This window comes from Oncorhynchus kisutch, linkage group LG7, assembly GCF_002021735.2.
Source record: "Oncorhynchus kisutch isolate 150728-3 linkage group LG7, Okis_V2, whole genome shotgun sequence".
Taxonomy (NCBI): domain Eukaryota; kingdom Metazoa; phylum Chordata; class Actinopteri; order Salmoniformes; family Salmonidae; genus Oncorhynchus; species Oncorhynchus kisutch.
In genome coordinates, this window is record NC_034180.2 from 48,032,272 (window position 1) to 48,104,360 (window position 72,089).

The 72,089-nt window shown below is 42.5% G+C and overlaps 3 protein-coding genes and 1 pseudogene across 8 annotated transcripts; 2 read left to right on the forward strand and 2 right to left on the reverse strand.

Moving 5' to 3' along the window:
• Positions 1–295: 295 nt before the first annotated feature.
• On the reverse strand, positions 296–11,507 carry LOC109894688 (mitochondrial basic amino acids transporter). 4 transcript variants are annotated; one of them, XM_020488348.2, is made up of 6 exons: positions 11,023–11,499; positions 8,872–8,915; positions 5,090–5,181; positions 4,641–4,680; positions 4,295–4,378; positions 296–2,615 (listed from the first exon to the last, which is right to left on the reverse strand). In XM_020488348.2, exon 6 carries the CDS (start codon positions 2,613–2,615, stop codon positions 1,842–1,844), a length of 774 nt encoding a protein of 257 aa, XP_020343937.1. In that variant the 5' UTR covers positions 4,295–4,378; positions 4,641–4,680; positions 5,090–5,181; positions 8,872–8,915; positions 11,023–11,499; the 3' UTR covers positions 296–1,841. The 4 variants fall into 4 exon arrangements, with proteins under 4 accessions (XP_020343937.1, XP_031685065.1, XP_031685066.1 ...); XM_031829205.1 differs by having other exon boundaries at positions 4,641–4,726; XM_031829206.1 differs by lacking the exon at positions 5,090–5,181.
• A 7,311-nt stretch (positions 11,508–18,818) lies between these two features.
• Positions 18,819–22,686, forward strand: slc25a47b (solute carrier family 25 member 47b). Of its 3 annotated transcripts, none has more exons than XM_020488351.2 (6): positions 18,819–19,206; positions 19,413–19,456; positions 19,573–19,644; positions 19,970–20,158; positions 20,395–20,653; positions 21,294–22,686. In XM_020488351.2, the coding sequence occupies exons 1-6, from the start codon at positions 19,170–19,172 to the stop codon at positions 21,569–21,571; spliced, it is 879 nt and encodes a 292-aa protein (XP_020343940.1). In that variant the 5' UTR covers positions 18,819–19,169; the 3' UTR covers positions 21,572–22,686. The 3 variants fall into 3 exon arrangements, with proteins under 3 accessions (XP_020343940.1, XP_031685069.1, XP_031685068.1); XM_031829209.1 differs by having other exon boundaries at positions 18,865–19,206; positions 20,395–20,934; positions 21,294–21,470; XM_031829208.1 differs by having other exon boundaries at positions 18,865–19,206; positions 20,395–22,686.
• wars1 (tryptophanyl-tRNA synthetase 1) lies at positions 22,633–32,275 on the reverse strand. Its single transcript, XM_031829207.1, has 11 exons — positions 32,147–32,275; positions 31,397–31,528; positions 30,717–30,924; positions 30,295–30,403; positions 29,971–30,090; positions 28,350–28,532; positions 25,753–25,853; positions 25,333–25,445; positions 24,371–24,544; positions 23,923–24,063; positions 22,633–23,266 (listed from the first exon to the last, which is right to left on the reverse strand). Exons 2-11 carry the CDS (start codon positions 31,508–31,510, stop codon positions 23,108–23,110), a joined length of 1,422 nt encoding a protein of 473 aa, XP_031685067.1. The 5' UTR covers positions 31,511–31,528; positions 32,147–32,275; the 3' UTR covers positions 22,633–23,107.
• Positions 32,276–69,477: 37,202 nt separating this feature from the next.
• Positions 69,478–72,089, forward strand: part of LOC116374598 (WD repeat-containing protein 25-like) — a 15,996-nt pseudogene continuing 13,384 nt past the window's right edge.

Below are 72,089 nucleotides of genomic sequence, written 5' to 3' on the forward strand. Positions count from 1 at the left end.
GTTACCCCACTGGTAATTACCAGTTAGGAGGAACGTTCAAGTAGATTTTTTCCCAGTCCGTATGCTGCCATTTACTAGGAGGTTATGAAACACAGCATCAGGCTTAGCCTTACATACATTACGATCGCGTTGTTGATAACGCATCTTTTTAAAAGCAATGTTCAGTAGACCCATCGCTGTACGTCAGCTCAAAAATCGGAAATGACCTTAAAATGGCGATCGTATTGAATACTGCCCTTCGGCAAAAATACAGACAATGCTACTCTTTCAGTTACCGTGGCTTGAAAAGACATGACAAAGACTCATATGGTTTTATTCTGACATGTTTTTTTCCACATATTGCTTTGGTTGAAAGACATTACGACCGATACAGAACAAATGACACGAACAAAATAAGAGAAACTGGCCTCGTCAAGCACTTGTGCTCTTCTGACCAAATAGCTAGCTCCGATTGGTCGTATTACATCACAGTAAAACAGAAAGGAAGCAGCATTCCATTTAGTCGAGTTGCCCTCGAATGTCTAGGTGCTATAAAAGAAACAAGACGAGGGAGCGAAAGCACTGACCCAAATTCACAGTATAAATACATCATGAGTAACACGTCTATGTACAAGCAGTGTCGTCCATCATATAGAAACTAGTTAGGTAACACGTTCTTGTGAACCACATGGTTGCAATTCAATTCAAGGTCTGTACGTGAAAAGACGCAATATTCAAGAGATTACTTTACACATACAAGTATGATATGTAGAATAATGTATAAAATAAAAATCATGAGATGTATAGTCAATATCATGTTTGTTTGTAAAAATTGTACCACTTTTGCCCAAAATGTAACAATCAGGCTGTAGATTTATACTGCCAGGGACTATGCCGCCTCAAATAAAGTATTGTACTAACAAAACATGTTTTAATCAAAACAATTATCATTTGTTGCTCTGCACGTAGCTCATGACATTTCATTCAGTCATTTCAGCACACATGCGCAAATATTTCAGTTAATGCTGAATCTTTCGGTAAAATGAGAAATAATGTGTCACGTTTACAAGGTCTGAGACAAGAAGGAGTTGAAATTCATGACTGTAACTGTAGGATGATCAAAAAGAACAAAGGCTGCTTATACCCAGGCAGCCCAATTCTGATCTATTTGGCAACAACTGGTATTTTGAACAAACAGATCAGCTCTTTCACCAACAATTGGGCAAAAGATCAGAATTGGGCTACCTGTGTAAATTCAGCCAAGAGTAATTTAAAATCAGGAACCAGGTAATGCAGACCTCACACCAGACTCTGAAATATCCAGTGGCATTCCAACAGGGGAGTTGTTTTTTAAAATTTTAAATACTTATTTTTATTTTCCACCATAATTTCAAATAAATTCATTAAAAATCCTACAATGTGATTTTCTGAATTCTCTCATTTTGTCTGTCATAGTTGAAGTGTACCTATGATAAATTACAGGCCTCTCATCTTTTTAAGTGGGAGAACTTGCACAATTGGTGGCTGACTAAATACTTTTTTGCCCCACTGTACATGCATAAGGTATGACTAGGTCAGACATTTGTGCTTTTTCACTGCTAGTTTCTTTCCCCAATTAGTTCTCAAAAAGACTAAATTATTTTCAAAAATTAAAAAGTGTACTCTGTACAAAACCAGGGGTCAAAATGGGACAAGTATTTACAAGCGCGGTTTACCATCTGAACATACATACATCTTGTAAAAATAGCCTTCGTGAAGCTGACGTTGAGCGGTCAAGTCACATCAGCTTATTAGCTGGTGCATTGTGGGACTACTTCCAACCCAATGAGGGTCACCAGAGCAGAAAAACCACCTTCTCCCATTCACAAGCTTGAGGGCTGGGCCTGCTGTGGGCTCACAGTGAGAGGGGAGTGGGCAGGCTGGGGCTCGCAGTCATTGACGGCGCCCTCATCGTCTCGCATGTACATGAGGAACAGAGTCACGGTGGCGAAGGTTGTGGCGTTGACGGGGAACGCCCGGAGCAGTGTGGAGGTGAGGCCGTGCGTGAACACCCGCCAGCCCTCCCGCTTCAGGCTCTGACGCACACAGTCAGCGATGCCATTGTACTTGTTGTGGCCGCCCACGCCGTCCGCCTGGAGCCGGGACTTTATGACATCCACAGGGTAGGTGGAGATCCACGAGGTGATGCCCGACATGCCTCCGGCAAACAGCAACTTGAGGATCATGTAGGGGTCATCGGGTTCGCAGCCCAGAGAGCGCGTCAGTACATCGTAGGTCAGGAAGTAGATCCCGAAACCCGGTGTCTCGCGGACTAGCGTGGTCACCATACCCCGGTTGATACCGCGGAAGCCCTCCTTCCGGTAGATGCGCACCAGGCAGTCCAGAGAGTTCTTGTACAGCTTCTGCTTGGACTTCCTCTCACCCAACCCCTGCAGCTGCATGCGCGTCTTGGCCAGCTCCATGGGGCAACAAATGACGCTCTGCAACGCGCCCGCCGACGCCCCGGCCAGGAACTGGTTGAGCGGCGTGTCGTGGCCCAGCCTGCGCATGGCGTTGCCCTGGACACCGAACACGATGGCGTTGATGAAGGTCAGACCCATCATGGGGGAGCCAATGCCTTTGTACAGACCCGTCATCTGTGGACACACCAGAGCGAGAGACAGACAGAGCGAGAGACAGACAGAGCGAGAGACAGACAGAGCGAGAGACAGACAGAGCGAGAGACAGACAGAGCGAGAGACAGACAGAGCGAGAGACAGACAGAGCGAGAGACAGACAGAGCGAGAGACAGACAGAGCGAGAGACAGACAGAGCGAGAGACAGACAGAGCGAGAGACAGACAGAGCGAGAGACAGACAGAGCGAGAGACAGACAGAGCGAGAGACAGACAGAGCGAGAGACAGACAGAGCGAGAGACAGACAGAGCGAGAGACAGACAGAGCGAGAGACAGACAGAGCGAGAGACAGACAGAGCGAGAGACAGACAGAGCGAGAGACAGACAGAGCGAGAGACAGACAGAGCGAGAGACAGACAGAGCGAGAGACAGACAGAGCGAGAGACAGACAGAGCGAGAGACAGACAGAGCGAGAGACAGACAGAGCGAGAGACAGACAGAGCGAGAGACAGACAGAGCGAGAGACAGACAGAGCGAGAGACAGACAGAGCGAGAGACAGACAGAGCGAGAGACAGACAGAGCGAGAGACGTAACATGGTAATTTAAGTTGAATGAAGCTGAAGAACTTGGCACAAACACACAGTAGTAGTTTGCCACAGCCAAATCACACTTTCACCACAACAAATGTTGCTTAAGGACATACTCTTCATAAGGCAATACTGTAAGGCCAAAATACTAAGCTGCTATTCCACTATAATACTGACAGCCTTAACCTAATACTTAACCGGCTCAAGTGACAAGGTGGTTCTCTTAATTTAGCCACGCTGCAAGCGTAACACCCCGATTGACCTTAGCTACTGATATGTCTTTCCCAACCTCCTCCCCCCCCAGACTGGCCAATAGGCTCTCTGCTAGACTGACCTCTGTATTGAAGCCATAGAGATAGAAGACTCATCTTTACATACAGTATGTGCCCTTATAGCGTCTGTGACAGCATTAGCAGCACCATTGAACCCATAGGAATTCCCACCCAGTTGACAACTTTAAAATGGTGGAAGCCCTCAATGGAGCTGCCCATGCTAAAAACAGCCTTTTGGCCACTATCATTCTCTATGATTGAAGCACAAGACTAATGAGAAACCCTTCTGAGTAGAGCCCTGTTCTAACCAATGGTACAACAGCAGTTGGCACTGCACAGAGCACATGGCAATGCCTCATGGGCTGCAGTGCCAACTACCTCCCAAAACACATCAATCAATTTGAATGAAAGGATTTCACCACTGGTGACTACCCACACACCAGGGTTTCCGTTAGCCGGTAATTGCTGGCTTTTGACCAAAATAAATTATATTTACAGACGATTTAAAAAAAACAATTGCTGGCCAAATTGTCCGGGATAAAAAAAAAGAAAATACAATCCCATTGCGAAAATACCGCTTTTAATGAATTGATGGAAATATCAGTCAACACATTTGACCATCATGCTTATAGGTCTATTTTCATTCATCTTCATTTATGCCATGTATAACACGTGCACAACATACCTAGACTATTTTGAGCGGAATATCACTTGTCAGACAACGCAAGAAATGCTGCAGCTTCTCAGCTCGTTGCTGATGGAGTGAAACATGCTTTTATGAAAGCCAACAATTCTAAAACGAAATGTCAACAGTTTCTGACTTGATTCCGTCGTACTCACCGACTCTTGCCTTACGATAGACTGGAAGCAATGATATGTGCCGCGGTACAGAGGTCTGTCCACACTCTGAACTTGAAGTCGTACCTGAAAATGGAATCCTCAATGTTAGCGAAAAAGCTCAGAAGGCAATATCGCCACATTTAATAACAATAAAGACAATCACACATAAAACACATAGGAAAAGAGAATATACACAGCAACAAAGACTACAATATAAGAGTAGATTTGGGTGACAAATTATGTTGAAGTATTTTGTGCTACTTATTTAAAAGTCTGGAAGATTTATTTTTTTCACAACACAAAAACAAAACACAGGGGAGAAAAAGAAGACCTAGACCGTACTTACTAGCTAGGTCACATCCGTGCAGAGGTTGTATATCCCTCATCTAAAACACAGTGACACTTATGCTGTTAAAGACAGCCCTCCCTGTTCTGGGATAAAACAAACAATGTCCCTCCACATGTCTGTACTCAGAATATTTTTTTTTTTTTTTTTATAAAAAAAAATTGACTCAAATTGTCAAAATATCAAGTACAAATATCCTGATACATGTGTTGTAACTTGCACGCTTAGAGATTACGAGTACACAGTAAAAAATATTTCAAGATTCAGTGTCTGAAAATTACAGCTTTTAGAAGACTAATCGTATGAGAAGATAAACATTTCCGTATAAACCTCGTAAATTGCATCATTAAAACAATTAAACCTGATTATTAGGCTCAAAATAGCCTCTCATGCAAACTGTATTGCCATGATTGGTATAACTTTACTAGAAATGTACTTTAAAAAAATACCTTGCACACTGCCTTAAAATATATGTTTACCGGCAGGTTGGAAGTAGAATCTTGTATACAGGGGGATCCATAGCATTCAAAAATGCAAACCCCTAAAATGTGAAACGGAAAAACAAACAGAAAAACACCTGCAGATACACTGAGTGTACAAAACAACCTGACCAGGTGAATCCAGGTGAAAGCTATGATCCCTTGTTAAAAGGGGAGGAGACAGGTTAAAGAATCATTTTTAAGTGTTGAGATAATGGAGCCATGGATTGTGTATGTGTGACATTCAGAGGGTGAATGCGCAAGACAAAATATTTAAGTGCCTTTGAACGGGGTATGGTAGTAGGTGCCATCTCACTATGGGACACGGCCCCTTTTGCGGGTCATTATTTGAAGCCTTATTCAATCCCGCCTAACAGGCCAATCAGAGCAGTGTGTGTACGCCCAGAGTGTCTTATAACACACTGCACTGGTTTCCTCATTCTTAGCCTCGAGTCCATCTGGTTACTAGCCCGATAAGCAGCTATATTCAGTAAACTAGCTCTCAACTTAACAGTTCCTTTCAGTGTGGGTTACTACCCCAACACATAGCATTGAGTGGCTTGTTTTCTATTTTTCAGGAATGCTGCTAACTTCAGCTTCACTTTACAGAGTGAAGTTACCTCAGTTAGCAGCACTTTTTGTCATCGGCTAGATACTGTACACCTGTTACCTGGCATACACACAATTGGCATCGTTAGCTAGCTAGCTGCACTGCTTTAGCATCCTGCGAATAGCAGGTTCCCAAAAATTTTAGCTACTTCTACCCGGGGTCTCTAGCTCTGTCGGTTCCCACTTTCGGAGTTAGCTAGCTGAACTTTCGTGTATCTTGGCTAGCTAGTGGGCTAACCGCACCACTGATGTTTTAGCTAGCAATCTCTGGGCTAAAGCCCCATTCGGTTTGTTTGGCTAGCATGAGCGTTTGTGTTTCTTCAGTGTGTTAGCCCACCATTGAAGCACCTTTTTTCATTCCCCTGTGAAAGATAACCCAGCTGTTCGTTCTACCTCAAGTTACTTGGTTTACAGACAGAGTCTGCACTTTGTATCCCACGCGACGGCTCGGCTAGCTGCCATCTAAACTCAGGTAAAGAAAGCCAGCTAATTCACGACGCTATGGAGGCTCCCATCGACCCCGCTAGTTATGTGCATTGTGCTCAGCTGGACTCTTTCCATGTACTTCATGTCCAAGGACACGAAGTACATGGAAAGTATTGCCCAGGCCTCATACCTGCGCGAGGACAACGAAGTCCCAGAGGGAGAAGCTACTTTAGACATCCCCTCAGTCTGCGCTTCAGGCTGATTCGGAGAATGCCCACTTTTACCAGGGGGTGGACATTAATGCCGACGAATCCGGATGTCTCTTGCCACATTAGGCAGCACCCTTTGACCAGCAGATGGATTAAGCCACAGAATAATTTCTCCTCTGCTCAGTTTGCACTACCCAGCCAGACTGAAGAGGTAGGGCAGGAGTCAATAACTGACCTTTCTTCGAAGGCAATCAGATGCGCTGCCCTACCTGAATGGACAGATCGATCCCACCAGGCCAGGTTAAATTCTAACAAAAGGAGAGTGAGGTGCTGGGCTCCCTGTTACCACAGAAGCAAGCCCTGAATCCCCAGAAACAAGCCCTGAATCCCCAGAAGCCCACATTCACCCAGGTCGTCACTAGGAGTCCTCCCTCACAGAACTGGAGGATCCCCAAGAAGTCTCAACCTTCTCCTGCAGCTCCGACCCTGGGACAGACAGTCCGCTCACCAGCAACGCGGTGCCTCAGGGCATCACACCAAGCAATTGGCAGTGGATACTCCCTTGGTGCCATCTGTTGGGAAGAATCAGCACACCTAGCACAAGGCACAGGGCCTCGATAAGCTGGCAGAACTCCTGACCTCAACGACCATAGTCTCCTCTGGAGTCCTGCCTCAAGTCACACGTTTGTTTACACACAGCATAGGTGTAGCACAGGAGCCAGCCTCCCCAGCCCTCACCATGGAGTGACATTTTCACCATTGCCTGTTTTGCACGGCAACATCAGCCACATACTAGATGTGTCTGAAGCTTTCTGGGCTCCATGATTGTAGTGGTTCTGCTTGGTCTCAACTCAGCTATCCAGCTGTGGGTGACCTCACTCTGCTTGAACTAGTCCATCCACAGGTACGTGCTTCTCTCAGCAAAGTGTCTATCGGCACTTCAATCCCTGCTGACGCAGGGCTGCCCTACTGGGACAGTCTTCACATGCAAAGTAGTGACAAATAGATGCATCACTATAGGGATGGGAGGGGGGGTACAGCTGAGTACAGCCCATATCCATGTTCTAGCTCTAAACTGTTATTATCCCTCAGGTACTTTTGTCCATTCCTACAGGGCCAACATGTCCGTGTCAGGTCAGACAATAGGTCAACGGTAACATACGTCAGTAACATACCCCGTTTCTCCCCCCCCCCAAACTACTTCAAGTTTATGATAAGTCCTAACGTTGCGTTAATTTCTAAAGGTCATTAAAGCCACTGACCTCTTCCACGCTCTTCTCCAGAGCAGCGGCACCTTAACACATTTTGTCCGGTGTCGCGCCCAGCGCATCTACATGAACAGGACTAGGCCATTCTGAAACTATGACCAACTGTTTGCTTTGTCAACCCTGCTTTGTCCAAACACCTCTCCCATTGGAGGATTGTTGGGGATTGCAGTCTCCGAGAACATTCCACATAAGGGGCACTGTGAACATTATGTTCTCTGACTTGTGTAAGAGGTAGTTCTTAGAATGAGGAAACCAGAAGAGCAGTGCAGGGTGTTATAGACACACAGGGCATACACCCACAAAGCTCTGATTGGTGTGATTGAATAAGGCTTCAACCAATGACCCGTAAAGAAGGCGTGTCCCATAGTGAGAGGTCTCGCTCATCTCCTTCAGAGAACCGGGGTTACATACCGTAATCCCAAGTTTCCTGTGTGTATTAAGAATGGTCCACCACCCAACGGACATCCTGACCACTTGACAACTGTGGGAAGCATTGGACTCAACATGGGTCAGAATCCCTGTAGAACTTCAGAGTCCATGACCCAATGAAGTGTATAACTCGACTGTTTATTCACTGAGCTTTCCAATGACCTATGCTGTCACAGCGCCAACATATCATGTGGCTTAGGTGTTAATCAAAACTATATTTGGGTAATGCATATGATGAGTGTAGGGGTCAGCTGAGTTTAAGGCTATACACTCACTCATACAAAAACCTGTCATGCTTCTAGATAAGTTAATTGTTTGTTGTATGCACATACTGTTGCTCAGCAAGCTTCAACATGCACTGCCAACATGCCATACAGAGACAACAGCTCCATCTCTGGTTCATGAGCTAACTAGGAGATTTCTGTTCCGTTCCAAGAACAGATTGTGTTGCAGTAAGACACTGGGTTAAGAATGTTATGTGATCTACTTTTTTTAAACAGCAGTGTGTAGATATGACTAGGTCAGAAAACCAGGCAAAATACCCACGTGTGTGTGGGGTCTGGGGGAAAAAAGTGCAGTTTGCTATATGTAAGTAATAGCTGAGAAATGCAGTTGAAACATTTTGATTGGGAGAGAGCATGAATATTTCATACTTTATCAAACACTTTGGGTCATCTAATCTATATTCAAATGTGCCCTTTTGAGGAGCCTTGATAAACCCCACAGTAGCTAAATAGGAATTACATTTCAGTGCGATTTCTAAAAATATGACATGTGCCAGGCACTTGCCAACCAGATAAAACAAACCCACCTTTACAGTGTCAAAAGGATGCCCGACCAAGACACCGGCAGCACCTGGAAGTGACAAAGATGAACAATTAATCAGCACGTTGCTTGTTGGAGGAGGTTGATATGTAATGTGGTCTAAAGCTATGTGAAACAATTACAAACCCTGACAACTTGAAGAAAGAATGGTAACTAAGTACAAGTATAGGTACAGTAAACAGCATAGAGACACAGTTTAACACTCAGTCTTTGAGCCTAGACCTGATGCAAGTCATTCAGTGGTGGTGGGTGCATGTTTGAATATCAAGTGCATTACACAAGAACAAACAGTCTTCTCTGGACTGACCATCAGCTGTACACTGTACTGAATACGTGTCCTTGACATTGTTAGCGAGAAGAAAACGCAATACTGTGTGACACCACCTGTACATCACAGGATAAAGCCATAACTAGGGCCGTTTCAGGTTAGGGGGCACTTGTATGTGTTCTGGCTTGGTGTTTGAGTGAGTGAAGCAGTGGTGCATTCATGTGATTCTCATGAAACCCTTTCTAAAACATGAGTTACAAAACCCATGATGCATCTGCAAAAATCAATTGTCATTGTGTGTTGTGTACAAACAAGCATTTCACTGCACCTGCACAATTTCATATGCAACCAATACAATTTTTAAAGTCAATTTTTTAAAATACTTTTGCCTGAATTATTTTACATTTTCCCCCAAATTTACATGACTGAAATTCATCCAGACTCAATTCGCAGGTCATTTTACTTCAGAAAAACTTTACTTATTTGAATAAAACAAAATATGTTGCTGTAGTTTGTCCAGAAATATATATATATTTTTTAAATGGTATACTAGTTGAAGTGCTACAATAATATTTATGTACAAACAGTTTCTGGACATCTCATTTTGGTAACACTAAGTTACTGTAAACACTCCAGTTTTTAAATAAAAATGTATTCACCCATGATGCATCATTTAGGAGTAGTCATCTTTATGAAATCCATAGATTAGGGTTTAGGGAATTTATTTCAATTGAATGATTTCCTTAATTGAACTTTAACTCAGTAAAATCTTTGAAAATGTTGCATTTATATTTTTGTTCAGTATAAATATATTTTTTCCCCCAGTGTTATGTTTAACTCAGGCCTTTTCATTAGGGGAGCAATGTTTTTTTTTTAATGAAATTGTTTTAGTAATGAGAATTGTGGGAATTGTAGTTGAATAAAATCGAATCAAAATGCATTAAATTGATCAGTACAGATCCCAATCGCAGTGACTCAAAAGGACATGAAAAATTACACTTGAGAATTGTTTCGTAGGAATGACCCATTGCAGAAAGATGACCCTAGAGAACATTTGTCTGACCCCCACTTTCAAGACATTAGTAGCCGAGACAGTATCGCAATAACGCCCAATCATAGACTTATTGATACACTTTCTGGCTGAGCTGACATTCATATTAATTGAGATGGGGTTAACTAAAGCAATGATCCATATTGATAAGAAGTTAGGAATGGACTTTGTGGATAAGAATTTTAACAATGTAGTAAAAATCAAATTAACCGGTAAAATGCTACAGAGGTCCAATTTCACAACGCCCAAGGGTTAAAACTACACCTGGTTTAGTTTAGGGGGTATTCTGTGTACCCTGATAAATCTGAAGAATGTACCAAGTTCGCTCGTTATATAGTCACCATTTGTGACTGTGTGTGAAGTTGAATTTGTATGTCGCTAATGTAATTGGTGCTTGAGAGGGACTGCCCATTTTTAACACTCACAGCACATGGTTTGGAATGAATGGAATTGTCTGGCTGCGAGTATAAAGTTGCAAAGATATATTTTGTGATTAAGAAAACAAAACAGGTTTAGCCAGAAAAACAATTAATATAGGAATTCTCACAACAATAGGGGCAAGAAATTGTACTAGACAATGAACAGTACTCTGTAATTTTCCATTCATGAAATGTAAATTTTGGGGGGGCAAACTTGCGCCATCACTAGGCACACTTCTGCATTGGCTAACTAGCTTTGCTAGCCAAACTCATGAATCATTTATTCAAAGCGTTTCCAACCTGATGCATTTTGCAAACATGACTCCGTGCTGCCACGTAGCAAGCATTGAAAGCAATCTATCCACGGGTATGCTTTCTAACTAACGTTAATTAACTTACCTCCTATGCATCCTGCTGCAAAGTCCAATGTAAAGTCCATTCCCTCAAGGAGTCTTTGAATTAGTCAAAAGCTAGCTCTCAATAAGTCTGTATTTCTCCGTAGCACACGGGGCTAATTCAAAGGTCTGGCTTGGTGGAAAAGCTAGCTACAATCTTGTATTGCTTCAAACTAGACGAATAATTTAGTTAACTATCAGTTTCGACCTGTAGTTTGATGGTTGCATCTGTAACGTTAAAGGATAGCTGAATTGTTAGATACAGTAACGTAAAGTAACTAGTTCTCGTCTCCTCTTGAATAAAAGCGAGTTTGCGAAGGGCTGTTGATGACAGTACTCAGGTGAGCTCGGGAATAAGACAGATCGCTAAGTAGCTTAATGTATATGATATGATTATTGAATTGAGGCGCTCCCACAGTTCAATACCTCGCTACCCCCCACCAGCTGTCTTCCTTCCGCACGCTGTTTCTATTTCTGACTGTATCCCGTGAGATTCAAAGCCCCTTTTAACCAAGCATTTAGCCCAATCAGATCACTGTGATTAAGACAACACCCCTACCGCCCCGCACGCTGATTGGCTCGAGTTGATTTTCCACGGCTTATGATCAAAAGCACCGAACACAATACTTTCTGATCCAAACAACTGATTTATGATCAGCTCTCCCCAACCTAGTCTAACCATTTACTCCTAGTACTCTATAGTACCCAAGTATCAAAACAGATCATAGACCAGATGTTACGGGGAAAATATGGTAAAATATTAACCAAGACAAATGACACGCAAGATTGCAACATCTGTAGCATTTTAGACATTCTGAAAAAACAATCTGGAAAAAAACGTAACTGTATGTTAACATAAAAAAATATATATGGTTATTGTTGCACTTTTCTTTTTTTGAGCTGCAAAAATATTTATATTGTAGCTAGTTTATATTTGCATAGTCAGCTGTATTCTTGAAAGTGGCCAAAGGTACTTACATTTTTCGGTTTAATACTATAGTTTCTTTATACTTCTGTGAATATTTGTTGGTGTATTTTATCCATTGGGATGTTGACGCATTGGGGCATTTCAACAGTGCTTGTTTGTTTTCCTACCAGACATGTCATCCTTTTGGCTTATACACCGACAATAAGACTTCTTGAGTCACTGATACCTGACCCTCCCCTGCTTGCCATGCCCATGTTTTCATAACTGGTATCCAATTTTATCACTTGAGAGAGGGGGGGGGGGGGGGGACAGAGAGACAGAGAGACAGAGAGGGGGGGGGGGACAGAGAGAGAGAGAGACAGAGAGGGGGGGACAGAGAGACAGAGAGACAGAGAGGGGGGGGACAGAGAGAGAGACAGAGAGGGGGGGGACAGAGAGACAGAGAGGGGGGGACAGAGAGACAGAGAGGGGGGGGACAGAGAGAGAGAGAGACAGAGAGGGGGGGGGACAGAGAGAGAGAGAGACAGAGAGGGGGGGGGACAGAGAGACAGAGAGAGAGGGGGGGACAGAGAGACAGACAGAGAGAGAGGGGGGGACAGAGAGACAGACAGAGAGAGAGGGGGGGACAGAGAGACAGAGAGAGAGGGGGGGACAGAGAGAGATAGGGGGAAGGGGACAGAGAGACAGAGAGAGAGGGGGGACACACAGAGAGAGAGATCATGTATTTTAAATTATATTGTTTATTTCACTTTTGTTTATTATCTATTTCAATTGCTTTGGCAATGTATGTTTCCATGCCAATAAAGCTGTTTGCATTTCATTGAGAGAGTGAGAGAGAGACCCACTGGGAAAACCCTGATTGAATCAATGTTGTTTCCATGTAATTTCAACAAAAACATTTAATGTGAAGTTTGTATTTGTATTTGTATTTATTATGGATCCCCATTAGCTGCTGCCTAAGCAGCAAAATTAAGGCAGTTTATACAATTTAAAAAACATTAAAATACATTCACAGATTTCACAACACACTGTGTGCCCTCAGGCCCCTACTCCACCACGACCACATATGTACAGTACTAAATTCATGTGTATGTATAGTGCGTATGTTATCGTGTATGTGTGTATGCATGTGTCTGTGCCAATGTTTGTGTTGCTTCACAGTCCCCGTTTTGAATCAATGTGGAAAACTGATTGGATTCACACATATCAGAGTATGCACTGACTGCCTGGCAAGTCTCTTCACTGACATTTTCAACCTCTCCCTGACCGAGTCTGTAATAACTACATGTTTCAAGCAGACCACCATAGTTCCTGTGCCCAAAAACACCAAGGTAACCTGTCTAAATTACTTTCGCCCCATAACAATCAGATCTGTAGCCATGAAATGCTTTGAAAGGCTGGTCATGGCTCACATCAACACCATCATCTCGGACACCCTGGACCCACTCAAATTCACATACCTCCCCAACAGATCCACAGATGAAGCAAGCTCTATTGCACTCCACACGACCCTCTCCCGTGGACAAGAGTAACACCTATGTGAGAATGCTGTTCATTGACTATGGCTCAGCGTTCAACACCATAGTACCCTCCAAGCTCACCAGTAAGCTCAGGACTTCCTGACGGGCAGCCCCCAGGTAGCTAGGGTAGGCAACAACATATCCGCCACGCTGTCCCTCAACACGGGTTGCCCCTCAGAGGTGTACTCCATGTTCACCCACAAATGTGTGGTCGCGCATGACTCCAACACATCATTAAGTTTGCTGACGATACGATGGTGGTAGGCCTGATCACCGACGACAATGAGACAGCCTACAGGGAGGAGGTCAGTGACCTGGCAGTGTGGTGCCTGGACAACAACTTCTCCCTCAATGTCAACAAGACAATGGAGCTGATCATAGACTACAGGAAGTCAGAGCACGCCCTGATCCATAATGATGGGGCTCCAGTGGAGCTTGTCGAGAGCTTCGTTCCTCGGTGTCCACATCACCAAGGAATGAACATGGTCCACAGACACCAACACAGTCACGAAGAAGGCATTACAAAGCCTCTTCCTCCTCAGGAAGCTGAACAGATTTGGCATGACCCCTCAGAACCTCAAAAAGTTATACAGCTGCACCATTGAGAGGATCTTGACTGGCTGCATCACCGCTTAGTATGGCAACTGCTTGGCATCCAACAGCAAGGCACTGCAGCCACCCCCAAGGCATAGACTGTTCTCTCTGCTTCCGCACGGCAAGCGGTACCCATGCACCACGTCTGGAACCAACAGGACCCTGAAGAGCTTTTACCACCCAAACCATATTAAGACTGCTAAACATTTTGACCAAATAGCTACCAGGACAATTTGCATTGAACCCTTTTTTTTGTTGCATGAACTCTTTTGACTCATCACATACGCTGCTGCTACTGCTTATTATCTATCCTGTTGTCTAGTCACTTTACCCCTACCTACATGTACATATCTATCTCAATTACTTTGTACCATTGCACGTCGATTCCGGTGCCCTGTGTATTTAGCCAAGTTATTGTTACTCATTGTGTATTTATTCCTCCTGTTACTCTCTCTCTCTACATTGTTGGGAAGGGCCCGTAAATAAGCATTTCACTGTTAGTTTACACCTGTTGTTTACTCTCTCTCTACATTGTTGGGAAGGGCCCGTAAATAAGCATTTCACTGTTAGTTCACACCTGTTGTTTACTCTCTCTCTACATTGTTGGGAAGAACCTGTAAATAAGCATTTCACTGTTAGTTCACACCTGTTGTCTACTCTCTCTCTACATTGTTGGGAATGGCCCGTAAAATAAGCATTTCACTGTTAGTTTACACCTGTTGTCTACTCTCTCTCTACATTGTTGGGAAGGGCCCGTAAATAAGCATTTCACTGTTAGTTTACACCTGTTGTTTATGTAGCAGGTGACAAATACAATTTAATATGATACTTATTATAATGACAATACTGCGTGCATTTATTTTCCAACATACAATATTGCAATTGTTTGGTCTACTGTTACAATTGCTTTGTCTAAGCAGGTCCTGATATCCTAACTCAGCATCCTTGAATCCTGCTAGCCTAAACTCAAAGCACCAGTTGTTCTTTAAATATTTTGTAAAGTTAGTGTGGGAGAGGTGGAAAAATTATTGTTATCGATCAATAATGACAAACTTCCTAGCGTTGTCAACTTAGATGGAAAGCTACTGAGGATGGTAGCTGACTCTATAGACACTCCTGACATTCATATCTTTAATCTGAGCTGAGAGGAAGGTCTTTGTCCTCAGGCCTGGAGGGAAGCCAAAGTCATTCCTCTACCCAAGAGGGGTAAAGCAGCCTTTACTGGTTCTAACAGCAGACCTATCAGCAGCCTTTACTGGTTCTAACAGCAGACCTATAAGCAGCCTTTACTGGTTCTAACAGCAGACCTATCAGCAGCCTTTACTGGTTCTAACAGCAGACCTATCAGCAGCCTTTTCTGGTTCTAACAGCAGACCTATCAGCTTGCTGCCAGCTCTTAACAAACTGTTGGAAAAAAATTGTTTTTGACCAAATACAATGCTACTTCTCTGTAAACAAATTAACAACAGACTTTCAGCATGCTCATAGAGAAGGGCACTCAACATGTACTGCACTGAAACAAATGACTGATGATTTGTTTAAATAAATTGATAGTAAGAGGATTGTGGGAGCTGCACTGCTAGATTTCATTGCAGCCGTAGATATTATTGCCCATAACCTGTTTTAGAGAAAGCGTATGTGTTATGACGTCTGCCATATCGTGGATTCAGAGCGACATCTGAAGTCGGAAGTTTACATGTATTTCAAGGCCTACCTTCAAACTCAGTGCCTCTTTGCTTGACATCATGGAGAATTCAAAAGAAATCAGCCAAGACCTCAGAAAAAAATTTGTAGACCTCCACAAGTCTGGTTCATCCTTGGGAGCAATTTCTAGACGCCCGAATGTACCACGTTCATCTGTACAAACAATAGTATGCAAGTATAAACGCCATGGGACCACGTAGCCGTCATACCCCACAGGAAGGAGTCATGTTCTGTCTCCTAGAGATGAACGTACTTTGGTGCGAAAAGCTCAAATCAATCCCAGAATAACAGCAATGGACCTTGTGAAGATGCTGGAGGAAACAGGTACAAAAATATCTATATCCACAGTAAAATGAGTCATATATCGACATAACCTGAAAGACCACTCAGCAAGGAAGAGGACTGCTCCAAAACCGCCATAAAAAAGCCATACTATGGTTTGCAACTGCACATGGGGACAAACATCGTACTTTTTGGAGAAATGTCCTCTGGTCTGATGAAACAAAATAGAACTGTTTGGCCATAATGTTCATCGTTATGTTTGGAGGAAAAAGGTTGAGGCTTGCAAGCCGAAGAACACCATCCCAACCGTGAAGCATGGGGGTGGCAGCATCATGTTGTGGGGATGCTGTTCTGCAGGAGGGACAGGTGCACTTCACAAAATAGATGGCATCATGAAGATGGAAAATTATGTGGATATATTAAAGCAAGATATCAAGACATCAATCAGGAAGTTAAAACTTGGTCGCAAATTGGTCTTCCAAATGGACAATGACCCCAAGCATACTTCCAAAGTTGTGGCAAAATGGCTTAAGGACATCAAAGTCAAGGTATTGGAGTGTCCATCACAAAGGCCTGACCTCAAGCCTATAGGACATTTGTGGGCAGAACTGAAAAAGCGTGTGCGAGCAAGGAGGCCTACAAACCTGACTCAGTTATACCAGCACTGTCAGGAGAAATGGGCCAAAATTCACCCAACTTATTGTGGGAAGCTTGTGGAAGGCTACCCGAAACGTTTGACCCAAATTAAACAATTTAAAAGCAATACTACCAAATACTAATTGAATGTATGTAAACTTCTGACCCATTGGGAATGTGATGAAAGAAATAAAAGCTGAAATAAATCATTCTCCCTACTATTATTCTGACATTTCACATTCTTAAAATAAACTGGTTATCCTAACTGACCTAAGACACAGGGAATATTTACTAGGATTAAATGTCAGGAATTGTGAAAAACTGAGTTTAATTGCATTTGGCTAAGGTGTATGTAAACTTCCGACTTCAACTGTACTCGGTTTCAAATTTCGATAGAAAGAAAATATCTCACTACAATACATTTTAATAGAAAGATTTTGCTACCATGAAAAGGAAAATACCTTCTAAACAGCTTCTACTCCCAAGCCATAAGACTCCTGAACATCTAATCAAATGGCTAGCCAGACTATTTGCAAATGGCTACGCAGACTATTTGCATTGCCCCCCCCCCCCCCCTCTTCTACACTGCTGCTACTCTCTGTTATTATCTGTGCATAGTCACTTTAATAACTCCACCTACATGTATATATTACCTCAATTACCTCGACACCGGTGCCTCCACACATTGACTCTGTACCGGTACCCCCTGTAAATACCCTCGCTATTGTTATTTTACTGCTTATCTTTAATGATTTTTTACTTTTATCTCGTACTTTTTTTTAGGTATTTTCTTAAAACTGCATTGTTGGTTAATGGCATGTAAGTAAGCATTTCACTGTAAGGCTGTTGTATTCGGTGCGTGTGACAAATAACATTTTATTTTATTTAATCAATATGAATTCGGAGGGCAGAAATGATTAAATATTAAAGCATTAGACCTCTCAGTAAAGGCTTCAGTCATACAAAAGTTATACTTAAATCCGAACTGGTTCTCTAGCACCCCATGTTCAAGAATGGCCTTTTCCCCTGTATTCAGATTACAACCTCTCACTTTCGGTTATTTGAAAACCAAATAATCTCCAAAACATTTTTTTTTTAAACAAGCCATAGAAAGTTGGTTGAGAATTTCATTTGAATCCACCAGAAAGACAGAACAAAATTGGCAAGTGTGCAAAGCTGTCATCAAGACAACGGTGGGCTACTGAAGTATCTCAAATATATAATATATCTTGATTTGTTTAACACTTTTTTGGTTACTAAATGACTCCATATGTGTTATTTCATAGTTTTATGTATTCACTATTATTCTACAATGCAGAAAATAGTAAAAAAATATATAAAAAATAAACTTGAATGAGTGGCTGTGTCCAAACTTTTGACTGGTACTGTGTATTCGGAAAGTATTCAGACCCTTTGACTTTTTCATTATTCTCAAATTGATTAAAAACTTACTCAAATTTACACACAATACCCCATAATGACAAAGCAAAAACAGTGTCTTTGACATTTTTGCAAATTTATAGGGGAAAAAAAGCTGAAATATCACATATACTTAAGTTTTCAGACCCTTTACTCAGTACTTTGTTGAAGCACTTTTTGCAGCCTTGAGTATCTTTGGGTATGATGCTACAAGCTTGGCACACCTGTATTTGGGGAGAATCTCCCATTTTCCTCTGCAGACCCTCTCTAACTCTGTCAGGTTGGATGGGGAGTGTTGTTGTGCAGCTATTTTCAGGTCTCTGGAGATGTTCGATTGGGTGTAAGTTAATATCCATTATTACATTTTTTTTTTTTGTAAACACTTTTTTGGAGAGTTTGAAATTGGGATCCTTTGCTCCTGACAAGGGCATTTCCAGACATAGACTCGACATGGAAATGAATCACATTGAAAGTATTTAGAGTATTTAGAAACTTTCCCTCATAAAATTTGTAAACTCAAGTTTGACTGACAAGTATTGTCTCGTTTTTCCAGAATCCCTGAAAAGAGACCTGGGAAAATGAAGGTAAAATAAAAAAATATATATGGATCTACAAACAATCTCTAATTCATACACAATTATTCTTTATGTTTAAATAATATACTACATTTATATTTTCCAATTAACTCAATATGTCTGTTACAGCTCGGTGATGTTTACTCAAACCCAGAAATTGGCTCAGACTGTTTGTTGCACAACGAGTCATAATTCAATGTGACACAATGCCGGTGTAGCATTTTGATGTTTGACAGTAGCTAGCTACCATAGCTGTGTAGGTCGTCTATGGTCACGTTAGATCTCTGTGTAGAAAGCTTTAGTAAACATTTTCTGATGCGACGTATACCTAATTCACCTGACAGTGAATCGACGAGGAGAATCATATTAAATTATATTTAGATCAAAATTGAAGGTCGTGACTCGTGTTATCTAGAAAAGCATCATAGCTTGGCTAACTAGCTTAGCAGGCAGCCATCTAAATGAATTGAGTTGACCCCCCAAGGAGGAAAATATGCATTTGGCAGATTTCGTTGCTGGTTCCATTGGAGGTGAGCTAAATAACGTTACTGTAATGTGTTTTTGTCTTTTTTTTGTTAAACCATCTAAATCATTTAACTTATCATAGTTGTATTGCTGGGACATTTGGCAACTACACAGGCAAGCGAGGCTATAGGCCAGCTTATAATGTGAAATAGGTTCAAACATTTTCAGTGAGCTCGTTACATAATGTGATGGATATGACTTGTTCCTACAGGAGCCTTTGGAGTGGCTGTGGGGTATCCTTTGGACACAGTGAAGGTAAGTATATTTTTATGTGAGTCGAGCTTCATTAGTTGTCTGTGCTTATTTCACTCATGTTTAACAGTGTGCAATTATCAAACTCAATAACTTTTGACTCAATTACTTTTTTGCAGGTGAGAATACAGACACAAAGGAGATTCACAGGAGTTTGGCAATGTATTCATACTACATGGAAGACAGAAGGGGTGAGTGTCTAAGTGACATGTTAAAACCACCAATTTTTATTTTTTATTTCTCCTTTATTTAACCAGGTAGGCTAGTTGAGAACAAGTTCTCATTTACAATTGCGACCTGGCCAAGATAAAGCAAAGCAGTTCGACACATACAACGACACAGAGTTGCACATGGAGTAAAACAAACATACAGTCAATAATACAGTATAAACAAGTCTATATACGATGTGAGCAAATGAGGTGAGAAGGGAGGTAAAGGCAAAAAAAGGCCATGGTGGCAAAGTAAATACAATATAGTAGTTTGGACTTGGGGCTGAAAGCTGTGTCTCTTCCACAGGTGAATGGATTCTACAGGGGCATGTCCATGCCAGTCACCACTGTGTCCATCAGCTCCTCTGTAGTGTTTGGTGTCTACAGGAATGTCCTGCAGTGTTTACATCAACTACGATCCACCTCCACAGGTTTGGATTTTCTGCCAGCCAAACTGGACTTCTTCTTGTCCGGGTTGTCAGGAGGTGTTGCCCAGGTAGTCTACTTATAACTAGTATATTAGTCTATACTGTTGCAACGTTACATGACATGGTTGCTTGGCATGGCAAATATTGTTAAGTTTCAGTCAATTTAATTAGGGGAACTAAAAAAATAAAAGTTCCCCTAAGCAAAACTGGATCATATTCACTAGGAACCAAATGGGCTGAAACATGACCCTGATGACATCATACCACAACACCTTTGAGTACTCTCTCCCTTGTCCTCTTTAAGGTATCTGTAATGGCACCAGCTGACATAGTAAAAGTACGGATGCAGTGTCAGATGGTACACCAAGGCTTGGACGCTCAGCAACCCAAGTATCGCGGCCCAATGCACTGTCTGCTGACCATCGCTCGTGAAGAGGGCTTCCTCGGACTGTACAAGGGAGCTGGTGCCCTCGCCCTGCGAGACGGCCCCTCTTTTGCCACCTACTTCACTATTTACCACGTTATCTGTGAGCAGCTATCTCCACCTGAGAACACCCAGCCAGGTAAACACACAGCACCTGAGAACACCCAGCACCTGGGAACACCCAGCCAGGTAAACACACAGCACCTGGGAACACCCAGCCAGGTAAACACACAGCACCTGGGAACACCCAGCCAGGTAAACACACAGCACCTGGGAACACCCAGCCAGGTAAACACACAGCACCTGGGAACACCCAGCCAGGTAAACACACAGCACCTGGGAACACCCAGCCAGGTAGACACACAGCACCTGAGAACACCCAGCCAGGTAGACACACAGCACCTGAGAACACCCAGCCAGGTAAACACACAGCACCTGAGAACACCCAGCCAGGTAAACACACAGCACCTGAGAATACCCATCCAGGTAGACACACAGCACCTGAGAACACCCAGCCAGGTAGACACACAGCACCTGGGAACACCCAGCCAGGTAGACACAAAGCAACTGGGAACACCCAGCCAGGTAAACACACAGCACCTGGGAACACCCAGCCAGGTAAACATACCTTCACTCTGTAAGAATCTTCAGAAGCGTATGCTTCTGTATCTCGTATGCTTCTGTCCTCTTAAGTGTACATGGTTGCTTTTGCAATTGGTCATCATGATTCAGGATAATTTAGTGTTGATTATCTGGTGTCTCCCCCCCCCCCCCCCCAGAGTGGAATGTGGTTCTGCTTGCTGGTGGACTGTCAGGGATGTGTGGCTGGTGCATAGGGACACCCATGGACGTGATCAAATCCCGTCTGCAGGTGGACGGTATGGGCAAGAGGAGATACACAGGTTTCTTCCACTGCATCGCACAGAGCATACGCACTGAGGGGCCGGGTGTTCTCTTCAAAGGCCTGGGCCTCAATTGCATACGGGCCTTCCCTGTCAACATGTCCGTGTTCGCCATGTACGAGGTGGTTGTGCGCCTCCTCCGACCGAAAACTTGAATTTAAAGGCTTGGGTTGTTCAATAGGTGCCGAATGGACTGAAATAGGAACTACTGGTCCGAGAACAAATTTGGACACGGTCTGCACTAATGAATCCAACCTTGTCTTTGAAGACTTGGGTGATGGGATTCTATTTTAATTGTTTCTCATGCCATTTTCCATGACTAGAATAACACTCAATCCATTGTTGTATCATTATCATTATTCACCTTTGCCTCAGTTGCTATGTGATTTTTATATAGTGCCATACTGCCCTATAAGGGCAAACTACAATTCCTCAGTAAGATTTATTTGAAATATTCCTGCATAGTATTTCAAGGGAAAATATGAATTGAAAATGAATACTAAGCTAAAACAGTTTTATGGTTGAGTTCTGATTGTTTAGCAATAGGGCCTAATAGTACTACAGAAACCTACTTCCATTATTTTGACTTACCTACTTTTTACACAACATTCCCTCACTGACCTTAGAACATAACAGGGGTGTATTTTACACCGCAGGATCACTTGATTTCAATGGATAGAACTGAAGCTGACGGACAATGTGGCTTAGAAAATATGAAGTTTTTCCTGAATACTGTATTAATGAAAGTTACTTGTTGATCCTGCACAAATAATTATCCCACTGTTCATATCGCTCCTGTCGGCAGCTCGGAAACAAGCGTCTTTGAAGTAGGGCCACCATCCAGCAAACTGCAGTATACTGGGGGTCGGTCATCAGTATTTAGGAATTGATTAACTTCTGCCACAGGCTTTCACCTCACCTTCAGTATGAAAGTGAGCAAAGCCCGGGAGCTGAGGCTAGGAATTTATCAACTTTGCTCTGTTACTGTAGCCAAGCAGTATCAATTATTTATCCTTGACTTGGACAGTATTTAATGGTACTGTCTAAACTCCCAGTTCTCAAAATACTGCAAGTCATTCTCTGTATACCACATGTACTGATGATCCTGTACGTGTGATTGTGTTTGAGAAAAAACAAAACTTCAAGTAGCGCATCTGATTTTGATGTGAGTGAAACATATAAGGGAGTTTTAACACGCACAAACATTTCAGCAGTGTAAAGTGAAAAAATAAAATATATTTAATGACTGAATAAAGATTCACAAGACAGACATTATTTTATTCATCCAATGGTATTGCTGTTAGCACAAACCAAAATAAGACTTCCTTTGTCAATGCTTGGTAAGTTTGATGTGAAGCCATATCATAGTTGGTTAATCATTAGACACAAACTGCTCAGCATGGGGATATGTCATTGACACGTTTCATGTTTCTAGTATGGCGCATGTGATGAGACCTGGGCCACATCCAGTAGGAGGTTGTGGACCGTTGCAGATAGAAATGTCATGAATAGAATAGAAACAATTCCTTTATTCTACATGTCAGAGGCATATCTATTCTACAAAAGATATTTATATCTGAACGTTACACAACGTTGTGCTCTGCTGAACACTCCCCTGCTGAGTTTTGACCAGGACGACCTCCAACATTGTGTCAGGACTTAGCACATGAATAAAACTGGCTACGCACGGGCTAGAAACTGTAATTTAGAGGTCTCGGGGTCATGAACTGCTTGACTGTCTCTTCTGTGACCTGCTTGCGTCTCTCCTGATGGGATGTGATCATTGGCTGCAGGGTCTCTATCAGACGCTTCTTCAGCTCACCGGTTAGCAGGGCTCCACTGGCGTAGTCCTGGAGACAGAGATACAACACAGCAATGAGTGGGATTATTATACTTATGACACAATACAGCATAGAACTTTTTTTCCTGGAAATCATTAGCCTGGTGGTCCAGTCTGTTTGTGCTTTAGCCACTCCTCTTTGCCAGGCCAAACATGACATCAATAGAATAGATGGCTACAGCACATCATGGGAGAGTGACCAGGCTAGAAATCTAGACAGTTTATCATTCGGATAAGACTTTAACACACACAAAGCCTCAGTGTTCATTTGGAGAGATTTGCAGAAAACAGACATGAATTTTGTCTGGCACAGTCAAATGTCCCGCTGCGTACAAGAGTTTTGATACCAAATAGAAAACTTAGTTTGCTTATTTCCTATAAGGTTATTTCAGGTTATTTTTCAACTGTGAGGGTAGTCATTGATAGTATGGTTGTTTGGGTTAAAAACACCAATTCAAATGTAGGGCTATGTAGCTAGGTAAAATAATGAATATACACACTTCAAAATGTAGGACAGTGTGGCTGTTAATATAACACCAGATCCTAAACCTTGACAGCAATACTGTAAAAATGTTGATCCATGTCTGTCTATTGTTCCAGTCCAAGTGCATTGGGTTCTCTGGCATTTGTCCGGCAGCATGCCCCCCCCCCCCCCCCCCCCCTCACCTGTCGGATTTTCTCCAGCTGCTCGTCGTCCTCCAGGAAGAAGGTCAGGTACATAAAGGACACGTCCACATCGGGGTTGCCGCCATATTTCCTGTGCTCCTCTACCGTGTCTTTCCCCCCGGAGAAGGCGTGCTTGTTCACCTAGGTGATGACAGCAAAAATGACAACTCCAACATGAATTACAGTTTTTCCCTTCTTGTTTCCTGTAAACCATTCTCAGGTGACTGTATTTGACTGCCATGTGGAGGTAATAAATTAAATGTACTGTATTTAGCTATAAAGCCCCGTTTTACATTGTCAAGTGACCTCTTTTACACTACTACGCTGGGCTGTACTGTGCCAATCTGGTTAAGCATTCACTATTGATAGAAAGGACGAGTTAAAAATAAAATACCCGAGACAGTATAGTTCGAGTGGGCAACAGGGTATTAGAAAGCTTCAGCGCCACCTTATTTTTGATCTGCTTGGGCGTGTCTGTGAGGAAGATGGAGGAGTTGGCGTCACTGGCGGACATCTTGGTCTGGGCCCCCTGCAGCGCTGGAAAGAAGGTAGAGTGCAACAGGGCAGGCTTGGGGTAGCCGATCCTGGGGGCCACATCCCTGGTCATCCGGAAGTAAGGGTCCTTAAGGGGTAGAGGATGGATATATCTTCAAAACCGTTATAGTGCTCTTGATGTAACGCTACATTGAGTCCCAATGAACTTAAACATATCAGACTGAACTTTATAGTTCTTTACTCTCTCAGTGACATGCTGTCAGACCCTGCTACTCAGATCCTTCTGATTTTATTCTGGCTAAATGAAAATAAAGTCACAAGCATAGTCTATAGGAAGAGAGGTTGAGGTTAATCAGTTGCCACTAGTCAGAGTAGTGTAGATCAGTCAAAGCAGTCAATTTCTAAAATTAACTGTTAAATCTTTCACAGACAGTGTTCTGGTTGTTACAGGTTAGCAGACAGTGTGTCCTGGTTGTTAAAGGTTAGCAGACAGTGGGTGTCCTGGTTGTTACAGGTTAGCAGACAGTGTCCTAGTTGTTACAGGTTAGCAGACAGTGTCCTAGTTGTTACAGGTTAGCAGACAGTGTCCTGGTTGTTACAGGTTAGCAGACAGTGTGTCCTGGTTGTTAAAGGTTAGCAGACAGTGGGTGTCCTGGTTGTTACAGGTTAGCAGACAGTGTCCTAGTTGTTACAGGTTAGCAGACAGTGTCCTAGTTGTTACAGGTTAGCAGACAGTGTCCTAGTTGTTACAGGTTAGCAGACAGTGTCCTAGTTGTTACAGGTTAGCAGACAGTGTCCTGGTTGTTACAGGTTAGCAGACAGTGTCCTGGTTGTTACAGGTTAGCAGACAGTGTGCCCTGGTTGTTACAGGTTAGCAGACAGTGTGTCCTGGTTGTGCTGTGATGCTTGACTGACCTGGTCTATGGCACAGGGAATGAGACACTGGACATCTTTTCTGCCCTTGAAGATCTGAGGGAAAGAGCTACTGAACGACGGAGCGGCCTGGATGGCGGGGAAGGCAATCTTTCCTGGGATGGGTGAGAGAGGGAGGAATACTTAGCTTTTAAAAAGCATTCACCTGGGCTGTATTCATTAGTGCACACCATAGTAAAACAACGTTTTGCATCAGAAAATTAGTGTTTCTTATTGGACAGTTAGTCCCTCTTTGTTTTGAGTTTTTTTCCCGCTTTAGGTTTCTAGTGAATATGACCCTGATCACATTGTAGCAACACTATGCTACTCAGAAAGTGCTCATTCATAATGAAAGTGAAATCCTGGCATTTGTATAATTCCTCAACAGGTGTTGACTCAATTCCTACAAGTCGTCTCTCTTACCGATGCAGTCACTGTCGCCAAATCCAAAAATGCCTTTGACCTGGTTGAAAGTCACATGCTTCTGTACTTTCACCACATTCCGGTAGAAGTCTGGGGACGCCCTGTAGAGACAAAACAATCAGCAAAAAAGGCAACATAGCTGACACGCCAACCTCATTATGAATAAAGAATTTGTTCTTAACTGACTTGCCTAGTTAAATAAAGGGAAAAAATATATATATAAACGTGAGCAAAAAAATACATTTCCCTTTTTCAGGACTCTGTCTTTCAAAGATAATTCATAAAAATCCAAATAACTTCACAGAGCTTCATTGTAAAGGGTTTAAACACTGTTCCCCTGCTTGTTCAATGAACCATAAACAATTAATGAACATGCACCTGTGAAACAGTCGTTAAGACACTAACAGCCTATAGACCGTAGGCAATTAAGGTCACAGTTATGAAAACTTGGGACACTAAAGAGGCCTTTTGACTGACTCTGAAAAACACCAAAAGAAAGATGCCCATGGTCCCTGCTCATCTGCGTGAATGTGCCTTAGACATGCTGCAAGGAGGCATGTCTAAGGAGAAGGTGAAGAATCATGATGACAGAAGGCTCATGAGAGACAACGGTTGAGAGCAATGTAGCCTACTATCTAAAAATATTATTTTAAAATAACTGCACTATAGCACCACCTTCTGGGAGATCAGTGAACAGACATGGGATTAATATATACAATGGGGCAAAAAAGTATTTAGTCAGCCACCAATTGTGCAAGTTCTCCCACTTAAAAAGATGAGAGGCCTGTAATGTTCATCATAGGTACACTTCAACTATGACAGACAAAATGAGAAAGACAAAATCCAGAAAATCACATTGTAGGATTTTTTATGAATTTATTTGCAAGTTATGGTGGAAAATAAGTATTTTGGTCAATAACAAAAGTTTCTCAATACTTTGTTATTGCCAACAAAGGGAATATAACAGAGGTCAAACGTTTTCTGTAAGTCTTCACAAGGTTTTCACACACTGTTACTGGTATTTTGGCCCATTCCTCCATGCAGATCTCCCCTAGAGCAGTGATGTTTTGGGGCTGTTGCTGGGCAACACGGACTTTCAACTCCCTCCAAAGATTTTCTATGGGGTTGAGATCTGGAGACTGGCTAGGCCACTCCAGGACCTTGAAATGCTTCTTACGAAGCAACTCCTTCGTTGCCCGGGCGGTGTGTTTGGGATCATTGTCGTGCTGAAAGACCCAGCCACGTTGCATCTTCAATGCCCTTGCTGATGGAAGGAGGTTTTCACTCAAAATCTCACGATACATGGCCCCATTCATTCTTTCCTTTACACGGATCAGTCGTCCTGGTCCCTTTGCAGAAAAACAGCCCCAAAGCATGATGTTTCCACCCCCATGCTTCACAGTAGGTATGGTGTTCTTTTGATGCAACTCAGCATTCTTTGTCCTCTAAACACAACGAGCTGAGTTTTTACCAAAAAGTTATATTCTGGTTTCATCTGACCATATGACATTCTCCCAATCTTCTTCTGGATCATCCAAATGCTCTCTAGCAAACTTCAGACGGGCCTGGACATGTACTGGCTTAAGCAGGGGGACACGTCTGGCACTGCAGGATTTGAGTCCCTGGCGGCGTAGTGTGTTACTGATGGTAGGCTTTGTTACTTTGGTCCCAGCTCTCTGCAGGTCATTCACTAGGTCCCCCCGTGTGGTTCTGGGATTTTTGCTCAGCGTTCTTGTGATCATTTTGACCCCACGGGGTGAGATCTTGCGTGGAGCCCCAGATCAAGGGAGATTATCAGTGGTCTTGTATATCTTCCATTTCCTAATAATTGCTCCCACAGTTGATTTCTTCAAACCAAGCTGTTTACCTATTGCAGATTCAGTCTTCCCAACCTGGTGCAGCTCTTTGGTCTTGGCCATAGTGGAGTTTGGAGTGTGTCTGTTTGAGGCTGTGGACAGGTGTCTTTTATACTGATAACAAGTTCAAACAGGTGCCATTAATACAGGTAACGAGTAGAGGACAGATGAGCCTCTTAAAGAAGAAGTTACAGGTCTGTGAGAGCCAGAAATCTTGCTTGTTTGTAGGTGACCAAATACTTATTTCCCACCATAATTTGCAAATCAATTCATTAAAAATCCTACAATGTGATTTTCAGGATTTTTTTTCTCATTTTGTCTGTCATAGTTGAAGTGTACCTATGATGAAAATTACAGGCCTCTCTCATATTTTTAAGTGGGAGAACTTGCACAATTGGTGGCTGACTAAATACTTTTTTGCCCCACTGTATATATATATATATTCTTTTTTAAATAACAATTCTTTAGTACTCCCATGATGTATAAATGCTCAAAGAGCATGATGAGGGAATTCTGAAACCACTAATATTTAATAGTTCTAAAACACACAGAGTCCCTGCACCTCTCAGGTAAATGAGACCCAGGGCCCATATCCACAAAGCATCAGTCAATCTAGGATCAGCCTTTTAGATCATAATGAATAGCATTAGATGGCCAGAGGGGATCTGATCCTTGATCAGCTTCCTGGATAAGTTCCCAGAGACGTAGTGAGACAGAGGGGTCTGTGATTTAGTTACGTACCCCATGTAGTCCAGATCAGAGAAGATGAAGGTCTTGTTGATGTCGAAGCCGCAGGCGATGATGTCCTTGGCGTTCTCCATAGTGTAACGGTGACAGTCCTCTAGGGACAGGTCCTTCCACAGGTATTTCTCATCATCCGTAAGCTGGATCACCAGCGGGATGTCAAACGTGTCCTGCAGCCATCTGGGAACAGGTAGAGCAAAAACCCTTTACTCTCAACTCTGATCTGAATCCACTGCCATTCGATCGACCTTAAATCACGAAGTCAGTCTAACGCAGACCTTTCTTCTACATACCTGACTTGAAACACTGGGGTTTAGGTTATTTGTTATTATAGGCAGTGTTTTACACAGTATGTTATTATAGGCAGTGTTTTATAAAGTATGTTATTATAGGCAGTGTTTTATACAGCATCTGTTATTATAGGCCGTGTGTTATACAGTATCTGTTATTATAGGCCGTGTGTTATACAGTATCTGTTATTATAGGCCGTGTGTTATACAATATCTGTTATTATAGGCCGTGTGTTATACAATATCTGTTATTATAGGCAGTGTTTTATACAGTATCTGTTATTATAGGCAGTGTGTTATACAGTATCTGTTATTATAGGCAGTGTGTTATACAGTATCTGTTATTATAGGCAGTGTTTTATACAGTATCTGTTATTATAGGCCGTGTGTTATACAATATCTGTTATTATAGGCCGTGTGTTATACAATATCTGTTATTATAGGCAGTGTTTTATACAGTATCTGTTATTATAGGCCGTGTGTTATACAGTATCTGTTATTATAGGCCGTGTGTTATACAGTATCTGTTATTATAGGCCGTGTGTTATACAGTATCTGTTATTATAGGCCGTGTGTTATACAATATCTGTTATTATAGGCCGTGTGTTATACAATATCTGTTATTATAGGCAGTGTTTTATACAGTATCTGTTATTATAGGCAGTGTGTTATACAGTATCTGTTATTATAGGCAGTGTGTTATACAGTATCTGTTATTATAGGCAGTGTTTTATACAGTATCTGTTATTATAGGCCGTGTGTTATACAATATCTGTTATTATAGGCCGTGTGTTATACAATATCTGTTATTATAGGCAGTGTTTTATACAGTATCTGTTATTATAGGCCGTGTGTTATACAGTATCTGTTATTATAGGCAGTGTTTTATACAGTATCTGTTATTATAGGCAGTGTGTTATACAGTATCTGTTATTATAGGCAGTGTTTTATACAATATCTGTTATTATTGGCAATGTGTTATAAAGTACTGTATTTGTTATTATAGGCAGTTTGTTATACAGTGGGTAGGGTCTAGAGTGTTTCCCAGTCTGGGACAAAGGGTCTGGGACAAACGGTCAGGGATGTACCATAGTGTAGGGAGAACTTTTGGTGGTTCTTAATAGTGTCAAGTCCCTCCATCTCACTAATACTAATCAGGGTTGGGGTCAATTCCATTTTAATTCCAGTCAATTCAGGAAGTACACTCGATGTCCAATTCTCTTCTATGCTTTTCACAGAAAAAACTCTGAATTTGGTTTACTTTCTGAATTGACTGGAAGGGAAATGGAATAGATCCCAACCGTGGCTACGTATACCAACAGACTCACTTTGTAAAGATGAAAGGGATGAGGTGGCCCATGTGCAAGGCATCTGAGGAGGGTCCTCTGCCCGTGTAGAGGTAGAAAGACTTGTTCTTCTCATACGCGTCCAGAACCTGGTGCATATCTCTGGAAAAAGACAAACAACACAGAGTTACAGCATATGACACACCCTAAAATGCCCCCAAAACAAGATGAGAGCAGACTAAGACTATATGTTTACTATGTGGTATCAATTGCTCATGCTCAATCCCAGACAGATAGACATAAAGGCAGGGTGGCAGACGGACCACCCTCAAGAGTACATTCAAATAACTGACTAACATAACTGACCTGTGAGAGAAGAAGATTCCTCTGCGTAAAAACCGGTGTGCCTTCTGTCCCGAGACTCTCTCTATTCTGTCCACCAGCTCTTGGTCAATCTTGCTACTGCCAAACCTCACTGAAAAGAAACGTCAGTACACAATTTCCCATACCATTAATTATGCTCTGACTAAATTCTTTTTATTTTAAAGAGTTTGACATTAGATAACGTCCATGTGTTTGAAGCAAGTTTACAGCAACGTGTGAGATATTGACATATCTCACAAGGCTCATTCATTTTCACAGAGGCCCAACTCCTAACTTGAAGATTCATACATAACTCTGACAATTCTTCCATCAATGCATGATTTACACAATTATCAAGTGAAGCGTGCGCTGTGCATAAATTCGGATTCTGCCCAGAGATCTAACATTATGCTTTCCCCTCTGACCTATCAGCTTGTCGTAGTCCACTCCTTTGGCGTTGGTGGTGGAGACGTTCCAGGGGTCGACCATGTCCTCCCCATCTGCAGCTGGCCCATTGTCTTGTGAAACAACGCATTCTGAGGGTGGACATCCAGTCTTGTAGTCCTGACCTGTTACCTGCTTGTAGTCCACTTTTAGCTTCAGCAGCAACTGTACAGCAGCGTCAATATCAGCCTGCAATTCAAAAACAATATAAAAGGTCATACAATAACATCACGGTGGATCATTATCATGGAATAATTCACTATACGAAGACGATATGACCAGTGTTGTATCGGGACTGTATTGCACAACACTTAGCCACTTATTATGACATGATACAGTATAAGAACACACTGGTTGTGTTCTTAAAACTAATAGAAAACATCCCCATGTGAAGATATTTGTAAATATGTATATGTTATAGGTACTTAGTTTTATATTAGTTGTAGCAGTAGTTTGTTAGTTGTAGGCCTATTATTAGTTTTACAACTTTTTTATGCCGTTTTATTTTTATTTCATTGTTATTGGACCGTTAGTATATGCCATATTATTCTTGTTACTACCGGTAAGTATTGTATTTTTTGGGGGGACACTTGAAAACGAGATGGTGCATCTCAATTTTATCCTGCAAAAATAAATGGAATAAATCATTCTAAAAGCCCACTTTTGCAGCCTTTTCAGTTTTCAGAGTTCGGACTGTGTCTCCTTGTGATGTTAGTTTCTCATATAGGTCCATTGGGGTCATATCCCCAGCCCCGTCTCCCAGACAGTCTGTCATCTTCAACTTGGTCAGGACCTAAGAGATACAAGATTGTGTGACACAATTTCATATACAGTAGTTTACGTCAAGTAGCACACATGCCAATAACAAGCTATCTAGTATGTCTTGTCATAAGATGACATTTTGCACGGTAAAGATAAGGCCAGGGTTTTCAGTTCCCTGTGCTAGAGAAAGTAGCTAGCTAATCTTGGTTAACTCAGAACTAAAATCTCCGAAATTTGTTCAGTAGTTTGTCCACTAAAATGACTAGCTATCTAATGTATGGGGTATTTATAATCAACAAAACACACATTTCTGTCAGGGGTGGTTTGAAATCATTTCCACAATGAACAGCAATAGATATCTAGTTTTTGCTATGGTCCATGAAGCCACCTGAACAGAAAGGAAGGTTTAAGGTGCATATGTTGTGATTCAAGAACCTCTCTATCTCCACTGCTAAAGCTAGCTTAGCATGGTGGTTAGCCCATATGTTTGCCATAACATTGTTCTGATCTACTCTACCACGCCATGACAGTGGCTTTCGGTTTGATAGGATGTTTTTTTAAATAAACACGAGCACATCAAAGGAAATATTCCAAATAGTTTAGATTTTGAAATATTCAAAATGTTTCAAAATAATTCAAATGCACGCACCTTTCAGATTCTATGACGCCGGTGAAATCAACTCATTCCACTTGCATCAGCCTGCTTGTTGGCTGGGAAGTGTTCAGGGCAAATGTATCCCCTAACAAACAAGTAGTTGATCTATTCAGTTCCACTGTGAATGTATTTACCGTAATAAGAGAGGTTATAATATTGTTGTCATGTCAAAGAGAAAATCCAGTTACTTTGAATGAGAAGGACATAAAGAGAAATGCGTAAACGACAATGTAAGTCTGTTTAAAACGTCGACGGTGCTTGTCGGAATTGTTTTGGTTCCGACTGACTGATTTCAAAATAAAAGTTATCAAGCCCTGTGCGCTAATGTAAAGAGTTTGAGATATAATTACAACTTTTATTTCGAAGATGTGGATCAATGGGTTCCTGCACAGGCTTCACACATTTGGAACGGGACAAAATTGATGACCTACATACATTTACTGTACTTTCTCCTGAACCACTGAATTGTAAAGTAGCGTTAGCTACTGCGATTACCCCCTCCTCATGGTACTAGTGACATATCTGTTGTAGTGGCATATCTGCTATAGACACAGGAAGATATTGCTATGCAGCTTCTTGGTTGAGTTACAAAGCTAGCTAACTACTGTGGCTAACCATAGAGCCAAAGATTTTTATAACTAACCCATAGCTCATTGTTCGACTGTATCTGTGATGGAGCTGTTGTGACTGGCTTTAGCGCGTAGCCAGCTTGCGGGTTCATGTTCGCTAATGCTAAGTGTGTAGCCGTAAATGCAATATGGGTGCATCCACGTTTTGAACTGGGAAATCCCGTCTAAACGTCTTTAGAAGCCTTGTGATTGTTTTGCTAATAAAAAAAGTACATTCGGATCTGCTTTAACTTTATAAATCAAAAGGAAGATGAGCAGAATCCATTTTGTATCAACAATTTGTTTTTAGTTCTACCATAAACAACTGTGTCACCATGCTTTGTCTATTTGTTGACAATGATGTCAGAGAGGTGCAGGTAGGAAACTCGGGAATGAGAGTTGTCCACTATCAATTACCTGTTTGACAGTTTTTTCTCTCAGTCTTATGTGGCAAATTACCACCTTCCTACTTGGTTATGAACGCAGCGTAATAGCCAGCTAGCTAACTAAGGTGAATGGGGCAATGGACAGAGGGGATTCTTTAAGATTGGGTTGGCGGATCGCATCCACATTTTAGGTGCATACATTTTGTTTAAAATGTATTTGTCACATGCGCCAAATAAAACAGACATAGATCTTACAGTGAAATGCTTACTTACAAGCCCTTAATCAACAATGCAGTTTTATGAAAATCCCTCCAAGTAGTAAGAGAGAAGAATAACAAATCATTAAAGAGCAGCAGTAAATAACAATAGCGGGGCTATATACAGGGTTACCCGTACAGAGTCAATGTGCGGGAGGAACCGTGTCGGGGTAACAGTATAATTATGTACATGTAGGTAGAGTTATTAAAGTGGCTATGCATAGATCAAATCAATTTTATTTATATAGCCCTTCGTACATCAGCTGATATCTCAAAGTGCTGTACAGAAACCCAGCCTAAAACCCCAAACAGCAAGCAATGCAGGTGTAGAAGCACGGTGGCTAGGAAAAACTCCCTAGAATGGCCAAAACCTAGGATGAAACCTAGAGAGGAACCCGGCTATGAGGGGTGGCCAGTCCTCTTCTGGCTGTGCGGGGTGGAGATTATAACAGAACATGGCCAAGATGTTCAAATGTTCATAAATGACCAGCATGGTCAAATAATAATAATCACAGTAGTTGTCCAGGGTGCAGCAAGTCAGCACCTCAGGAGTAAATGTCAGTTGGTTTTTCATAGCCAATCATTAAGAGTCTGGGACAGGTAGCACGTCCGGTGAACAGGTCAGGATTCCAGAGCCGCAGGCAGAACAGTTGAAATTGGAGCAGAGTATAACAGAGTATAACAGAATATAACCATGTACTCAATGTAACAGTTGCTGAATGATACATGATGTTAGACCTTCTGAATAGCTGTTCACCTAGACATGTATGTGACATAGGCTTTGTCCTCACTCCTTTTGGGGTGCCAGGGTAACCTAGTGGTTAGAGCGTTGAACTAGTAACCAGAAGGGTGCAAGTTCAAATCCCAGAGATGACAAAGTACATATCTGTCGTTCTGCCCCTGAACAGGCAGTTAACCCACTGATCGTTCCTAGGCCGTCATTGAAAATAAAAATTTGTTCTTAACTGACTTGCCTAGATTCAAAGCAACAGAAATCTCATAATTAAAATTCCTCAACCATATAAGTATTTTACACCATTAAAGATACACTTCTCGTTAATCCAACCACAGTGTCCCATTTCAAAAAGGCTTTTCGGTGAAAGCAAAACATATCATTATGTTAGGTGTGCAACTAGTCACAGAAATCATTCAGCCATTTTCCAACCAGAGAGGTGTCACAAAAAGCAGAAATATAGATAAAATTAATCACTAACCTTTGACGATCTTCATCAGATGACACTCCCAGGACTCAATGTTACACAATACATGTATCATGTTCGATCAAGTTCATATTTATATCCAAAAACCTCAGTTTACATTGTTGCCATGTTCAGAAATGCCTCCAAAACATCTGGAGAAATTGCAGAGAGCCACATCGAATAACAGAAATACTCATCATAAACATTGATGAAAGATACATGTTTTACATAGAATTAAAGATAAACTTGCTCTTAATGCAACCGCTGTCAGATTTCAAAAAAGCTTTACGGCAAAATAAATTTAAAAAAACAATAATCTGAGAACAGCGTTCAGCCACAAAAGTAAGCCATACAGTTACCCGCTAAGTTGTGGAGTCAAAAAAAGTCATAAATAGCATTATAAATCTTCACTTACCTTTGCTGATCTTCATCGGAATGTACTCCCAGGATTCCCACTTCCACAATAAAGTTTTGTTTTGTTCGATTACGTCCATATTCCAAATACCTCAGTTTTGTTCGCGCGTTTAGTTCACTATTCCAAAGGCACAATGCGCGAGCGCAAAATCCAGACGAAAAGTCAAAAGAGTTCCATTACAGTTTGTAGAAACATGTCAAACGATCTTTACAATCAATCCTTAGGGTCTTTTTATAATAAATCTTCAATAATATTCCAACCAGACTATAGCGTATTCATTACAGAGGAAAAAGAAGGAACGGTGCACCTGCGTGACCGCGCAGTAAACAACTGATTGGCCACAGCCCAGTCCACTTGTTGAAACAGCTCTTATTCGACCCCCTTCCACAATAGAAGCCTCAAACTTTCTAAAGACTGTTGACATCTGCTGGAAGCCTTGGGAAGTGCAATCTGGCCCCATAGGCAATCACTTAAATGAAACTACAAACCTCAGATTTCCCACTTCCTGGTTGAATTTGTCTCAGATTTTCATCTGCCATATGAGTTCTGTTATACTCACAGACATCATTCAAACAGTTTTAGAAACTTTAGAGTGTTTTCTATCCAATACTACTACTAATATGCATATATAAGCATCTGGGACAGAGTAGCAGGCAGTTTACTCTGGGCACCTTATTCATCCAAGCTACTCAATACTGCCCCCCTGTCACCAATAAGTTAACCCAAGCTATCATCCAGTAAGTTCTAACAACCTCCCTATCAAAGAATACTTAGAGATAAGGTTTCCAGAGCTTCCCTAGGCCTAATACTTTTAAACATTTCCCCCAACCCTCACCGTTCAAAAGCAACTCTCTCTTGCTATATCCAAATCATAACTAAAACATTTAATGAATTATCCAACCCAAATTCAGAATAACAGTCCTTAGTTAACTCAAATTCAACCTTCTCAACTTAGCACACATCATCCCTATTAAAATGTACATTTATAAACAAAACCTTTTAGTGCCAGTAATAACTATTCTCATTACAGCCCCCCTTTGTCCCTGTTTGTGATAAGTGGCCTGGTAATGAAAGATCAGTATCTCAATGCACACTTAGTCCAAACTGTTGGCAGTGTGTAGACTCAAATAGAAGTGCTAAAAGTCACTGTCGTATTGCTTCGCCTTTGTAGCTCTTTCTCCAGCCGGTTAGAGAGGGTTTGAGGTTTACACACACTGTGGTCAAATGATTCCAACCATGCGTTAAGACACGATCTGACGTCACCGTCTTTGATAACTCCTTTATTCTACTGGCGACCTCTCGGAAGAGTTACCAGATCATTGGGGCGGCAGGGTATCCTAGTGGTTAGAGCGGTGGACTAGTAACCGGAAGGTTGCAAGTTCAAACCCCCGAGCTGACAAGGCCCCTGAACAGGCCGTCATTGAAAATAAGAATTTGTTCTTAACTGACTTGCCTAGTTAAATAAATAAAGTTATCACCCTAATCCCTCCTAGAATCCCACACTCCATAAATCCCAATCTGGTGAAATTTGTATGGAAACAAAAAACAAAATCATCAATACATTTATCACAATCCATTTGGAGTAACTGTCATCCCTTATTGACATATATTTTCCCTTCTATATGCAGACTGAACAAAGTACATATTATAGATTTACCCAAAGACCAGGGCCCCAGGGAACATTTTCCCTTTGAACACGTGATTCAAAAACATCATGTTAAAAAAAAAACTAATCAACTTTACAATTACAATTTTTTATAAGTCCCTAAGGAAGTAATAGTATCATGCATGCATTTATTGAATTCAAAAGTTTGGAGAGACCTCCTTGGTGCTTCTATTGCTGAGGAAGAACTCCTGAAGCAAATCACACGAGCTTAAATTATAAGTAAGAACTGAGTTTACCTGATTATATGGTGGCCAACCGTTTGTGAGTCTTGTTCAGAAGACCTGTCCTCAGTCACAGAAGTTTCACCGTTTACTGGTCCCTTGTAGCCAATATCAAGAAGCTGATTAAACAGCATGATTATTACACAGCTGCACCTTGTGCCGGGGACAATACAAGGCCACTCTAAAATCTGAAGTTTTGTCACACAACACAATGCCACAGATGTCTCAAGTTGAGGGAGTGTGCAATTGGAATGCTGACTGCAGGAATGTCCATCAGAGCTGTTGGCAGATAATTTAATGTTAATTTCTCTACCATATGCTGCCTCCAACATCATTTTAGAGAATTTGGCAGTATGTCCAACCGGCCTCACAACAGCAGACCACGTGCATGGTGTAGTGTGGGCTAGTGGTTTGCTGATGTCAACATTGTGAACAGAGTGCCCCATGGTGGCGGTGAGGTTAAGGTATGGGCAAGCATAAGCTACGCACAACAAACACATTTACATTTTATCGGATGGCAATTTGAATGCGCAGAGATACCGTGTAGAGATCTTGTTGTGACATTCATCTGCCACCATCACCTCATGTTTCAGCATGATAATGCACAACCCCATGGGGCAGAAGGTAGCCTAGTGGTTAGCGTGTTGGACTTGTAACCAGTAGGTTGCAAGATCAAATCCCCAAGGTAATAATCTGTCATTCTGCCCCTGAACAAGGCAGTTAACCCACTGTCATTGAAAATAAGAATTTGTTTTTAACTAACTTTCCTAGTTAAATAAAGGTAAAATATATATTTTTTAAATGTCACAAGGATCTGTACAAAATTCCTGAGTGTACAAAACATTAGGAACACCTGCCTTATTGCGTTGCACCTCCCTTTGCCCTCAGAGCAGCCACAATTCGTCGGAGCATTTACAAGCCATCGAAAGCATTCCACGGGGATACTGGCCCATGTTGACTCCAATGCTTCCCACAGTGGAGTCAAGTTGGCTGGATGTCCTTTGGGTGTTGGACCATTCTTGATACACACAGGAAACTGTTGAGCGTGAAGTGTCACACTCAAACCGGTGTGCCTGTCACCTATTGCCATATCCCTTTCAAAGGCTCTTAAATCCTTTTTTCTTGCCCATTCACCCTCTGAATGGCACACATACACTTTCCATATCTCAATTGTTTCTTAAGGCTTGAAAATCTGTATTTAACTTGTCTCCTCCCCTTCATCTACACTGATTTGCAGTGAATTTAACAGGTGACATCAAAAAAGGATCATAGCTTTCACCTGGTCAGTTTATTTCATGGAAAGAACAGATGTTCCTAATGTTTTGTACCCTCTATAAATAATAGATTTTAGACTGGTGTGCTATACTTCCCTCCAGCAGGTGTCACTCTAATAGTGTCTCTTATTAAGTTATTGCTTATCCATAGTGGATGGAATTAGAGAGGGAATTGTAGATGGACAGAGTTTGTAGTAGAGCAGGATTATTTGAAATGGCTCTAAACCTGTCTATGTGTTCTTTAATTGACATCCCACAAGTTTCTGGAGAAAGGACAATGACCTCACTAGTGGCCTATGAGGATTCTGACCAGGATGAGGAGGAGGACGAGGCGCTCCCTCCGCTTGCCAACTCTCCCATGGATGATATCAGGACGTCCCAAAGAAACCAGAAATCGTTGGGTTCTAACTTCCATGGACCATTACACAGCCCCCCACTACAAACAACTTGAACAGGACAATGCGTTGGTGGTGGTGGGGGACAGTGTTAGAACATCACAGGGAGAATTATCCCCCTCCGTTGGGTCTCTCAGCGAGGGTTGATAGCATTTCAAACTCAAAACCATATCCTACTCCCCAACTCCATGATCATGTAAATATCATGACAACAGTGAAGAGGCATCAGGCTGCAGCACTTGGTGTCAGGCCATACATTCCCCAGAGGTTGGCCACACCAGGAGAGAGAGAAGAACCAACGTCTTTGGAAACCAACGTCATGTCTGACAGGTCCACTGTCTCCAGGTTACTGACCATCTCCTACTGTCTGCCTCCATGGACAAGACTGTCAAGGTAACTGTGAGGATAAGGATGATGACGATGGTAATGGATGTGGCAAAGTGTGTGTCTGTGTCTGAGTATCTGTCTGTCTGTGTGAGCGAGTGCTCCATGTTTTTGGTCATACGCGTGGTAGCATAAATCATAGCCGACACACAACATCATTTCAGACTTGTGTCAGTCCAAGGGGCAGGTAAGTGGGTAATCACAGTGTACAGGTTATCTGACATTCAATTGAAGTGGCTCAGTGGTAAGCTGGATGATAAACCCTCTTGCAGTGAGATGGAGACAGACAGAGACATGCTGCCTTTAGAAACACCTGTGTCACTGTCAGAACAATGTGTGTCAGGACCCATGGGCTACCCTTTCCTGCACTCCTCCATACCACATTTCACCAGGGTTGTATTCATTAGGCACCAAATGGAGGAAAACGGAATGAAACCTGGAAGGACTAGCTGAACTTTACCAATAAGAAAAATGTATTTCTGTTTCCTGTTGCAAAACATTTTTCTCCCGGCTTGCGCCATCAAACCCACAAACCCTTGCAACTTATCCAGTACACCACACGCCTGCCTGGTGTTCAACCTTCCCAAGTTCACCAATGCCACCCTGCTCCTCAACGCAGTCCACTGGCTTTCAGTCAAAACGCACATCCACTACAAGACCATGGTACTTGCCTATGGAGCAGCAAGAGGAACTGCCCCTCCCTACCTTCAGGCTATGCTCAAACCCTACACCTCAACCCGAGCACTCCGTTCTGCCACCTCTGGTCTCTTAGCCCTCCCACCCCTTACGGGAGGGCAGCTCCCGCTCTGCCCAGTCAAAGCTCTTCTCTGTCCTGGCACCCCAATGGTGGAACCAGCTTCCCCCTGAAGCTAGGACAGCAGAGTCCCTGCCCATCTTCTGAAAATCGTCTGAAAACCTACCTCTTCAAAGAGTATCTTAAAAACTCCCACAGCCCCTCCCCTTGGAACCCCCTCCACCTTTCCCCCATTAAATAACATTTATAAATAACACCCTTGCCTTCTGTTAACTAACACCCCCCCCCCCCCCCCCACCCCCCCCACCCCCCACCCCCACCCCACCCCTCCTACTATCACTGACTTTGCTGGTAGCTACCATACATAGTCAAAAGTATGTGGACAATGCTTGTCGAGCATTTCATTCCAGTGTCGTGGGCATTAATATGGAGTTAGACCTTGCTGCTATAACAGCCTCCACTCTTCTGGGAGCCAGTCAAGTTCTTCCACACCGATCTAAACAAATCATTTCTGTATGGACCTCGCTTTGTGCACAGGGGCATTGTCATACTGAAATAGGAAAAGGCCAATAAAGTTGGAAGCACAGAATCATCTAGAATGTCATTGTATGCTGTAGCGTTAAGATTTCCCGTCACTGGAACTAAGGGGCCTAGCTCAAACCATGAAAAACAGCCCCAGACCATTATTCCTAATCCACCAAACTTTATAGTTGGCACTATGTATTTCAGGCAGGTAGCATTCTCCTGGCATCCGCCAAACCCAGATTCATTCATCGAACTGCCAGATGGTGAAGCTGATTCATCATTCCAGAGAATGCGTTTCCACTGCTCCAGAATGGCGGTGAGCTTTACACCACTCCAGACGATGCTTGGCATTGCGTATGGGGAGTGTGGCCTACTACTTTGTGGTTGAGCCATTGCTGTTCCTAGACGTTTCCACTTCAGAATAACAGCTAATTTGGTGGTTTGGTTGAGGAGAAAAAATGGTTTGAGGCTGTTTTTCATGGTTCGGGCTAGGCCCCTTAGTTCCAGTGAAGGGAAATCTTAACGCTACAGTGTACAATGACATTCTAGACCATTCTGTACTTCCAGCTTTGTGGCAACATTTTGGGGAAGGCCCGTTCCTGTTTCAGCATGACGATGCCCCCGTGCACAAAGCGAGGTCCATACAGAAATGGTTTGCTGAGATTGGTGTGGAAGAACTATAATCAAATCAAATTTTATTGGTCAACTACACATATTTAGCAGATGTTATTGCGGGTGTAGTGAAAAGCTTGTGTTCCTAGCTCCAACAGTGCAGTAGTACTGTATCTAACAGTGCAGTATTATCTAAAAATGATTCACAACAATACACACAAATCTAAATGTAAAATAATGGAATTAAGATATATATAAATATTAGATTGATCAACAAAAAAATATATATGTATACAGTATATTTTTATTTTTTAGATTGGCCTGTACAGAACCCTGACCTCAACCCTATGGAACACCTTTGAGATGAATTGGAATGCCAACTGCGAGCCAGGACTTATCGCCCGACATCAGTGCCCGACCTCACTAATGCTCTTGTGGCTGAATGAAAGCAAGTCCCCACAGCAATGTTACAACATCTAGTGGAAAGCCTTCCCAGAAAAGTGGAGGCTGTTATAGCAGCAAAGGCGGGACCAACTCCATATTAATGCCCATGATTTTGGAATGAGAGAGCAGGTGTCAACATACTTTTGGTCGTGTAGTGTATGTGGTTGTCCCACCTAGGTAACTGTAAATCACTCTGGATAAGAGTGTCTGCTAAATTACTAAAATGCAAATGTAAATTGTATGAGAGCCCCAATGAATAAGACCCTGGAAGTCCAAAACCAGCTATCTATTCATCTTCTCAAAGGTCAAGTGCTGCAGGTGCAGACAACAAAATATTTCAATATTTAGATCCAGAGGAAATTGGGTCCCCCGCACAGTGCCAGAGAGCATTAGCTGCCTGCTATCCAATTGGCTCGGTATAATTAACAATTTAAATATTCATGATGAGTCTTTTCTATTCATTCAGGAGTACAAGTGTACCGCTGCAAGGCTCCCTCCTCCTCTGGCACCTGGCAAACTAGTTTAGAAACAGATGGCACGGCTTGTGAGGTATTCGTGTGTCTGTATCTCGGCATCAAATCAGTTAATGACACTCTATTCATATTGGATTCCTATATCCAATTATTTAAAGAAAACCTATTTGAGGATAGAAATGAATTTACTCAGATCAATATTTATTGTTCGTATGATAAACGGTCTTAAATGGATCAATCTCACAAATTATTTGAACGGGGCATCCAATTGGAATATGCAATGTGTAAATATTGTAATGTTCATCCAATTAAACCCAAACAAAGACATGAGCCAAGCTGAGGAAGGCGGGACATGACTGTAGGGGACACAGGCAGTTGTGGAAAAAGTCAAAGTAAAGTTGCCTTACTAGAGAATTACTTGAGTGAAAGTCGGCAAGTAAAATACTACTTGAGTAAAAGTCTAAAAGTTTTTAGGTTTAAATATACTTAAGTATCAAAAGTAAAAGTAAAAGAAAAATGATTTCAAATTCCTTATATTAAGCAAACCCGATGTTGTTTTTTTGTATTTCCGGAAAGCCAGGGGCACACTCCAACACTCAGACATAATTTACAAATGAAGCATTCATGTTTAGTGATTCTGCCAGATAAGAAGCAGTAGGGATGACCAGGGATTTTTTTATTGATAAGTGTTTGAATTAGACCATTTTTCCTGTCCTGCTAAGCATTCAAAATGTAACAAATACTTTGGGTGACAGGGAAGAGTTATGTTTGTAGCTGTAGACAGTCACCATGGTTACAGTAGTTTTTTTTGCCAGTGTTTAGGTGGATAGCATGAATACCAATTGTATTTTAATTACTTAGAGCACATTAGGAGGCTGATTTTAAAGAATGAGTCATTTACAAGGACTTGAAGTGACCAGTAAAATGGAAAATGTTGCAAACCATCAAGCATTCATTCTCTACAGTACACATGTATACCTACTGTCAGAATTTATGCTTAAGATGGCAGTGTTTCCCTTACAAAGACTAGTATGCGACACTTCTTTAGACATTACTGTTGCTGTTGTTCATGATAGGGATGGATATAGCGTTGTGTAGTTATTTTACTCCAGTTATTTTCTGCTCTATTTGTGTCTTAATTTTTGCTCAGGCATTCCCTCAAAATGTCCTTATTACGGCTTAAAATTTCCAAAATATTCCCATAAGGTTCTTGGGAATTCTGTTTGGAATAGCTTGTTCCTGGATTGACGTGTCACACATCCTGTTGACTCTCTCTCTCTGTGAAGTATGGGAGCTGTCATGCCTTTCTCGTTTTATGCTCCGTACAGTACAGTACCGTGTTCAATCGTGAAATAGAGGGAGACAGAACTGACTCATACTGTAGATCTTCACAGCCCCTCTGTGGGTGTGAATATGCTAGGGCATAGACCCTTCTCATCTTTCGTTTCGGCCTTCACACACAGGAGACCAGCCACTCAACTTTAGAACATTGCCCAGGGAGATTAGACCAAAGGGACTGGCAGATGCCTCTGTTATTCTTGTCCTTCTCCTTCAACCTCTCATCAACGAGCTGTTTTCACCCACAGGACTGCCGCTGACTGGATGTTTTTTGTTTGTCCATTCTCAGTAAACCCTTAGACACTGTCGTGTGTGAAAAGCCCAGGAGACCGTCTGTTTCTGAGATACTGGAACCGGTGTGCCTTGACAGCGACAATCATGCCACACTCAATGTCGCTTAGGTCACTCGTTTTTGCCCATTCTAACGTTCAATCGAACAGTAACTGAATGCCTCAATGCCTGTCTGCCTGCTTTCTATAGCAAGCCACGGCCACGTAACTCACTGTAAAGAGGAGTGAACAATTTTCGCGAACGTGGTGGTGTACCTAATAAACTGAGTGTATATCAAGAGCAGTGTGATCCAGATGCAAAAAACATTAAAGGCTTTTACTAATATTATCAGTTTTAGCAGCAGAAAAAAAGTACATTGTAATAAAAAATGCGGAAATAGCAAATCCCAAAGTTAGAACATAAGCTACTATAGACATAAATATGCAGGCTACATAATCCAATATACTGTATTCATCAACATAGATAATGAGAATGTCAAGAGAAGATCATAAAATTCAATAAGCATGTTAAACATGATATACCCAAACTGTCCCTTTTAATGCCTATCAGTTTGTGTTGTATATGTGTTTGTTTCCCAGCCAAAGTGAGAGGCGAATACAGAGCTTCAGATTGTCCTCTATCCACCTCTAAAGTAATCCACTGCCATCCTAAAGGACTGTGTGGCTCCCTGAGGCTCCCAGTGTGGGAGCCAGTAAAGAGGATGTGAGATTGTCTGTGCGTACACCAGCCCATGGATTTTACTCCGGTTTCTAGGTCGCTGCCAGCTAGCCAGATCATTATCTCAGCGTGATCCTACTAGGTGTGGATTTCCTCCATTAGCTCGATTGCCTTCATGTTGACATTCATTCACTCCGTCTGAAAAGAGCATGTCATTTTTTGGATCTCTTATGCAACTTGTAATAGATGTAACTCAACTGTGGATGTCAAACACCTTGTTAGTAGATGTTTCCTTTCAGATGCCTCAGGCTTAGTATCTTTGCTTTTCCTCTTGGTAAAAAAACAACAACTGTGTGGAAAGGCACTAACGGCTGTGGCTAGCTTCAGTTCTCTTTAGGTATCGGCTCTTTGTGTGTTCTGAGATGAGAACACTAGATGAGACGGTAGAGCACCTCAAGATGAAAAGAGACGGACAGGACTTATTAAACCAGTGGTCCTGTCATATCATCACAGGGTCTGCCTCTGGCTCACCTGCTCATGACAGCGAAGATCCATCACAAATAGCTCTGGCTGTCCCCCAAAGCCGTTAATCTAGGAGGCAGACATGTTTTGTGGCTAGCTGTCCAGCAAATGCCAAAGCCGTTGATCGAGGCAGACATGTTTTGTAGCTAGCTGGCCACCAAACACCAAAGCCGTTGATCGAGTCAGACATGTTTTGTAGTTAGTTTGAGGGTTTGCTTGTGGACTTAATGTAGCATAAAACCCTTGAGCCAATGCGCTCTTGGAGGCAAATGCCTTTTGAAGATGCTTGCTCTACAGTGGAGAGTTGTTTTTTAATATCCCTCCTGCATAAACATTATAGGTAGACTTAGCAATTTGACAGTGGGGCTGGCAACTTCTTCTTTAAGAAATCAACAACAACAAAATGGATGCCTTCAGAAATGGCAGATGTTACAATATGCCAGTACTGTCCATCTTGGCATATTTGAATCCTGTTGCTATTGTTTATGTTGATGATGATGTCTCTAAGCAGGAAGTTGCCCTGCTCTGTGTGATGTCATAGCCAAAAACGGGTGGTGCAGCTGTAAGGTGTTTACCCTCATCGTTCGAACAACAGAGTTTATTACCATTGTGAGTAGGCCTCTATGTGTTTCAGTGGTAAAATGGTTGTTACACCAGAGGAGGGAAAGAATATGTCCCAACATGTTGAATAAAAGAACCGAGGCGACCCTTTTTAATGTAGGCCGATTTTATTTGAAGTGAAGAACTGCAAAAGAAACTAATGAGTATCAATGTATTATAGAGCATTTCTCTTTTCCCCCCATGTCATTTATAGAGAAATTGTCCAGGCTCTGGTAACAAAGACTGAAAGCCCCCATATTTCTGATTATTTAGCCGTAGTGTGAATGCAACACCTTCTTAAAGAACATTAATTTTCTGATACAGAATAATGTGATGAAAAGCCTCTTTGTGCTCTCTCTGTGCCGTGAATGCGAATTCCCATTACAACTGATAAAGTGCCTGACTAATGTCTAATTAACCACTGCACTGTGTTCAAGGGTGTATTCACTAGAAACCAAACAGAACCAAACACTAAGAACCAAACGGTGAGAGCCCTACTTGAATTTGTCCAATAAGAAACTCTTGTTTTCGTAGGAAAATATGTTGCTACGGTGTTCACTAATGAATACACCCCATGTGCTGCAGATTTGGGAATGTGCAGAGAGTGGGTGGTGCCTAATGGTATACTCCTCCCACTCACGGTCGGTGCGAGATGCCTGTTGGTTGCCCTGTGGGCGACGCCTCCTCACTGGCTTCTTTGACAAGTGACAAGGTGAGCAACGCTCTCTGTGGAACAATGGAAGTCACTGGTATTTTATATTAGTGGCAAAACATGCCTTATTCTAAAATTGATTCCAAAAAAATTCAAACAGGTTTTTAGAAATTGTTGCAAATGTATTAAAAATTAAGAAGTATTCAGACCCTTTGCTATGAGACTGGAAATTGAGCTCGGGTGCATCCTGTTTCCATTGATCATCCTTGAGATGTTTCTACAACTTGATTGGAGTCCACCTGTGGTAAATTAAATTGGAAAGGCACACACCTGTCTAGATAAGGTCACACAGTTGACAGTGCATGTCAGAGCAAAAACCAAGCTATGAGGTCAACGGAATTGTCCGTAGAGCTACGAGACAGGATTGTGTCGAGGCACACATTTATGTAGCATTGAAGGTCCCCAAGAAGTGGCCTCCATCATTCTTAAATGGAAGAAGTGTGGAACCACCAAGACTTATCCCAGAGCTGGCCGCCCGGCCAAACTGAGCAATCGGCACTGAAGGGCCTTGGTCAGGGAGGTGACCAAGAACCCGATGGTCACCCTGACAGTGCTCTAGAGTCCCTCTGTGGAGATGGGAGAACCTTCCAGAAGGACAACCATCTCTGCAGCATTCCACCAATCAGGCCTTTATGGTAGATTGGCCAGGCGGAAGCCACTCCTCAGTAAAACATCCCACTTGGAGTTTGCCAAAAGGCACCTAAAGACTCTCAGACCATGAGAAACAAGATTCTCTGGTCTGATGAAACCAAGATTGAACTCTTTGGTCTGTATGCCAAGCGTCACGTCTGGAGGAAACCTGGCACCATCCCTACCGTGAAGCATGATGGTGGCACCATCCCTACCGTGAAGCATGGTGGTGGCAGCAGGGACTGGGAGACTGGTAAGGATAGAGGAAACAATGAATGGAGACAAATGCAGCCAAATCCCTGATGAGAACCTGCTTCAGAGTGCAAAACGACCTTAGACTGAGGAAGATTTACATTCCAACAAGACAATGGACCCAGGCATTAGGCTACCCTGCCGCCCCCCGGGGCGGCAGGGTAGCCTAGTGGTTAGAGCGTTGGACTAGTAACCGGAAGGTTGCAAGTTCAAACCCCCTAGCTGACAAGGTACAAATCTGTCATTCTGCCCCTGAACAGGCAGTTAACCCACTGTTCCTAGACCGTCATTGAAAATAAGAATTTGTTCTTAACTGACTTGCCTCGTGAAATAAAGGTAAAATAAAATACATTTAAAAAGCAACGGTGGAATGGCTTCAGAACAAGAATGTGAAAGTTCTTGAGTGACTTGAAAGTCTTTGGAAAGACTTGAGGATTGTTCAGTTCCGCTCCCCATCTAACTTAACAGAGCTTGAAGAAATTTGCAAGGAAAAATGGCTGAAAATATCCCTAATAAAGATGTGCGAATCTGATACAGACATACCCATTACTACTCAAAGCTGACACAGACATACCCAAGGCTACTCAAAGCTGACACAGACATACCCAAGGCTACTCAAAGCTGTAACACAGACATACCCAAGGCTACTCAAAGCTGACACAGACATACCCAAGGCTACTCAAAGCTGACACAGACATACCCAAGGCTACTCAAAGCTGTAACACAGACATACCCAAGGCTACTCAAAGCTGACACAGACATACCCAAGGCTACTCAAAGCTGACACAGACATACCCAAGGCTACTCAAAGCTGTAACACAGACATACCCAATGCTACTCAAAGCTGACACAGACATACCCAAGGCTACTCAAAGCTGTAACACAGACATACCCAAGGCTACTCAAAGCTGACACAGACATACCCAATGCTACTCAAAGCTGTAATACAGACATACCCAATGCTACTCAAAGCTGTAACACAGACATACCCAATGCTACTCAACGCTGACACAGACATACCCAATGCTACTCAAAGCTGTAACACAGACATACCCAATGCTACTCAAAGCTGTAACACAGACATACCCAATGCTACTCAAAGCTGACACAGACATACCCAATGCTACTCAAAGCTGTAACACAGACATACCCAATGCTACTCAAAGCTGACACAGACATACCCAAGGCTACTCAAAGCTGTAACACAGACATACCCAAGGCTACTCAAAGCTGTAACAAAGACATGCCCAATGCTACTCAAAGCTGACACAGACATACCCAATGCTACTCAAAGAAGTAACACAGACATACCCAATGCTACTCAAAGCTGACACAGACATACCCAAGGCTACTCAAAGCTGACACAGACATACCCAATGCTACTCAAAGCTGACACAGACATACCCAAGGCTACTCAAAGCTGACACAGACATACCCAATGCTACTCAAAGCTGTAACACAGACATACCCAAGGCTACTCAAAGCTGACACATATATACCCAAGGCTACTCAAAGCTGACACAGACATACCCAAGGCTACTCAAAGCTGACACAGACATACCCAATGCTACTCAAAGCTGACACAGACATACCCAAGGCTACTCAAAGCTGACACAGACATACCCAAGGCTACTCAAAGCTGTAACACAGACATACCAAAGGCTACTCAAAGCTGACACAGACATACCCAATGCTACTCAAAGCTGACACAGACATACCCAAGGCTACTCAAAGCTGTAACACAGACATACCCAATGCTACTCAAATCTGACACAGACATACCCAAGGCTACTCAAAGCTGACACAGACATACCCAAGGCTACTCAAAGCTGTAACACAGACATACCCAAGGCTACTCAAAGCTGACACAGACATACCCAATGCTACTCAAAGCTGACACAGACATACCCAAGGCTACTCAAAGCTGTAACACAGACATACCCAAGGCTACTCAAAGCTGACACAGACATACCCAATGCTACTCAAATCTGACACAGACATACCCAATGCTACTCAAAGCTGACACAGACATACCCAAGGCTACTCAAAGCTGACACAGACATACCCAAGGCTACTCAAAGCTGTAACACAGACATACCCAAGGCTACTCAAAGCTGACACAGACATACCCAAGGCTACTCAAAGCTGACACAGACATACCCAATGCTACTCAAAGCTGACACAGACATACCCAAGGCTACTCAAAGCTGACACAGACATACCCAAGGCTACTCAAAGCTGTAACACAGACATACCCAAGGCTACTCAAAGCTGACACAGACATACCCAAGGCTACTCAAAGCTGTAACACAGACATACCCAAGGCTACTCAAAGCTGACACAGACATACCCAATGCTACTCAAATCTGACACAGACATACCCAAGGCTACTCAAAGCTGACACAGACATACCCAAGGCTACTCAAAGCTGTAACACAGACATACCCAAGGCTACTCAAAGCTGTAACACAGACATACCCAAGGCTACTCAAAGCTGACACAGACATACCCAATGCTACTCAAAGCTGACACAGACATACCCAAGGCTACTCAAAGCTGTAACACAGACATACCCAAGGCTACTCAAAGCTGTAACACAGACATACCCAAGGCTACTCAAAGCTGACACAGACATACCCAAGGCTACTCAAAGCTGACACAGACATACCCAAAGCTACTCAAAGCTGACACAGACATACCCAAGGCTACTCAAAGCTGTAACACAGACATACCCAAGGCTACTCAAAGCTGACACAGACATACCCAAGGCTACTCAAAGCTGTAACACAGACATACCCAATGCTACTCAAAGCTGACACAGACATACCCAAGGCTACTCAAAGCTGTAACACAGACATACCCAAGGCTACTCAAAGCTGACACAGACATACCCAAGTCTACTCAAAGCTGTAACACAGACATACCCAAGGCTACTCAAAGCTGTAACACAGACATACCCAAGGCTACTCAAAGCTGTAACACAGACATACCCAAGGCTACTCAAAGCTGTAACACAGACATACCCAAGGCTACTCAAAGCTTTAATCGGCACCAAAGGTGCTTCTACAAAGTATTGACTCAGGGCTGTGAATACTTATGTAAATGAGATATTTCTGTATTTCATTTGCAATACATTTGCAAAAATGTCTAAAATCATTTTTTTTTACACTTTGTCATTATAGGGGCATTGTGTGTAGGATGGGTGAGGAGAAAATATATATTCAAACTATTTTGCATTCAGGCTGGAATAAGTCAAGGGGTATGAATACTTTCTGAAGGCACTGTACCACAGATTCTCCAAGGCCTAACATCTGATTTTGTATATTAGACCATTGAAAAATGCCATATGTGGGGGAAAAAACGAACCCTAACCCAATTATGGAAAATCGTTAAGACAATTGGCATTTGATAAGTGTGTAGGTGATCAGATTGTGCACTTAAAAACCTTCTAATAGCCAAGGTTAATGGGAAATATTGTAAAAATCCTCTTTGAAGTGATCCATCCCCTTAATGCATGTTATCCTATTTTCTTAAAAGCTCAGTGCATTTGAAATTGTGATTTTTCCTCAGTTTTTATATACAGTGCCTTGCGAAAGTATTCGGCCCCCATGAACTTTGCGACCTTTTGCCACATTTCAGGCTTCAAACATAAAGATATAAAACTGTATTTTTTGTGAAGAATCAACAACAAGTGGGACACAATCATGAAGTGGAACGACATTTATTGGATATTTCAAACTTTTTTAAACAAATCAAAAACTGAAAAATTGGGCGTGCAAAATTATTCAGCCCCTTTACTTTCAGTGCAGCAAACTCTCTCCAGAAGTTCAGTGAGGATCTCTGAATGATCCAATGTTGACCTAAATGACTAATGATGATAAAGACAATCCACCTGTGTGTAATCAAGTCTCCGTATAAATGCACCTGCACTGTGATAGTCTCAGAGGTCCGTTAAAAGCGCAGAGAGCATCATGAAGAACAAGGAACACACCAGGCAGGTCCGAGATACTGTTGTGAAGAAGTTTAAAGCCGGATTTGGATACAAAAAGATTTCCCAAGCTTTAAACATCCCAAGGAGCACTGTGCAAGCGATAATATTGAAATGGAAGGAGTATCAGACCACTGCAAATCTACCAAGACCTGGCCGTCCCTCTAAACTTTCAGCTCATACAAGGAGAAGACTGATCAGAGATGCAGCCAAGAGGCCCATGATCACTCTGGATGAACCTCAGAGATCTACAGCTGAGGTGGGAGACTCTGTCCATAGGACAACAATCAGTCGTATATTGCACAAATCTGGCCTTTATGGAAGAGTGGCAAGAAGAAAGCCATTTCTTAAAGATATCCATACAAAGTGTTGTTTAAAGTTTGCCACAAGCCACCTGGGAGACACACCAAACATGTGGAAGAAGGTGCTCTGGTCAGATGAAACCAAAATTGAACTTTTTGGCAACAATGCAAAACGTTATGTTTGGCATAAAAGCAACACAGCTCATCACCCTGAATACACCATCCCCACTGTCAAACATGGTGGTGGCAGCATCATGGTTTGGGCCTGCTTTTCTTCAGCAGGGACAGGGAAGATGGTTAAAATTGATGGGAAGATGGATGGAGCCAAATACAGGACCATTCTGGAAGAAAACCTGATGGAGTCTGCAAAAGACCTGAGACTGGGACGGAGATTTGTCTTCCAACAAGACAATGATCCAAAACATAAAGCAAAATCTACAATGGAATGGTTCAAAAATAAACATATCCAGGTGTTAGAATGGCCAAGTCAAAGTCCAGACCTGAATCCAATCGAGAATCTGTGGAAAGAACTGAAAACTGCTGTTCACAAATGCTCTCCATCCAACCTCACTGAGCTCGAGCTGTTTTGCAAGGAGGAATGGGAAAAAATGTCAGTCTCTCGATGTGCAAAACTGATAGAGACATACCCCAAGCGACTTACAGCTGTAATCGCAGCAAAAGGTGGCGCTACAAAGTATTAACTTAAGGGGGCTGAATAATTTTGCACGCCCAATTTTTCAGTTTTTGATTTGTTAAAAAAGTTTGAAATATCCAATAAATGTCGTTCCACTTCATGATCGTGTCCCACTTGTTGTTGATTCTTCACAAAAAAATACAGTTTTATATCTTTATGTTTGAAGCCTGAAATGTGGCAAAAGGTCGCAAAGTTCAAGGGGGCCGAATACTTTCGCAAGGCACTGTATATCTTCACATTATGAGGTTGGAATAATACTGTAAAATGGTGAAAATTATTATAATGCCCTTTTAGTGTAAGAGCTGTTTGAAAAGACTGCCTGAAATCACGGCCTGTTTTGGTAGGATGGAGTTTTGGCCTTCCTGGTGACATCGCCAGGCAGTAAATGAGTTAATAGACCAATAAGAAAGAGTTCAACACCTTTGCCAATATCAGCTACTATTCAGTTTTCACCTGCCCTCAGACCACTCCCCAGGCAGTCCTAGCAAAATTCTTCCTTGAGAAATTGCTCCTTGCTAAGAAGCATTTTTCTTGTTTCTTTTTGACCATTTGAATTGAAGATAATCACATGTAATTGTTACCCAGAAAGGATTTGATATTGAGATATGAATGGCTGTGTTGGACCTTTTTAAGTGTGTTTTATCAACTGTAAACACACTTAATTGTTTTCTCAACAAACAAGACACCATTCAGTAGAACAATGTTTTAAAGCTCCCAGTGGTGCTCCATCTCTTAGGTCTCCACATTCATTCCCATGTTGAGTCATCTCTTAGGTCACCACATCTACATGATGAGTCATCTCTTAGGTCACCACATCCCCATGATGAGTCATCTCTTAGGTCACCACATCCCCATGATGAGTCAACTCTTAGGTCACCACATTCATCCCCATAGTGAGTCGCTGCATTGTGCACCTCCTCTCCCCGTGCGGCTGTCCAATCTGCCAATAAAGCCCCTAGATAATTGCTTCGCCCTCCCATTAAATACCCCGGTAGCTCGGAGTGGTGATCGATAGCATATCCACAGGCAGAAGCCAACATGCCCACACACCCCCAACCAACCACCAACCCACAATCACCAGCCTGCTGTGACATCATCTCCTGTTTACCCTTCCTTTTATTGGTAACAGAGTGTATTAACTCAATAAGGGACCAGTGACCCAATGACTGTCCCAGCAAACAGGGGATGTCCTAAGGACATAAGAGGACGTTCTCGTTCGGCTTTTAGGGAACGGTATCCCACAGATACTCTGAGAACATTCTTGAAAATAATATAATGTTTACCTCAGTTTAGTTGCGACTTGCAACAGAAAATTACAATAAGGACTCTTGATGACCATTTGGCATGACCTTTGGGCTCTGTCTGTCAACCTTTCCTTTGGCAGGCCAGCACTCTTGAATACCGGTATGCTGTGCACCTTTATCTGGCAGACAGGGAGACTAGGCTCCCTTGCAACGCCTGAGAATCCTCAGCCGCAATGGCCCGTAGTACTAGATTTATGTTCGTCGTGATGACGCATTCTGGTGAACGGCCACACCCGAGGTATTGAGATAATTAGAATATCAATGCAGCGGTGTTTGTTATGTCTGCGCTGACAGTCACAAATTCATATATATGTTAATAGCAGAGCTGGGGCAGTGGAGCCGGAGTGGTGTGCTTGTGTTAGGAACATCAGCTCGTAATCAACAGATGTGATTCATAGGCTCTTGATGCTCTTCAATAATGTAGAGGCTCTCAACCGCAACGAGGAAGGCTGGGTTGTTTAGAGGATGGGCCCTTGATCAAAACAGCACAGCTCTTGGCTGTCTGACTGGCTGTTAGAGAACCTGCACTTACATTATCTGAACCTCTGACCGCAATGGTCTCGAGTGAGGTACCTCAACAAATGCTCTGCCATTTATATTCATGCAATGGTACCATGTTTCCACCTTTCAAAGAAATCTTAAGTGTTTCATCCGTCTCAAGAAGCTCTGTCCCATTCATTCAATTTGTTGAGTCCTAAGGCAGTCGTATTTGGCCCACAGAGTGACTGTCACAGTTCAGTAGCGAGAGAGAGAGAGAGAGTGAGGGATGGATGGATGGATGTAGGGATGGAGAGTTGAATAAATTAATGTCATTTGAAGGGCATTAGTGAGAAGTGGCAGCTGCTGCTTTGGCTTTTCCAAGCTGTTCATGGACCAATGGGATTGAAAGCGACTGGCAGAAGACATGCCCGCCGGTATAAGTTTACAACAGGAGCTGTGTAGACTTTGCAGGGCACAAAGTCCCCCCCCCCCCCCCCCCCCCCCCCCAGACCTGGATCCCACTGCTGCCACCTAATGTAAGATAATGGACCCCTACGTCGTAAGCATCCACTATCTTACGTTTATGCTTTTGTTTTTGGCTTCGTTTTTGGAAGATTATACCTTGTAAGAATTTGATTGGGTCATAATATGGTATGTAGATCAACTACTAGTGCCCGGCTTTTTGTAAAGCTTGTTATGATGTTTGTTTTAGCCCCCAACTATCTTCAATGTTCTCTCTCTCTTATCATGTAGGCATGATGCATCATTCAGAGCCCCACCTGTTTTGAGCCACATCTGCTTAGCCCCCCCCACATAAAAATAATAATAATATATATATGTATATATATATATATATATATATATACAATACAAGTAAAATGTTTGGACACACCTACTCATTCTAGGGTTTTTCTTTATTTTTACTATTCAGGCCTCTTTCTAGACCACACAAGAAGGACCACCGCGACACCTTCCTGTTTAAGTGAGCACAGCAAAAGGTGAGTCCAAACATGTATTGTATCCTCAGCAATCTACACATAATACCCCATAATGACATGTATTAAAAATTAAGAAGTATTCAGACCCTTTGCTATGTGACTTGAAATTGAGCTCAGGTGCATCCTGTTTCCATTGATAATCCTTGAGATGTTTCTACAACTTGACTGGAGTCCACCTGTGGTAAATTCAATTGATTGGACATGATTTGGAAAGGCAAACACCTGTCTATATAAGAGCAAAAACGAAGCCATGAGGTCGAAGTAATTGAGCTAGCCGCCCAGCCAAACGGAGCAATCAGGGGAGAAGAGCCTTGGTTAGGGAGGTAATCAAGAACCCAATGGTCACTCTGACAGAACTCTAGAGTTCCTCTGTGGAGATTTGAGAACCTTCTAGAAGGACAACCATCTCTGCAGCACTCTACTAATCAGGCCTTTATGGTAGAGTGGCCAGACAGAATCCACTCCTCAGTAAAAGGCACATGACAGCCCGCTTGGAGTTTGCCAAAAGTCACCAAAAGACTCTCATGAATGCCAAGCGTCACTTTTGGAGGAAACCTGCCACTATCCCTACGGTGAAGCATGGTGGTGGCAGCATCATGCTGTGGGGATGTTATTCAGCAGCAGGGACTGGGAGACTAGTCATAATTGAGGCAGAGATGAACGGAGCAAAGAACAAAGAGATCTTTAATGAAAACCTGCTCCAGAGCGCTCAGGACCTCAGACAGGGGTGAAGATTCACCTTCGCCCCTGTCTGACAACGACTCCAAGCACACACCCAAGACAATGCAGGAGTGGCTTCATGACAAGTCTCTGAATGTTCTTGAGTCACCCAGCCAGAGCCCGGACTTGAAACCGATCAAACATCTCTGGAGAGACCTGAAGAAATCTGTGCAGCAATGCGCCCCATCCAACCTGACAGAGCTTGAGAGGATATGCAGAGAAAAATGGGACAATCTCCTCAAATTCAGGTGTGCGAAGCTTATAGCGTCAGACTCAGGAAGACTCGAGTCTGTAATCTCTTTTAAAGATGTTTCAACAAAGTACTGACTAAAGGTTCTGAATACTTATGTAAATGTAATATTTCTGTTTTATTTTTAATAAATCTGCAAACATTTCTAAAAACCTGTTTTTCCTTTGTCATTATGTGGTATTGTGTGTAGATTGATGAGGGAAAAACACTATTTACCAATTTTAGATTAAGGCAGTAATTTAACAAAATGTGGGGAAAATCAAAGGGTCTGAATTCTTTCCGAAGGCACTTTATGTATACTGTTTCTAAGAAAGCAATGCTAAGGGTGTGTTGTGTATTAAGCTGTTAATAGCCCATGTGCCTCACACTAATAATTTGGTCCCTTTCCCCCTCATAATGTAGCCTACTGTTCTGAATTGGAGGTGCACATGTAGCCTATAGCCTGCTTGAGAGAAATGTCATCATCGAATATTGCAAGAGCTTTAATTGTCTGCATATATGCCCCCTTTATTTATCCTATGGTTCTGACCTGGTGTACAGGGAGAATACTGAATAATGGCCCATGTTCTGAATTCTGTCGCTGTACATTTCAAAAGTGCTAAACAAATAGTTATATTGACTATGTCCGTCCTATCTCGCTCATTAATGTCTTAATCCAAATTACAGATGGCCTCTTATGCGCTCGGCATCCCCTTATGCCATAGTTTGTACATCTCAATTGTCAGTAGAAACAACATTTGTTTAATCAAGTCAGCCATATCAGCTATGTTTTTTAAAAAGGCAGTAAATGAGGCTGAATTAACTGTTTCACTGCCAGACAAGGCTCTGCTGATAGCCAGGTGTAGTGGTGGTAAGGATTCACTCCATGGTGCTGAAAAGAAAGCTCTGCTGTTGGGACAGCTGTACGTAGGCCCGTAACAGTTATAGTGCAATTCATGTATTGTTTAGTGTTGTGTAGTGGCTTGGCTGGCATGCATCAAAAATATATATTTTTGTTTGCCCCACCAAGATTTACATGGAAAGATCGACATTGCATGTAGGCCAGCGTTGAGGATCAGACAGCTTTTAATGTTCACTGGCTTTATATTAGGAGTTCAGAGACCAGCTCTAGCACAGGAAACGGTCTCCTCCCCTTATCTTCCAACTTCGCTAAGCTAATTAACATTTCTTAATTAAAACGTGAAAGGCCTTATTTATTATGCAAATGGATCTGACTTCTCATCATCGCCCCAAACATTAACTTTGAATCTCAATGACAGATCTAAGATCTCTCCCACATCACCATTGGGGGACAGCCATTAAAGGCGAAGACAGGAAATCCACCCTTCCTGGCCACACGTCAGAAGAAATTTCCCACAAACTTTCTGACCGGTAAAACATAATGTTTAAAAAAATAAAAAATAATCTTAGAACAGAAGTGAACATTTAGCATGTTCTGGGAACATTTCTTTTTAGGTTGCAGGGTGGTTCTGACAACATTTACTCTGGTTGCTTGAAAGTTTTTTCCTGGGAGGTTTTATTAACCAATAGGTTTGTTTAAGGTTGTTGACAAATTCTCTTAAAACTTTCACTGAATGCTTAAATAAGACTTTTAATAACACTCCAAGCACAGATAGGACACATGGAAATTCATTTCCTTTGACATTAATCATGCAAACACCTATTTTTTTTATTGTGACACAGCATCATTGAGATTCTGTTCTCTATCTATGGAATTAGTCCACTACTCCATTTTTTACGCATACAAAGCTGTCCATTTTAGTGTATTCAAATTGACCCTATTTCAAAGGTCAAGTGTGTCCAATTAGTGGGCGCGGCCAACACACCTGAACACACTAAAAAGATTAGAGGAGAAAGAGAGTTTTGTTTCCTTGAGGAAACCTGTCAGAAACGTTATGCTGAAGTATTGAAATTCCCATAGAAGAACGTTGTTTCTTAAAGTTCTCTGAACTATTTGAGAACTTTCCCATTGTCAAACCAGTTGGAGAACGTTCCTAGAACGTTACCAAAATGTTAATTAAATGCAACCATGTTCAAACGTTTTGGAAATGTTCTATTAAAGTCAGGAAATACCAAGAAAATAACGTGTTTTTTTTTGTCAAGTTCTTTTAATGTGCTGAGAATGTTCCAAAGCCAAGAAACTATCCTGCACAGAAAGTTGTGGGAAGGTTGTATACAAAATAACCATAGGACAACCCCACTCTCACCAAGCTCTAAGAAACATATGGTTCTCAGAACGTTATGTGCTAGCTGGGAAGAGATTCCCTTGTCTCTAGTTATTTTTTATATTCATGAGCTCGCCTTGACTGACAGCTGTTTGAAGTGCCTATGCCAAGCAACTTTGATGCAGTGAGCAGTATTGCAGTAAAATCATCTCTCAAGCAAATTTGTTGATACACAAAGCAACTCAAACAACATTGAATCAATGATTTATTTTTATTTTTATACATCTCCCGTTTGGCATGTTTGAGGTGATGTAGTTCACAACAGCACTGACGGATGTGTTGAATTGACAACTGGATCTGAGTTTTGAACGAACCTCCCCCCCTTTTGTTCCATGCCAGCTGAAGACCTAACTACCCAGTAACTAGCTAACACCAGATATAGATGAAAGGGGAAACACTCAGTGCCTTCAGAAAGTATTCATACCCCTTGACGTATTCCACGTTTTGTTGTGTTACAGCCTGAATTCAAAATGGATTAAATATATATTTTCCGCCCATCTACATGTAACGGATGTAAAACGGCTAGCTAGTCAGCGGTGGTGCGCGCCAATTAGCGTTTCAATCGGTGACATCACTTTCTCTGAGACCTTGAAGTAGTGGTTCCCCTTGCTCTGCAAGGGCCGCGGCTTTTGTGGGTAACGATGCTTCGTGGGTGACTGTTGTTGATGTGTGCAGAGGGTCCCTGGTTCGTGCCCGGGTATGGGCGAGGGGACGGTGTAAAGTTATACTGTGAGATTGATGCTGTTGACCCGGATCACTGGTTGATGCGGAAAAGGAGGAGGTCAAAAGGGGGGTGTATGTAACGGATGTGAAGCGGCTAGCTAGTCAGCGGTGGTGCGCGCCAAATAGCATTTCAATCGGTGACGTCACTTGAATTTTCACATTTACATAAGTATTAAGACCCTTTACTCAGTACTTTGTTGATGCACCTTTGGCAGCAATTACAGTCTCAAGTCTTCTTGGGAATGACACTACACGCTTGGCACACCTGTATTTGGGGAGTTTCTCCCATTCTCTGCAGATCCTCTCAGGCTTTGTCAGATTGGATGAGGAGTGTTGCTGCACAGCTATTTTCAGGTCTCTCCAGAGATGATCGATTGGGTTCTAGTCTGGGCTCTGGCTGGGCTACTCAAGGACATTCAGAGACTTGTCACGAAGCCACTCCTGCTTTGTCTTGACTGTGTGCTTGTTGGATGGTGAACCTTCGCCCCTGTCTGAGGCCCTGAGCGCTCTGGAGCAGGTTTTCATCAAGAGAGCTCAGTCTTCATCAGACCAGAGAATCTTGTTTCTCATGATCTGCGAGTCTTTAGGTGCCTTTATGCAAACTCCAAGCGGGTCATGTGTCATGTGCTTTTTATTGAGGAGTGGCCACTCTACCATAAAGGCCTGATTGGTGGAGTGCTACAGAGATGGTTGTCCTTCTGGAAGGTTCTCCCATCTCCACAGAGGAACTCTAGAGCCCTGTCAGAGTGACCATCAGGTTTCTTGGTCATCTCCCTGACAATATATGGAAAAAGTCAAAAGGGCAGAATACTTTCCGAAGGCACCTTAAGCAATAAAACAATTCTTCGCAAATCTATCAGTTCACAGCCAGCTTGTGTGTTTGTGTGTGTGTTTTTTTTGTTTTTGTTCAACCAAACAAGATTTTCTGTTTTATCTTCAAGAAGATTCTGCGTCCCAGAAAGGTGGTCGTTCGGAATCTCAAGCCGGATGACAGTTGTCCACAGACAGAGAATATTCTCTTCCTGAACGCTTGGGATGCAGGGGCAGAAAGCCGATCCAGTAGAACGGGCCACAGCGTTGGATACACAGCCATCCTTGAAACTGGAGAGGTGATTCTGTAAACATATTTATTTATTATTTATTTTTATTTCACCTTTATTTAAACAGGTAGGCTAGTTGAGAATAAGTTCTCATTTACAACTGCGACCTGGCCAAGATAAAGCAAAGCAGTGCGACAAAAACAACAACACAGAGTTACACATAAACAAAGGTACAGTCAATAACACAATAGAAAAGAAAAATGTAAAAATGTATGTACAGTGTGTGCAAATGTAGAAGAGTAGGGAGGTAGGCAATAAATAGTCCCTAGAGGCGAAAATAACTACAATTTAGCATTAATAATCGAGTGATAGATGTGCAGATGATGATGTTCAAGTAGAGATACTGGGGTGCAAAAGAGCAAGAGGGTAAGTAATAATATGGGGATGAGGTAATCGGGTGTGCTATTTACAGATTGGCTGTGTACAGATACAGTGATCGGTAAGCTGTTCAGACAGCTGATGCTTAAAGTTAGAGATGGAAATATAAGACTCCAGCTTCAGAGAATTTTGCAATTCGTTCCAGTCATTGGCAGCAGAGAACTGGAAGGAAAGGTGGCCAAATTAAGTGTTGGCTTTGGGGATGACCAGTGCAATATACCTGCTGGAGCACGTGCTACGGGTGGATGTTGCTATGGTGATCAGTGAGCTGAGATAAGGCAGGGCTTTACCTAGCAAAGACTTATAGATGACTTGGAGCCAGTGAGTTTGGCGACGGATATGTAGTGAGGGCCAGCCAGCGAGAGCATACAGGTCGCAGTGGTGGTTAGTATATGGGGCTTTGGTGTTAAAACGGAAGGCACTGTGATAGACTACATCCAGTTTGCTGAGTAGAGTGTTGGAGGCTATTTTGTAAATAACATCGCCAAAGTCAAGGATAGTCAGTTTTACGAGGGTATGTTTAGCAGCATGAGTGAAGGAGGCTTTGTTGCGAAATAGGAAGCCGATTCTAGATGTAATTTTGGATTGGAGATGCTTAATGTGAGTCTGGAAGGAGAGATTACAGTCTAACCAGACACCTAGGTATTTGTAGTTGTCCACATATTCTAGGTCAGAACCGTCCAGAGTAGTGATGCAGCAATCGGTTGAAGAGCATGCACTTAGTTTTGCTAGCATTTAAAAGCAGTTGGAGGCCACGGAAGGAGTGTTGTATGGCGTTAAAGCTCGTTTGGAGGTTTGTTAGCACAGTGTCCAAAGAAGGACCAGATGTATACAGAATGGTGTCGTCTGCAAAGAGATGGATCAGAGAATCACCAGCAGCAAGAGCGACATCATTGATGTATACAGAGAAAAGAGTTGGCCTGAGAATTGAACCCTGTGGCACCCCCATAGAGACTGCCAGAGGTCCGGACAACAGGCCCTCCGATTTGACACACTGAACTCTATCTGAGAAGTCGTTGGTGAACCAGGCGAGGCAGTCATTTGAGAAGCCAAAGCTATTGAGTCGAAAGCTTTGGCCAGGTCGATGAAGACGGCTGCACAGTACTGTCTTTTATTGATGGCGGTTATGATATCGTTTAGGACCTTGAGCGTGGCTGAGGTGCACCCATGACTGTGGCAGCTTTCCAATCTTTGGGAATCTCAGACGATACGAAAGAGAGGTTGAATAGGGTAGTAATAGGGGTTGCAACAATTTCAGCTGATCATTTTTAGAAAGATAGGGTCCAGATTGTCTAGCCCAGCTGATTTGTAGGGCTCCTGATTTTGCAGTACTTTCAGAACATCTGCTGTCTGGATTTGGGTGAAGGAGAAGAGGATGGGGGTTGGGAAAGTTGCTGCAGGGGTTGCTGAGATGTTGGGTAGGGGTAGCCAGATGGAAAGCATGGCCAGCCGTGGAAAAATGCTTATTGAAATGATCGATTATCGTAGATTTATTGGTGGTGACAGTGTTTTCTATCCTCAGTGCAATGGGCACATGGGAGGAGGTGCTCTTATTCTCCATGGACTTCACAGTGTCCCAAAACTTTTTGGAATTAGTGCTACAGGATGCAAATTTTTGCTTGAAAAATGTAGCCTTAGCTTTTCTAACTTACTGAGTTTATTGGTTTCTGACTCCCCTGAAAAGATGCATATTGCAGGGGCTATTCGATGCTAATGCAGAACGCCACAGGATGTTTTTGTGCTGGTCAAGAGCAGTCAAGTCTGGCGTGAACAAATGGCTATATCTGTTCTTAGTTACACATTTTTTGAAAGGAGCATGCTTATTTAAGATGGAGAGGAAAGCACTTTTGAAGAGCAACCAGGCATCCTCTACTGACGGGATGAGGTCCATATCCTTCTAGGATACCCGGGCCAGGTCGATTAGAATGGCCTGCTCGCAGAAGTGTTTTAGGGAGCGTTATATAGTGATGCGGGGTGGTCGTTGGACCGCTGACCCAGTACGCATGCAGGCAATGAAGCAGTGATGCCCCCCTTTACCTCTTCCAGGTATTTCCATTGCTCACACAGAGTACTTAATGCCCTGCCAGGTTGACCCTCCGGCTAGACGCTGACCTTAGACACAATCTTCGATGCGAGGAAGCTATATTCCTAAAGCAATCTGGTCGAGAAGCTTGCTGGATTAATCGGGCTGGCATCTCCCTGGCGTCCTGCTGCTCCACGGCTGTACTGTCGAATTTGCTGAAGTGCAAAAGACTCTGCTTGCCTCATCAGCGTCTCCATCTTTGTTGACCGAAGTGGCAGAGACACACTTGGGTCCATCAGACAAGGTGCTGCAGGGTTTGTGTTGATGTTGGCTGCCAGGGGAATCAGTATGCAACCGAAGTGCTCACGCAGTGACTTTAGGAGGACCTGTGCCAACTGTTTTGCAACAGTAGTTGACTGCAAGTGTGTCTCAAAGTTGAGAAAGCACGGCACCACATCAGACCGTGACTTGCTGTCAGTTTGAAGTTGCTCAGTGTGGATTGCAAACGGCTCCAACAACATCACATGCTGTTCTAGCTTGTCTCAGTCATGCTCCGTGCTCGCCCTCATAGTGATAGTGATGCAAAAGCTAGGCCTATTTGAAACATCTGCATCTCCCCATTAGCAAAAAAAGCCTGAAAACCCCATTCACAAAAAAATCTTGAAAAACCCCATTTGATATTTGTCAAAGATTAGAATAAAAAAAATAAAACTAAACAGTTTATTTTAGTTAGTTTTGCAGTCGAAGATAACAGTTTCAGTATAGTTTGTTTTTCAAATGTTTTTAGTTTCTATTTCAGTTTACAAAATTGTTTTTCCAATTGTAGTTTTTATTTTATTTCCAGTTTTTGTTTACTACAGTAACCTTGGTCTTTAACACTGGTGTGAGGGGGTATTTAACACTGGTGAGGGGGTATTTAACACTGGTGAGGGGGTATTTAACACTGGTGAGGGGGTATTTAACACTGGTGAGGGGGTATTTAACACCGGGGAGGGGGTATTTAACACTGGGGAGGGGGTATTTAACACCGGGGAGGGGATATTTAACCCTGGGGAGGGGGTATTTAACACCGGGGAGGGGGTATTTAACACTGGGGATGGGGTATTTAACACTGGGGAGGGGGTATTTAACACTGGGGAGGGGGTATTTAACACTGGGGAGGGGGTATTTAACACCGGGAGGGGGTATTTAACACCAGGGAGGGGGTATTTAACACCGGGAAGGGGGTATTTAACACCGGGGAGGGGGTATTTAACACTGGGGAGGGGGTATTTAACACCGGGGAGGGGGTATTTAACACTGGGGAGGGGGTATTTAACACCGGGAGGGGGTATTTAACACCGGGAGGGGGTATTTAACACCGGGGAGTGGGTATTTAACACCGGGGAGGGGGTATTTAACACCGGGGAGGGGGTATTTAACACCGGGAGGGGGTATTTAACACCAGGGAGGGGGTATTTAACACTGGTGATGGAGTTTGTGTGTTAGATTAATTAATGAGGAGAAGCTTGGCCCTGGGGTACATTTTACATAGCCTTTGACAGGGCTGATGCCTGGGCATAGTCTGGAATGGTCCCCCTGCAGGTTTTTACTCTGGATGTCGCACCCTTTCAGGATTAATTATATTTAAGCCCCTCAATGTTTTGGTTTTGTTTAGAAGCTCAACATCGCTATAATTATATAAGAAAACGCTTGCAGACACCCGCTGGCCAAAACAGTGGATTCTCTCTTTTTTTTTTTACACATCTTTATATCATCACTTCTTTGTCAGTTTAAATTAGCAATTTTTTTAAAACTTGTGTGAGATAAAAGCTGCTTTTGGTTTTCAAAGACTAATTTGTTCAACATGGTTAAAGGCATAGATCCAAAAATATCACGGCATGCTTCTGTGATTCCTGGATCGAGTTTATCTTTTGTTAAATACATCATACTTTATCTAAGTATCACTGACACATTGTACAATGTTTGAAACCCAAGGCAGTGGTTCCCAACCTTGGCCTATTTTATTTAACCAGGCAAGTTAAGAACAAATTCATATTTACAATGATGGCCTAGGGGGTTAACTGCCTTGTTCAGGGGCAGAACATCAGATTTGTACCTTGTCCGCTTGGGGATTCAACCTAGCAACCTTTTGGTTACTGGCCCAATGCTCTAACCACTAGGCTACCTGCCACCCCAGTCCACAGAGGGTACTTGAGAAGATTAATGAGACCATAGGCCTACTTGTAAAATGCACATGAGGGGTACTCCGGGCAGAGCAAAATGTACTTGGTGGTACATTAACCGAAAAAGGTTGGGAACCACTGTTCTAGAGTATTATCATCCTCCATTGTAATAACTGAGATGACTTTATAGCTCCAGTTCTTCATTGTAAAGATATTGGGACGTTACCAATCATATATGTGCCTCGTGAATTTGAAAGCTCTGCTGAGTTGACGATTACACCCAATGCTGTAAAGTAACAACACACTTTGTCTTGTTTTAATCAGCTTGTTTTCAAAGGAATCCATTCAGTAGAGAGATGCATGGCATATTGCTCAATGTAATTTGCCCAATATTTATAGCCTCAAATCAAATCTTGCCATAACTCTCCACAAGAGATGCAAGTCCACGTAAAGCATTCCTATATTGAACAGGATAAATGCTTTCAGCAAAATGTGCAACCGGAGAGAGAAAATGCAATTTATATATTTGATTGATCTCAATAGCTCAAGACGTGACAAGACAACCACACATGACAATATTAAACAAAAGCAAATAAAACCTGCTTGGTTCTGGATACGGTACCAACAACCACAAATGTTGTCTTGGCAATTTCATTTTCAGAACCCACTCTTTCCTTATTTTGCTACATTGTCTAGACCATATCTCTACAAGGTGTTGAAAGCATATTGACTCCAATGCTTCCCACAGTTGTGTCAAGTTGACTGGATATCCTTTGGGTGTTGGATCATTCTTGATACACACAGGAAACTGTTGAGCTTGAAAGACCCATCAGTGTTGCAGTTCTTGACACAAACCGGAGCGCCTGGCACCTGCTACCATACCTACTACCGAAGGCACTTCAATTGTCGTCTTGCCAACTCACCCTCTGAATGGCACACACAAAATCCATGTCTCAAGGCTTAAAAATCCTTCTTTAACCTGTCTCCTCCCCTTCATCTACACTGATTGAAGTTGATTTAACAAGTAACATCAATAAGGGATCGTAGCTTTCACCTGGATTCACCTGGTCAGTCAATGTCATGGAAAAACCAGGTGTCCTTAATGTTTTGTACACTCAGTGTACATGTGCAATACACAGCTCTGCTCTAGTTTATAGGCCTATCTCTAACAAGACTTGACAGTCACCCTCAAATACACCCCCCCCCCCCCCCAATAATAATACGTCTGCGTATGATCAGGTAGACCTATGGCTGTTTTATAATCTGTTTCAACATCCATCAACTGTGATGCCTGGGCTTGTAGAGTACACAGAAACGGCATGTTGTTAGCATAGCAGCCAGCGACGGTGGCTAACACTGATTCTAAATGGTGATACGGCTAGTGGCTGCCGGTGGTGTGTCAGCGCTGGTCCCTGGTCTCGGATGGGACACTGACAGGGTAATTGCTTTGCTGGATTTTGGATCAGAGAGGGCAGAGCAGGGGGGATTGAAGTGGCCAGGGGAATCAGTTCACAGCTGAGAGAGACAGATGCAGGGCTCTTCTCATCTACACACACACGTGCGCACACACACGCACACGTGCACACACACACGCACACACACACACACACACACACACACACACACACACACACACACACACACACACACACACACACACACACACACACACACACACACACACACACACACACACACACACACACACACACACACACACACACACTCACACACACATACAGTGAGCTCCAAAAGTATTGGCACAGTGACAGATGTGTTGTTGTTTTGACTCTGTACTACAGCACTTTGGATTTGAAATGATACAATGACTATGAGGTTACATTGTCAGCTTTAATTTTAGGGTATTTTCTTCCATATCGGCTGAACCGTTTAGAGATAACAGCACTTTTTGTACATAGCTCCATTTTAGGGGACCAACAGTATTGGGAAAAAATCCCTTATGTGTATTAAAGTAGTAAAAAGTTAAGTATGTCATTTCTAAAGGGTTCACCTGATATGGATGACAATACCCTCATATTAAAGCTGACAGTGTGTCTTTTAACCTCATAGTCAATGTCACCCAAAGTGATGTGTCACTGTCCCAATACTTTTGGTGCTCACTGTACAGTGCATTCAGGAGGTATTCAGACCCCTTGACTTTTTCCACATTTTTTTTTTTTACGTTACAGCCTTATTCTAAATTATATATATTTTTAAATCCTCATCAATCTAAACACAATACCCCATAATGACAAAGAAAAAACAAGTTTTTAGAAATGCTTGCAAATTTATTACAAATAAAAAGCAGAAATATCACATTCACGTAAGTATTCAGACCCGTTACTCAGTACTTTGTCTTAGCACCTTTTGCAGTGATTACAGCCTCGAATCTTCTTGGGTATGATGGTACAAGCTTGACACACCTGTATTTGGGGAGTTTCTCCCATTCTTCTCTGCAGATCCTCTCTAGCTCTGCCAGGTTGGATGGGGAGCATCGCTGCACAGCTATTTTCAGGTCTCTCCAAAGATGTTGGATCGGTTTCAAGTCTGGGCTCTGGCTGGGCATTCACCGACGCTACCCCTGCGTTGTCTTGACTGTGTGCTTAGGGCTGTTATCCTATTGGAAGGTGAACCTTCGCCCCCAGTCTGAGGTCTTGAGCGCTCTGGAGCAGGTTTTCATCAAGGATCTCTCTGTACTTTCCTCTGTTCATCTTTCCCTTTATCCTGACTAGTCTCCCAGTCCCTGCTGCTGAAAAACATCCCCACAGCATGATTCTGCCACCACCATGCTTCACCGTAGGGATGGTGCCAGGTTTTCTCCAGATGTGACTCATGACATTCAGGCCAAAGAGTTCAATCTTGGTTTCATCAGACCAGATAATCTTGTTCCTCATGGTCTGAGAGTCCTTTGGTTGCTTTTTGGCAAACTCCAAGCGGGCTGTCATGTGCCCTTTACTGAGGAGTGGTTTCCGTCCGGCCACTCTACCATAAATGCCTGATTGGGGGAGTGCTACAGAGATGGTTGGAAGGTTCTCCCATCCCCACAGAGGAACTCTGGAGCTCTGCCAGAGTGACCATCGGGTTCTTGGCCACCTCCTTGACCAGGGCTCTTCTCTCCCAATTGCTCAGTTTGGCCGGGCGGCCTGCTCAAGGAAGAGTCTTGGTGGTTCCACACTTCTTCCATTTAAGAATGATGGAAGAATAAATGGTTTGGTACCCATCCCCAGTTCTGTGCCTCGACACAATCCTGTCTCTGAGCTCTACGGACAATTCCGTTGACCTCATAGCTTGGTTTTTGCTCTGACATGCACTGTCAACTGTGTGACCTTATATTGACAGGTGTGTGCCTTTCCAATTTAATTTACCACAGGTGGACTCCAATCAAGTTGTAGAAACATCTCAAGGATGATCAATGGAAACAGGATGCACCTGAGCTCAATTTCCAGTCTCATAGCAAAGGGTCTGAATACTTATGTCAATAAGGTATTTCTGTTGTTTATTTTTAATACATTTGCACAAAAAAATCTAAAAACCTGTTTTAATTTTGCCTTTATGGGGTATTGTCTGTAGATTGATGAGGATTTGTATTTATTTAATCCATCTTAGAATAAGGCTGTAACGTAACAAAATGTGTAAAAAGTCAAGGGGTCTGAGGATTTGAATTCCATTCAAATCCTCTTTTCTTAACCATTAACCCCAAACCCCTAACCCTAAAACTAAACCGAACCCTAACTCCTAACCCTAAATCTAACCTAATTCTAAACTTAACCCCTAAGCCTAATATAGCATTTTTCCTTGTGAGGACAGGTGAAATGTCTTGAATTATCCTTGTTTTACTATCCTTGTGAGGACTTCTGGTACCCCCCCCCCCCACACACACACACACACACGTCTTCTTTGAACCTGAAGAGTGAAGCCCTCACTAGACAGGTTTCCATTGACCCTTTTCAACAAAAGCAATGTAAAAAATTAAAAATAAACAGATTTTTGGGGGGGAGATATATTTACGTTTTATTTGATTTATTTAACTAGGCAAGTCAGTTCAGAACACATTCTTATTTACAATGACGGCCTACCCCGGCCAAACACGGACAATGCTGGGCCAATTGTGCGCTGCCCTATGGGACTCCCAATCACTGCCGGATGTGATTCAGCCTGGATTCGAACCAGGCACTGCAGTGACACCTGTTGTACTGAGGTGCAGTGTCTTAGACCAGATATAAGAGACATTTTCTTAAGATGGACAACATTTTTTTCCGTTTGACAGGGGTGGATTTTTATTTTGTCTAACTTTCTTTATTGTGACAAATTATGATGGAAACTGTGTCTTTCAAATAAATGATGATTGCCAAATCCTTTTGAAGGTACGCAGGGCACGTGATGTCACAGCATAACTATAAGGCTCCCCTCCACATTTAATTCTAAATGCTGACTGCTTGCTAAATTTGCTATTTTCTCAACTATAAATATGTTTCTTTGCTGGACAAGGATTGTCCTGACTTTCAAGAATTCCTGAAGTGCTTTGCCTTACTTTTCTGGTTGGCTGGCAAGTTTCACAATCCAATTATTTCATATCTACAGGAGTGCAAGTTTCACCATGGCATGGACAGTGGCAATATATTAGCACATGAGAATTACTAGAATATTTCTAATATTAGTAAATTATTGCATTCTATACATGCTGGCTGTTACGGGCTACCTGAGATATATATCTATTTTTTGTTAACCTTTATTTTACTAGGCAAGTCAGTTAAGAACAAATTCTTATTTTCAATGACGGCCTAGGAACAGTGGGTTAACTGCCTGTTCAAGGGCAGAACGACAGATTTTGTACCTTGTCAGCTCGGGGATTTGAACTTGCAACCTTTCGGTAGGTGGGAGGGCATGCAGACTGTCACCAATTTTTTAATGCGTAATATGCCTGAATGGTAATGGAAACACTTCAACCAATACATTTTTATTTAACACTAAGGTTTTTGCAAATAAGTATTTTTCTTAGGTCATTAGGTCCAGCAGTTTTTATAGAACACACGGTAGTTGAATGGAAAAGCACACTAGCAAGCAATCTTTTTTCTATTCGAAATTTCAAAATGTCAGGAAAAAAAATCACTGGACATGTTAATGGAAACATACAGTAGCTACTGTCATTGTCCCTGTAAAGAGGCTTTCTTCTAGTTTCATGTTGATCATGATTAATGGGAGCAGCTCTATGGTAATCCTCGCGAAGGCCACTGTATCATTAGTCAAATCCTGGAAAATTACAAAAACATAGATATTGTACACTGACATACATAAAGGTGATTGCACATGACGTTCAATCTGACAGCGTAATAACGTCGACCGAGGTAGAATTTGGCGGTATGGGACGGTGAGTGACAACGATAAACTCCTCGACTTCAAAGACAACCACTCAGTTTTAATACTTATACATTTGAGAGGACGCAAATTGATTAATGACTTTCAAAATGACGCTGTGTCCATTTGCTCTGTCATATATGTCTTAATCCTACAGGGAGGAGGTGAGGGCCCTCGGAGTGTGGTGTCAGGAAAATAACCTCACACTCAACGTCAACGTCAACAAAACTAAGGAGATGATTGTGGACTTCAGGAAACAGCAGAGGGAACACCCCCCTATCCACATCGATGGAACAGTAGTGGAGAGGGTAGCAAGTTTTAAGTTCCTCGGCATACACATCACAGACAAACTGAATTGGTCCACTCACACAGACAGCATCGTGAAGAAGGCGCAGCAGCGCCTCTTCAACCTCAGGAGGCTGAAGAAATTCGGCTTGTCACCAAAAGCACTCACAAACTTCTACAGATGCACAATCGATAGCATCCTGGCGGGCTGTATCCTGGTACGGCAACTGCTCCGCCCTCAACCGTAAGGCTCTCATGAGGGTAGTGAGGTCTGCACAACGCATCACCGGGGGCAAACTACCTGCCCTCCAGGACACCTACACCACCCGATGTTACAGGAAGGCCATAAAGATCATCAAGGACATCAACCACCCGAGCCACTGCCTGTTCACCCCGCTATCATCCAGAAGGCGAGGTCAGTACAGGTGCATCAAAGCTGGGACCGAGAGACTGAAAAACAGCTTCTATCTCAAGGCCATCAGACTGTTAAACAGCCACCACTAACATTGAGTGGCTGCTGCCAACACACTGACACTGACACTGACTCAACTCCAGCCACTTTAATAATGGGAATTGATGGGAAATGATGTAAATATATCACTAGCCACTTTAAACAATGCTACCTTATATAATGTTACTTACCCTACATTATTCATCTCATATGCATACGTATATACTGTACTCTATATCATCGACTGCATCCTTATGTAATACATGTATCACTAGCCACTTTAACTATGCCACTTTGTTTACATACTCATCTCATATGTATATACTGTACTCGATACCATCTACTGTATCTTGCCTATGCTGCTCTGTACCATCACTCATTCATATATCCTTATGTACATATTCTTTATCCCCTTACACTGTGTATAAGACAGTAGTTTTGGAATTGTTAGTTAGATTACTTGTTGGTTATTACTGCATTGTCGGAACTAGAAGCACAAGCATTTCGCTACACTCGCATTAACATCTGCTAACCATGTGTATGTGACAAATAAAATTTGATTTGATTTGATTTGATTTTGATTTGAGCTGTAACGTTCCGTACTTGTCTGTTAGAGGTTCTCCGTGGAGCTCTTATGGCGGTTTCTGTTTGGTTCCTCAAGACAGCAGATCGTGAAGGTGGGGAACCAGTTCAAGGTGATGTGCTTGGCTGTGTAGCCCAACGACCCTGAAGTGTTCCTGTCTGGGGGTTACAGTGCAGAAGTCAAGGCTTGGGACGCCCATACCTGCAAGGTCAGCTGCATCATTAACCCTCTCTTCTCCCCAGCACTGTAGGCCTATTTCTGTTAGATCTGAATTCAAACAATATTTGTTTTCTTTAGAATAATTTCACAATGGAACCAATGGAATAGCCATAAAAGTGCAAACCTTGCCCATCTGGCACTAGAAGCAGGCTCTATCCGACAATCAATCTGAAAGATATTTGAACCCAGGTCTGATCTCTCTGTGGCTCTTCAGTCACCAAGACAGAGAGAGTAATTCATAGGGCTAACAACATTGTCAAGGCATGCTGATCTACTCTATGGTGCACTGTACGCCTTTTTGGTATGAGTTCAAACTGGCACGTTCCCAAGTGGCTAGCCGCTAGTACATTTTAAAGCAACAGCGATTTGTTCTGCGAGATAAGGTGTCAATGCAGGTTGCAGAGAATATGGAATTGTCATATCTGCTAGAGGAGCCAAGCTTCACCAGCATGTTTTATTTATTATATTTATGCCCTATATTCTCTTCTCAGAGGGTGTACAGAGCAGGAATTCTGCAAACTTTGGCCATCCTATTCCTGACCGGGGGCAGGGAGTTTGTGACCAGCAGTGACTCAGTCAGCCAGGACTCTGCGGAGCGCATGCTCATCGCATGGGACTTCCAAACCTTTGCTAAGGTCTCCAAACAGATCTACCATGTATGTAAGACCACGGACATGTTCAGTAGGGCATACTGTAGCAAAATGTTTTACAACGGATGTAAATTAGCGTTTCTTATTGGACAATTTCAGTTAGTACTTCCCCAGTTCTATCAGTTAGTACCTTCCCAGTTCTTTGGACATGACGTAGCTTGTTTCACCTCAGCCATGTTGTCCGTGCAAACATACTGTAGTTAACCGACCCTCTCTGCCCATTCATCGCCATTTTACCTGTTGTTGTTGTCTTAGCTGATTAGCTGTTGTTGTCTTACCCGTTGTTGTCTTAGCTAGCTCTCCCAATCAGCACGTGTTATTGCTTTATGCCTCGCTTTATGTCTCTCTCAAATGTCAAATGCCTTGTACACTGTTCTTTAGGATAGTTATTATTGTCTTATTATTATTGTTATTTATTGCGGGGCCCCT

Bases quoted from the DNA above. Each gene is read 5' to 3' on its own strand.
- LOC109894688 (XM_020488346.2), bottom strand. From the start codon at position 11,062: ATGGACTTTACATTGGACTTTGCAGCAGGATGCATAGGAG. The intron at 8,916-11,022 runs GTAAGTTAATTA...TGTCACTTCCAG, and splicing joins TGCAGCAGGATGCATAGGAG to GTGCTGCCGGTGTCTTGGTC. The intron at 2,616-4,294 runs GTGAGTACGACG...GTGTGTCCACAG, and splicing joins CTATCGTAAGGCAAGAGTCG to ATGACGGGTCTGTACAAAGG.
- slc25a47b (XM_031829208.1), top strand. From the start codon at position 19,170: ATGCATTTGGCAGATTTCGTTGCTGGTTCCATTGGAG. The intron at 19,457-19,572 runs GTAAGTATATTT...ACTTTTTTGCAG, and splicing joins ATCCTTTGGACACAGTGAAG to GTGAGAATACAGACACAAAG. The intron at 19,645-19,969 runs GTGAGTGTCTAA...TCTCTTCCACAG, and splicing joins CTACATGGAAGACAGAAGGG to GTGAATGGATTCTACAGGGG.
- wars1 (XM_031829207.1), bottom strand. From the start codon at position 31,510: ATGACAGACTGTCTGGGAGACGGGGCTGGGGATATGACCCCAATGGAC. The intron at 30,404-30,716 runs GTCAGAGGGGAA...GTTTCTTTTCAG, and splicing joins GGACTACGACAAGCTGATAG to TGAGGTTTGGCAGTAGCAAG. The intron at 24,545-25,332 runs GTCAGTCAAGCA...CTACCCCTTAAG, and splicing joins TTCCCTGTGCCATAGACCAG to GACCCTTACTTCCGGATGAC.